Source organism: Phoenix dactylifera, unplaced genomic scaffold (assembly GCF_009389715.1).
Source record: "Phoenix dactylifera cultivar Barhee BC4 unplaced genomic scaffold, palm_55x_up_171113_PBpolish2nd_filt_p 000076F, whole genome shotgun sequence".
NCBI classification, from domain to species: Eukaryota; Viridiplantae; Streptophyta; class Magnoliopsida; order Arecales; family Arecaceae; genus Phoenix; species Phoenix dactylifera.
Genome location: NW_024067675.1, coordinates 301,561 through 371,894, shown reverse-complemented (window position 1 = coordinate 371,894; position 70,334 = coordinate 301,561). Strand labels below are relative to the sequence as shown.

Below are 70,334 nucleotides of genomic sequence, written 5' to 3'. Positions count from 1 at the left end.
AGGCCTCAGGAAATTCCGCTCATTGGTCGGCCAAGGCTGGCGCAAGCCGAGGCGACCGGTCGGGGCTTCAGGCTAGTCTGCTCCCGGGATGATCATCGGGTTAGCCTGGCATCCGAGGACTGAGCCTCGGGGAATTCCGCTCGTTGGTCGGCCAAGGCTGGCGCAAGCCGAGGCGACCGGTCGGGGCTTCAGGCTAGTCTGCTCCCGGGATGATCATCGGGTTAGCCTGGCATCCGAGGGCCGAGCCTCGGGGAATTCCGCTCGTTGGTCGGCCAAGGCTGGCGCAAGCCGAGGCGACCGGTCGGGGCTTCAGGCTAGTCTGCTCCCGGGATGATCATCGGATTAGCCTGGCATCCGAGGGCCGAGCCTCGGGGAATTCCGCTCGTTGGTCGGCCAAGGCTGGCGCAAGCCGAGGCGACTGGTCGGGGCTTCAGGCTAGTCTGCTCCCGGGATGATCATTGGGTTAGCCTGGCATCCGAGGGCCGAGCCTCGGGAAATTCCGCTCGTTGGTCGGCCAAGGCTGGCGCAAGCCGAGGCGACCGGTCGGGGCTTCAGGCTAGTCTGCTCCCGGGATGATCATCGGGTTAGCCTGGCATCCGAGGGCCAAGCCTCGGAGAATTCCGCTCGTTGGTCGGCCAAGGCTGGCGCAAGCCGAGGCGACCGGTCGGGGCTTCAGGCTAGTCTGCTCCCGGGATGATCATCGGGTTAGCCTGGCATCCGAGGGCCGAGCCTCGGGGAATTCCGCTCGTTGGTCGGCCAAGGCTGGCGCAAGCCGAGGCGACCGGTCGGGGCTTCAGGCTAGTCTGCTCCCGGGATGATCATCGGGTTAGCCTGGCATTCGAGGGCCGAGCCTCGGAGAATTCCGCTCGTTGGTCGCGCGCCTATCACTTGCCGCTCGACGGGGTTTCTCCGTGGCCAGCTGCGATCGTATTTCTCCTCCTCTCGACGCGTCGCCTGGGGAACACCAGAAGGCTATTAAATGCTAATTGAGGCGTTACCTGGGAAATCGGATCGGCCAGTTGCTGCTTGCGAGGAGTGCCAGTTAAGCGGCCGCGATACGCGCGTTCTTCGAGGCGGATGCGGCCTGGGCGCGTGCGGAGATACGTGTGCCGTGGGATACACGCCGCCCGGAGTGTCCTTGGATGGCCTTGATTTTGTCCGGGTTGGCTTCGATACCCCGTTGGTTGACAATGAAACCAAGGAACCTCCCGGCCGAAGCGCCAAAGGCGCACTTCGCTGGGTTCAGTTTCATGCGAAACTTCCGTAAGGTGGTGAAAGTCTCCTCCAGATCCACGATGTGCTGGTCTGCCTGGTGGCTCTTCACCAGCATATCGTCCACGTATACCTCCATGTTCCGGCCGATTTGCTCTTTGAAGATTTTGTTGACGAGGCGCTGGTACGTGGCGCCAACGTTCTTCAGACCGAAGGGCATTACCTTGTAGCAGTACAGCCCCCGGTCCGTTATAAAGGCAGTTTTCTCCTCGTCCTGTGGGGCCATCATTATCTGGTTGTAACCGGAGAAGGCGTCCATGAAAGACAGCAGCTGATATCCGGAAGTCGCGTCGACCAGTTGGTCTATCCGCGGAAGCGGGAAGCTATCCTTAGGGCACGCCTTGTTCAGGTCGGTATAGTCGACGCACATCCTCCACTTCTCGCTCGCCTTCCGGACAAGTACAACATTTGCCAGCCACTCGGGGTAACTCACCTCCCTTATGAATCCTGCCTCCAAGAGTTTGTCTACCTCCTGGTCGACCACCCGGATCCGATCCGGGGCACAGTGCCTCTTCTTCTGCTTCACTGGCCGGTGGGTCGGGTCGACATTGAGGGCGTGAGAAATGACCTCCGGGTCGATCCCAGGTACATCGGCCGCCGACCAGGCAAATACATCAGCATTGGCTCGGAGGAATTCCACCAACCGGGCCCGAGCTCCCAGGTCGAGATTGGCGCCGACCCGGACCACCCGGTCCCGGCGGCCTTCCTCGAGGGGAACTTCGACCACACCCTCGGCCGGCTCCCCCTGCCGCAAGGCCACCTCGTCTCTGGCATCAAGGGACTCGACGCTTAGGGCTTCTGCGGGCTTCTTCCCTTTGAGGGTCGCTAGGAAACATTGCCGTGCGGTCGGTTGGTCGCCTCGGACCTCCCCGATCCCGACCGCCGTGGGGAACCGCATGAGCAAGTGGTACGTAGAGACTACCGCGCGAAGGGCGTTCAGTCCGGGTCGTCCGAGGATAGCGTTGTAGGCTGAGGGAACACGGACGACCAAGAACCCGAGTCGCACCGTGGCTTCTGCGGGTGCGACGCCCGCAGTCACAGGCAGCTCAACGACACCTTCCGCCGGGACAGCGTCACCGGTAAATCCTATGAGGGGGGTGGATATTTTGTGCAACAATTGTCTGGACAAGCCCATCTTTTGGAAGGCCTCGTAAAACAAGATATCAGCTGAGCTTCCACTATCCACAAGAACACGCCTTACATCATAGTTTGCCATAGTGAGGGAGATCACCATGGCGTCATCGTGGGGGGTCTGAACCCCCTTTACATCCTCATCACAAAAGGTGATTACATTGCCGACCCTCTGCCTCTTTGCGACGGCCGCCCCTGACGCTTCCGTCGAGCCCCCTGAGTTCCTCACGGGCCGGGGGCAGCCCCCAGTGATAGTGTGGATCACGCCCGCAACGGGTCGATTCTGCTCCCGAGGCTCCGGAGGGGCCGGGTCGGCTGGACGCGGGTCTGCTGGGGGACGTCGGTCGCTCACATATCGACCGAGACGCCCCCGGCGGATGAGAGCCTCGATCTCGTCCCGAAGCTGGAAGCAGTCCTCCGTGTCGTGGCCGTGGTCTCGGTGGTACTCACAGTACGCCCGGGAGGGCCTCTTCCCAGGGATCCTCCGCATCTGTCTCGGGGCCGGGAGGTCCTCCCGCCCCTTGATCTCCATAAGGATCTGAGCCCGGGGGGTTAGGAGAGGGGTGTACCGGTGAAAACGTCGGGGCGGAGAACGAGGGCGTGGGGCGCCGTGGTTCTTCGCCGGCGACGGGCTTCTGCGCCGATGCTGAGGCGTCGGGCTCCTCCTCTGGCGTGCCTCGTTCCGCCTTCTCTTCCCAAGCTTTTGAGGGATCTCGGCGGCCTCCTTGCTCCGGTGGGCGGCCGCCTCCTCGGCGTCCGCATACTGATTCGCCCGGGACAACAGCTCTGGGAAGCTCCGCGGCAGGCGTTTGTCCAGGGAGAAGGTGAGTCTGCCCTTCCGGAAGCCACGCTTCAGGGCTGAAAGAGCTACCTCCTGACTCAGGTTCCGGACCTCCAGCGTAGCCCTGTTGAAGCGGGTAAGATAATCCCGCAGGCTTTCTCCCTCGTTTTGCCGGACATCAAAGAGGAAGTCGGAGACCAGTCGCCGCCGGCTACTGACGGCGAAATGAGTGATGAAGAGGCGAGTGAACTGGTCGAAGGACCGGATTGAGTCAGCCTCCAGCCCGGCGAACCATGCCCTCGCCGGGCCACGGAGGGTTGCCGGGAAAGCCTTGCAGAGAAGGGGATCTGATGCTCCGTGGAGGAGCATAAGGGTCCTGAAACTCTCGACGTGATCCCGTGGATCCGCCGCCCCGTCATAGGGCTCGATCGCCGGCATTTTGAACCCCGGCGGATTCGGGGTCCGCAGGATCCTCGAGGCGAGCGCCGGCTGGGAGGAGATCTCTAAGTCGGCGAAGGGATCTTTGGAATGGCCCTTCAGGACCTGGAGTTGTCGGTGGAGATCGTCCACCCGCCGGTCCAGGGAGCGCGACCGGTGGGTGGGAGACAAGGAGCGGCGAGAGGGGGACCGACTGGAGCGCGGGTTCCTCGAGGACTGGGGGGTCTGGGAACGCGCCCGGGCCCGCCTCTCGTACCCCGCGCAGCTCCGGTGGGAAGGTCCCGGCAGAATGGAGCGTGCTCGAGAATCCTCCTCGCGCCGGCGCTCCTCCCCATGGGAGAGAAAGGAGCGCGGGTTGAGGAGGACAGGCGAACGCTCAGGCAGCAGCGGCTCCTGAGCCCGCTGCGGCGCCCGGGACATCGCACCCTGCAGATTCTGCACCGCCTCCGCGAGGGTGCGAACCTGCTGGGTTAGCTGGTCGAACTGGGCGGCTTCGACCATCTGAATGGGCGGTGGGGCGGTGGAGTGTTGCTGAGAGCGTGTTGGAGATGCAGCGGCCTCCCGGCCAGTGGCGCGAGAGGCCCCGCGACCGGAAGCATTGGAAGCTCCACGACCACCTCGCCGTGCCATTACGATCGCTCTGAGATCCGGTCCCTTCCTCTAGCGCCAACTGTTGCTGGTGGTCCAAACCGAGAACGATTGGCACAGCGGTGTGAACGGGGTTCCCTTTGAGTTGCTTTGGTTGCGCTCCGCCCTCCGCCGTGAAACCTGCAAGCAAGCCTCGCACCACCACCGGGGTAGTGGGGGCCCTCCGACGATCAAGTCAGAGGAGATCGAAGGAGAAGGAGAAGGAGAAGGTAGCAGGTGAGATGATACTCTGGAAGATATATCTTACCCTCCCCCTTCCCCCCCAGCCTCATATATATCAGGCTGGGGGGTTTTTCCGGGGATTCGTCATCGTGTGGCACGATGGGGCTGCCACTGACATGGCCGTTACAGGGCGTCGTGGGGCAGCGCTGGGTACAGCCATGGCAGGGCATAGTGGAGCTCCGCTTTGTACGGCTGTTACAGGGGATCGTGGGGCAGCGCCGGATACGGCCGTTGCAGGGAGTAGTGGAGCAGGGGGCCGCGGCGTGCCTCAGAGGAACAGTCTGTTGTTGTCGAGAGATTGCCGACTCGGGGTCGGATTGCTGGATCAAGGGGCAGCCGTAGTCTTTCTGGGCGCGCGTGCCGGTCACGTGGGGCATGGTGGCTAAGTTCCCCCATAACAGAAAAGAATGACTAAAGAGGAATGCATCTTTTGAGGGGGAGCTTTAGATATTCAGTATCTTATCCTAAAGTTACTTTAATTTAATGCATACCTTGATTTTTATGGATTGATTTTGATGAACCTCCTTATATAGCAAGACTTGCTTTAATTATATAATAAGTTTATACCTTGAGATGAGTTCTATAAAGGTTGTCTTATCTCAAACTTATAGTCTTATGAAAATAAGCTGAAACTTATGGAAAATATATTTTTGAGATTGACAATTTTATTGAACATTATCTTCAAATTCTAAACTCTTAAATGGAATGATCAATTAAGGGGGAGAAAGAAAATTTCAGAAGGAGAGATCTTATGGAACTTAATCGCATAAATCTATAACTAAAGGAGAGAGACAGAATACTAAATGAAAAGTGATCCTAATACTCTCCAATATGTATCATCTAAAATTTAAATCTGAAAATCTTTATGATACACCTTGAGGCTTGTTATTTGGTTAATATATCTTATGCATAAATCATGAACCAAATTGCAAGTCAAACAGTTGATCTTAAGAGCCTCTAACTTAATGAAAAAGGGAAAGAATAATGTGTTGAATTTTCTTGAGTATCTCTCAGAAAATCTATTTTGGAATTCACTAATGAGTCCTAATTGGCTTGCTCTTTAGAACTTCAATTTTGTGCCAATTCATATTTTTATGTATCAAATTGTGCTTACTTTTTAAGGAATAAAAGAATAAAGTCTTTAAAAGAGCTTTAAAAGAACCTTCAAAGCTTTGAACTTTATGTATACTCTAAGGTATATCATAAATTGCATGAATTCATATTTTGGTATTTATGCCATAATATTTTTACACCATAAAAGAACTTTGCAATCATACTTAATATATTGGGCAAAAGATCTTAAATGAACAAGCTTTCATACTTATTATTGAAGAGAGGTTAGATTTCCATTCGTGCTTTCCTTGAATATTATTTGTGGTACTTCTTGAATTAACTTAAGAAAGTTTCCACCTACACTTGATTTGAAAACTATCTTTGGAACCACATTCGATGTGTTCTCATTATAATTGGCTCTGATCTATGCTCATTAATTTTTTTTAACATTATTGCCTTGAGTTATATGATTCATATTCTTGCAATAATTTGACATGCAAATCAGAGTACAAAAAGAAAAAGACATATTTGAGTATTCTTATCTTTGTGCTTAATGTTTCATTATATTACAACCTTTTTGATGTTGTCAAAAAGGGGGAGAAATATCTGATTATATGCTCATAATGCTTTATGTTTTGAATTGAATACAAATCAGCTTAAATTGAAATATGTTGATTGTGTTAAGCTGATTAAATCTAAAGCATTATCATGAAGTATGTTTTAAATATATATGTTTTCTACTTCATGCAACTTAGCTATGCATTAGTTCTAGAACACAATATATTTTATATTGCACATACTCCAAGTTTTGTCATCATCAAAAAGGGAGAGACTGATGACCCAAAGATTGAGTTAAAGATTGATTTTGATGATCACAAAACCTTGAAGTATAATTACTAATGTTTGTGTTGCAAGAAAAAAGATAATTTATTTTGCAAGAAACATAGCAAGTTGGAAAAATACAAGAAGGCTTCAAAAGCTCTCAAAAAAAGTTGGAAGAAAGCTTCACTTCATTGGCCCAAGTTTCAAGTTCAAAGGATTCAAGTTGAAGGAGCAAATTCAAAGAAAGATTCAAAAGAATAGTCCTCGAGTCGACTCCGGGAAGTTTAGAGTCGACTCTGGCACTCTAGAGTTTCAAGAAACAGTGCTCGAGTCGACTCCGATACTCTACGAGTCAACTCCGACTGAGAACAAACAAAAAAACAGAAAGTTGATTTTTCAGCGCTACAGTGATCTCGACTCGACTCCAACTTCAGTGCTACAGTGCGGAGCCGACTCCCAGCTACAGTGCCGACAGACTACTATTCACAAGTGACTCCTGTTTCAGCCGAGTCGACTCCTACTTCAGCCGAGTCGACTCCAGCACGCTGGGAGGCATAACGGCTAGTTTTTTCTTGGTTCCAACGGCTCTATTTTTGTCTCTAACGGCTAGATTTTTGTTGGCACTCCCTCTAAAGCTATAAAATCAAGAGGAGAGCTAGGGGAGAAGGTATGGAAGTGGGAGAGAACATTTAGGAAAAAGATTTCAAAGAGATTACACGGAAAATCTCCCATAAGCACAAAAGGGCCATTCAAAGTAAAATAGAGAGAAGAAGAGCATCCAAGTGAATCCCAAAGCTTCCTCTCCATCCGTGTGCTGCCTTGGTGATCCTCTACTTCGTGCAAAATCAGAAGAGGGTCAAGTAAAGAAGAAGCCGAGTTCCTCCATCTACAAATTTGTTTGAGGGCTTCTTCCCTTTACTTTACTTGTTTATATTTGCTATATTCGCTTATTTGAGAAGCTTGTACTTGATTTAAACTCTTGCTCTAAATATCTTGTAACTTGATTCAATCAAGGGATTGAATTAAGGGGTTAAGGTTTGTTGGTGAGCTAAAGGGAAAAACCAACGTTGAAAGGTTGTGGTTGGTGAGCCTTTGGGAAAACCAACTGGGTTGATTGTGAACCCGGAAAACAATCGTTGTAAGGTTGTGGTTGGTGAGCCTTTGGAAAAACCAACTGGGTTGGATTGTGAGCCCGTGAAAATAATCGGTTGGTTCTAGTCGGTGAGCCTGTGAAAACCGACCGAGTTCGTTGTGATCTCGCAAAACAACAAGTTGGGTTGTGAGCTTGTAAAACAACCGACTGTAATCTGAGGGATTATAGTGAAATTCCCAAGAGGTCTTGGGGAGTGGATGTAGGTGCTGGGGTGCACCGAACCACTATATATCTTTGTGTTTGTGATGCCTTATTTCTTGCATTTCATACCTTACATACATACTTGACTGTGTAATATCTCTAGCTTTATTTCCTAATTGAGTATAAGAGATTGTTTAGAACTTTCTTAGCTTTCACTCTATTCTTACAATTTACATAGATTAAATTGATCATACAACTATAAGTTAATTTAGGATCAATTGCGTTCTAAAGCCATAGTATAATTGCTCTAGCTTAGTTTGTCACTGCATTACTTATAATTACCTAGAGCTTAAGTAAGTAACATCTTATCATTCCGCTACATTCAATTTAAAGTAAAAAATTAGAAAACACAATTTTTAGAAAACCCAATTCACCCCCCCTCTTGGGTTGTCATCTTGGGCAACATACATTTTTCATAAAAATTGAAGATGGAGGAAAAATGCTCATTGTTTGCTTATATGTAGATGATTTAATTTACACTGGAAGTGATAGAGCCATGTTTGAAAAATTTAAGATCCATGATGGTTGAATTTGAAATGTCTGATCTTGGTATGATGTATTATTTTCTTGGTATCGAAGTGGTGCAGTCCTCTACTGAAATTTTTATTTCTTAAAAGAAGTATGTGCGAGAAATTCTGGACAGGTCTCGGATGAAGGATTGTAATCCTGTGAGTACACCGAGTTTGGCTTGAAGCACTTTAGGACATGTTTTTATGTTGGGGTCAGGGGCTGTTTCATGGTCATCAAACAAGCAACCAATCATCACCTTATCAACCACTGAAGCCGAATTTGTTGCTGCAACAGCCTGTGCTTGTCAAGCTATTTGGCTGAGAAAAATTCTTAAAGAGCTGCATTTCAAGCAAGAGGGAGCAACTGCAATTTATTGTGACAATAGTTCAGCAATAAAGCTCTCTAGAAATCCTGTTCTACACGGTTGAAGCAAGCATATAGATGTGAAGTATCATTTCCTGAGGGATCTCACGAATGATGGAGCCATTAATTTAATTTACTGCAGAAGTGAAGGCTAGATTGCTGATATGCTAACCAAGCCTCTCAAATTTCCTGCATTTCAGAGGTTCGAAAAACTGCTTGGTGTTTGTACTTCAAATGATTCAATTTGAGGAATGGTGCTTCAAAGTTTGACTCTTATTAAACTGAATGTTATGTCTGGAACATCAGTTTAAGGGAGGGATTGTTAAATAAATTAGTGATCTGCACATTCTGTGTTGTCCTAGTAGTCCATGTCGTCCTATTCTTTAGGATCTTTAGTTATTTTGTTTTTGGTTTCTGAAGAATATGGTTTATATTTACCTAGTCTATAGGAGTTTGTTTTTGCACATTGAGTAGTGCCTATTTTCATGCTATTATCTGTGGGGTATTAGCCTATATAAAAGTTGTTTGTTTGATGAATAAAACAACATAGAAAAGTACTTCCTCCTGCCTTCTTTTGTCTTTTAGTTTTATTGTGTGAAAATCTTTTATCTTCTTTTATTTGTAACAAAAACATGAGAAATGGATTTTCTAATGGGTCTCTTTTAGAATTTCATTGACTATAATAAGCCTCAAACTTTATATTTCCATATAATGAACAAAGTCTTTTTGTTATTATCATAGAAAAAAGAACCAATAATAAGTCCTCCATGTTTCAATTATTATATTAATGACCATATTTTATATATTCATATAATGATCACAAAACTATTAGTGGTTATTATGGAAAAATAGGAAATCAAACTTCATAATAAGTTCCTCTACAATTCATCTCTAATAAGATTACATTTTCATGTTTTCGTACAACGGCTACAAAACAATTCTATAGCCGTGCAGGAAGAGAGGACACACATATAAATAGCAATCCATGCACACTATTATAGCAAAGAAGGTTATATGCAAGATTGTTTAACACACGTGACTTGCTTATAAAACAAATCTTCTTCTTCGTCTTCTAGGAAACCCCCTTCTTTTTTTTTTTTTCAGGGGCTTGAGCACAAGTTCACTTCCATCAGATATTCTGATTTGAACTAGTCCCGGCACTGCAAGTGCCGAAACTAGTTCAAGCTTGGCATTTACATTCATTTTCACGAGCTTATCCATAAGTTCGTTTCTATCAGATGTCCAAATTTGAACCAGTCATGGCACTTCACTTGCTGAAACCAGTTTTTTCAGTTGCTGGAACTAGTTAAAGCTTGACATCTACATCATTCTTCTTCTTTGTGTGGCGAGAGACGCTACTTGTTTTCAGGGGCTCATGCACAAGTTCGTTTCTATGATATATATTGAGATTTGAACTAGTCCCGGCAATCCACTTGCCGAAACTAGTTCAAGCTTGACATTTACATTCGTGGGGATTATATGTTATGGAGTCAAGTGTATCAGAGCTTTGAAAGTCGAACGAGTCCTGCCACGCGAACGGCTGCCATCACAACGAGTGGGCATCAAATGCGGAGCGTCGTGACCTACGCTCCTCCGCGGCTCACGTTAACTCCATATGTGGGCAGCTCCCGAGCCCAGTAGTGGCGGAGGAGAAAAGAGAGAGCGGCGAAGGGCTGGAAGCGAGTGGCGATGCAGTCCTCCTTCCTGCTGCCATGGCCGAGCTCCTCCGAACGCGGTGGCGGCCTCTTCCTCCCTTCCCGGAATTCCCTCTCCTTCGTCGGCCTCTGGGCCTGGGCCGGCGGCCGGGTTCGGCGATCCGCCGACCGTGCCGGCCCCGTGGCGGCGGGGACGGGATCGCTTGGCGGGGAGCAGGACCACTACGCTGTCCTCGGGCTCCCCCGGAGCGCCTCCGCCGCCGACGTCAAGCGAGCTTACCGCCTTCTGGCTAGAAAGGTCTCGCCTTCTTATCCTTCCTCTTCTATTTCATCTCATCCGTAGCGGAAATCCTATAGATATTGCTCGAAATTTCTTGTATTTCTGGGTGTACAGTGCCAAATTTTTCTAAATAGATGACTATTCAAGAATACTTTAATTTGGATACTTCTGTTTCTTTTACATGGGCATGATTTCAATTGCAAGACAAGTAATCATTGTTCGTTCTGATCTCCTGCTATATTTCTTTTTTATATTTGATCAATATTTTTTTTAAAGAAAAACAAGTGCATCTAGTAACTAGTTGCCTCATGAAGGAAAAATTTGTCGAGTTCCGTCTTATTAACATAACTAGAAAAATGCTTCCGCGTCTAGCAACCTAGTCACAAGAGGACTGGGTATCTGAGACCAGCATATACTCTCTCTACAATAAGTCTATACTAGAGGAGCTTAAATGACCAAGTGAGCTTTTGTTGAAGCTTAGTTTCAGAAAACAATTTGCGTGCCATTCTTTGAATGTATGCATATTGTGTCGAAGCTTTATTGTGTGAGCTGAAATTGCAATCTTTTTAACAATGTCGTCAACTTCTTCATCAAAGGAACTCCAGATGTATGGTTCGAATCCCTTCTAGAAAGGTAAATACTGGTCGATTAATGCTAGTAGAATAGGGTTGAAAGGAATAGATGAACAAAGAGTTGCTTAAGGTTGAATGGAATATCACATGTGATTATTCCTCTAGTGGCTAAAATCGTGGTTTGACGTTTCACCAGAACTTGAATCAATATACTCTTGTCTCAAACTGAGTAATCTGAAACTAGAAGAAGTTTCAGGGTTTGGGCCAAAACTTGCAAAAAGATTGGGGCCAAGCTAAGTGTATTTATGGGTTACTTATGCTAATCTTTTCTTGAATTTACTATTTACAAAAAAATTGGTAAGCATTAAGTTCTATATTAAAGAGAGACAATTTGAATCGCTAGCAGATTTGGAAGCATTGTAATGTAAGGTCCCAAACAAAGCTACAAGGATGCTAAGCTTTTGACATAAATATGGCAATCTTGGAACTCAAAATCTCATATTCATGAAATTGTCATCTATTAGATTGACACCAAATAATTAAATTATATATCACGCTCTAAACATGATTTTTTAACATTTTAGTCCAACGTATAATATTTTGTTTGTCCGAGTGCAAAAGAAACAGCACAAATACATCCAAAAATTGTTTTAGTGGATCATATTTCTTTGTTATTTTCTCTAGCTTTAATTGATACTTTTGGATTTTTTGTAGTCTTGAATAGAAATGGCCAAATTGGAGCCACAACCATAGAATCTGCGGAATTTTAGACTCATCTGTCTTGGGAAAAAACTAAAATCAAATCTCAAACCAAGTTCTCGGTCCTTGATTAACACCAAGCATGGCCAAATCTTGTCGAATTGGCTGGTTCGGGACGTATCGAATCGGACTGATTGGGATCGACATGATTCAGCCCATAATTTCGAGATGTGGCCAATTTAGGGTTCAACCCTACCGGTTTAATAATTAACCCCCCCCCCCCTTCCTTCTGGTCGCAATGTTCGAGAGTTGGCTGCCCCTCCCCCCTCCCCCAATCGCAATGTTTGAGAGATCGCTGCCCACTACGTGCTAACACCCCCTCCCTCCCCTCCGAGAGCATCCCCCCTCCCCTGTATTTTTCGGTATACTACCTCTAGCTTCCTCCCTCCTTCCCTCCCTTCCCTTTTCTTGCTCCACTAGGTTTAGGGAGTTAGGGTTTCTCTTGGCCCTTCCCCTTCCTCCCTTTCTCTCTCCTTTCTCTTTCTCCCTATTCTCGGCATACCCTAGAATGGTATGGTATGGTACTGTACTATAACAAACAAGTTGCTGGCTGGTATGACCTTCAGTACCAGTCTGTCGAACCTTGATTTGCTCATACTACCCAAGTTCACTTACTTTAGTATGGTCAAATGGGCTAGTTTGCCTCGTTCCCAAAAGTGTGGCTAGTTTGCCTCGTTTCCCAAAAGCATTTCTATCATTATCTTTGTTAAAATTGCAACAAGTTTAATCTAAAGTAGAAACATTTGGATTCACAAAAACCAAACACTGAAATTCATGATGTAAGGCCCTTTTGTAAAGTGAGCTTATGTGCATGTATATGTATGATATTTTACTTGAAAGATTATACAAACCATTGAGCATTGTTGGGTGTAAATCATTTGTGATAAGTGGATAGAGAAAAAGACAAGCTGAAGGTATTGCTCAGTGGTTCACCCCTCTACTTGAGAGGAGGTTTTGGGTCAAACTTCCGGACGTATTTCCCAAGCATTTGATTTCAGTAATTCCAAAATGGTGGTGCTCAGATAATTAAATTTTTCATAATCGAAAAGAGTGGGAAGAAGAAAAGAAATAAAGGAAATAAGAAGATGAGTAAGAAATAAATATTTTGAACCCACTACAAAAGAAAATGATTTGTTCAAAGATGTCAATAAATTATATAAAATTAGTAACTCTTGGTGAACTTTTATTTATGGATGATAAACAACCATATAGCAATGTCATCTAATCCTAAAGGGCTCCTAACTTACCCAAAATGTTTCTAGGATGGCTAACACAATTTGACTCAACATAGGTCTTCTAATTAACCTAAAAGTCCACTGCTTGAAAAACTGCTAATTTTCTCATACAGATATGATGTAAAGTTGCACTTATCTTAAGCAAAGACACACAATCCAGTCAATAATAAAACATGTGGGATTATCTAAAGTTTCACCTAGAAATAAATCTGAAAATACAATAAGAACTAATCTTTTTCCTAAATCAAAGGAATCACCAGTTCATTTGCTACCAAGGTTCGCCGTACCGGTACCGAACCCCGTACCGGTGCCGCATTAGTATAGGCGTACCGAGTGTTGGTACGGTACCGTACGTTCGGTACCGACCGTACCGACATTGGTGTACCGATATGGTACCCATCGGTACGGGTACGGTACGCTCGGTACCGACCGGTACAGCGAACCTTGTTTGCTACGAACTGAAAACAAATGAAGCTTGAAAAATTCACAGGTAAATGAAGAGTTAGACTGTATTTAGCCTACTTGTCCTAGTGCCACTTCAAGGAGTGAGATACATGCTAAGGCTGGTTGAAGAAGGATGCCACAACTTAAAGATGCACTGGCAGTTCTCCCAGTCATCTTGCACTTTTGAAGCTCTGCTCTTGATCTGTTTGGATGAGTTAGAGGATGTCCAAAAAAAAGGGGGCATATAATAGAGGATAATGTAGGAGAGCATAGAAGCAATAAATTGGGAGTGAGGGCATAAGTTTTTTCATGCCAAGAGTACTGCTTTCACACATAGACCACAGTATGATATGAAGATAAGGGTCTGACCTGTGTAGATATTTCAAGTCAATTAAGCAACCATTAGAAGTTGCAAATATCCAAAAGTCTTGGTTTGATAAGCAGCAGTATGTATGATGAGTTTACAGAGAACTATCATTAGAGGGTTACTAAGATAGAGAACTACGGAAGTATTTTAAGTTTAGGTTGATTATTCCTTAATGCAGTTTCATATTATCTATAGATGTATTTGGTTTTCCTTTTCATGTAAGTTTGTTGAAATAATTTAAGAATCTTTTTGGACTTAGCTATGCTGTGCTCTTGGTATATAATGTGCAGCAATTTATTTGAGTTATTTTTTTCATTAACAACACAGATGTTTAACTTGATTTTGAGATGATGGATTCATTTAGATGAGTATCTCACATGTTCAAACATGATCTTTTTGTCATGTCATAGGGTGTACCTTGATGTACCTTATGGAAAGGATTCAATGCTGGGCATACCAGCTTCATGCTGGCTGATGCATACAATATAATTGCTGAGCTTGTATGAGATGGGCCTGCTTGCCTCAGAATCTGATGAACTGGCACACTATGCTCAGCCGGGCCACAAGCCCATGACCTATTCAACATAGCCTGCACTGTGGATGGGTTACGCTAAATTATCTTTTAGGTTGGACCTAGCTTGATCTTCAACAACATGAACTAGATTGAACTTTGGTCGAGCTTAAGGCGGCAATTAGTGAGCTTGGTAATCTAGCCCCACTCAACATAGGCATGCATGCTGTGCATAAGATCTTGGTGTAAAAAACATCAGTTTACCACAATAAATGAAGTTGCAGCACTTAAATTTGACGCATCTAGTTGTCGAAGCACTCACGAGATAGCTCTCTCTTAAGAAAATAAAGGGGAAAAACATTTTAAGCAATTCAAAGGTTGTTTTGGGTGGTTTTTGGACTAACACTGGGCCTTGCATTCCTAAATCATGGCTTGGCATAGCTGAAACATGATGGCAGGCTCATATTGGAGTATTTGGATTCAGGACAGGGCAGGCCGAGCTTCAGCTAAGTTTTTAGCAACCAAGCTCATTATTTCAAGACCAGTCTTGACCTGGCAGACCTCGCCTGATATGCACTTTTTACCAAAATACATATTAAATTAATAGAATACGTGTTTGATGTGTAAACATGCATAAAGCACTATTATTAATTCCCTGCAGATATGCAATTTTCATATAAATCACCAAGGCAGTAATGTTTCTAGTGTCATTACTTGAATGATATTGGCCCAACAAGGCATGCATATCTTGTCAATGTGAATTTAGAAAATGCAAAAACCCCAACCTTTTGATATATTGTTTTGGATAGATTTTTAAATATGAATAGAGATACATTTGAATTATTAGAATACGAGTTTTGTTCTTATAAACAAATAAAAACTTATGAATCATCTTCAACATGCATCATATTTTTGATAAACATAACCAACCCCGGCCCCCAAAAGAAAGAAAGAAAGAAAAGAAACTTATACTACACTTTATAGATGAGATTGAAGCCTGGTTGGGAACTGGAATACTATTGGCCGAAACTTCATTTGCTTGAGTTTCATTAATTTCCGCTGCCCTTGGCCAAGACAGGCCCTGTGGTTTTAATAACATAACTTATAAAAGGAAAAGCCTCTTTTTTAGGCAATTTGTTTATATTTTGTATATAGTTAATCTTTCTAATGAATGACAGACTAAGGATTTAAAAAGCATTTTCACCAGATTAATTCAAATTATTTGAGTTTCAAGTAAGTTTAAAGCACATTGGGAGGAGGTCTTGGGGCAATGGTGAGGTTGCTCCATTGTGACCTTGGTATCACAGATTCGAAATACATAAACAACCTTCCTACATGCGGGAGCAAGGTTGCATACGTTTGGCCCTCCTCTTTTATCAGCCTTGTGCACTGGATCACCCTTTTTATCAACTAAACAAGATTATTTGGACCCTGTTTAGATTTCATGATGTATGAAAAATATACGCACTTCTGCAAAAGTTTTAAAACAAAATGTTATTTTTGACATGGGTGCATATTTTTGGTGTACAAAATTCATAGAAGACAAATGGTATATATTTCTACTTTCTAGCTTGTAATTTTAGATTTTAGTATTATCCTCCATATGTAAATAATTTTAACAATTAAAAAAAACCCTTAGAACTGAATTCCAAGACATTCTAATGATGCCTAATATTTTTCTTAATTTGTTTTATTTTCCTTTACTATTTAAAACTTCTTCTGTTAAAACTGCAAAAACAGAACTTTTTTCTGAAATTGTCAAAGGTGCTGTAATTGAAACTCAGTATCCTCGGCCAACATTGAGATTAAAACTGAGTTAACAAGTATTGATGTTACCAACTCTAGTCACGTAGTAACATCAAATCAACTCAGGGAAGAAATTCTCACATAGATACTTTTGAAATTTTTGTGCAAAATGTAACAATTATGGCCGATCAAGTATATTGGACCATACTAATTGGCCCATTTCAATGCAAAATAACACCAACCAATACTAAGTGATAAAAACAAAGTCCCTAAGATATGAAGTCTATATCATGTTTGTGTTTCCTTTGTGGGATATGCACCTTACAGTGTGGTTTTGTTGGGATTTGCTTGTGATAGCAAATGATGTAGCACTTGATAGCAATGGATGTAGAAAAAGGATGAATAAAGCCTACACTGGGTAGAAGGATAAGGCTTGTTGGTTTTTTTATGGTTTTGTTCTCATATTCTTGTTTGCAGAAAGAAACATTGTTTTGTTGTAAGTAATTCTGGGAAATGAAAATTGTCCTTCGTATTTCAGCATAACCAGGAAATGCTTATCAATTTGAGATTTCTTTGGCTTTACTATTGTACAAGTTATGGTTGGTAAATCAGCACATTTTGTAGTTGCATGCTATTTGTTAAAGAAAATCTGAATTTTTAATAACAGCTTATGGATCTGTAATATGTTCATAAATGTCAACCATGAAATTGGCCATGATAGTGTTTCCCTTTTGATTTTGGTTTTTTGCAGTATCATCCTGATGTTAGCAAGGATTTGCAAGCTGGTGAGATGTTTAAGAGCATTCGCTGTGCATATGAGGTAGTTGCTTCTGTAACCCCCCTGCCCCACCACCCACACACACCTTTTTGTATTCTGACTTGTGTTAGCAAATATATGGTGATAAAAGTCAAATATTGAACATCGCGGCAATAAGCTATATTCATCTCTTCACTATCTTTATAAACTTCAAAAATTTTATCAATAAATTGTTCATCTGTTTTGGAGAATTAATTTGCAATCAGAATTTGTAATTTTTCTATGCAGATTCTTCTTGTATACGGGCTTCTATCTGGTGACTACATCAATTTATGTATATTGGATTTTAACTTTTCGCTTTTCTTCTGGGCTTTTTCGATATCATATGAACGTTAAACATTGTCTGCCACCGAGTCCACTGTTTGACAACTAATCAAGAGTGTTGATCCAATAGTCCTCTAGGACAGGGTACAGTCATATTCATTCTTTAAGATAATTCTAGCCATCAGTCTACAATTTTTTAAAGGTGAATAACATAAAGTTTAAAATCCACTTTGTAGTATGTATTCGTGCATTAGAGACAAGAAATTTTTGATCCATGAAGTGAAGTGATGAGGTTTCTTAAAATTTTTCCAGCACTAGGATAAATACTATATGACATGCTCCACCAACTGTAACACCAAAGCTCACCTTGCAAAGAGGCATGCCGCTGAATTTTGATGATTGTTTTAAATAGTTGGAGCTTCACAAATTTCTAAATATCTTATGCGAAGAAAATTGCTTCAAGTTAATTTGGATCGTCTTTTCTGAATTAGGTTCTCTCTGATGAAGTCTCAAGAGCTCAATATGACGTAACACTTAAATATCCCAGATTGACAGGGAGACCGCAGAGTAGAAGATGGACTCGGTATCCTGATTCTGAAGAAATGAGAAGGATTTATAGATGGGCAGAACTGAAGCAGCGAATGCATCATGAAAAGCAGAATAGGCAATATTCATGGTATTATCAGAAAAATCCGTATCAAGAAAACCCAAACCACGAGAGAGGCTCCTTCAGTGAAGTGTTAAGATTTGCTTTCTTCATCCTCTTCTTCATGCAGACAGTTGGATACCGAGCATCGCTCACAATCTGTGGACTAATGGCATTGCTGGACAGGCAGTTGGACATTGGATACAAGACCGGCTATATAATTGCCTGGATTTTGGGAGGCCGTGGAGGTATTTTGCTTACATTATGCATCAATTTTAGCAGTTGGCTCTGTGGCAAGAACAACAGCAGCCTTGTTGCACTGGTGGTGGTTGCATTATGGGTAGGTGCTAACCTCGCAAGATTTGGCCCCCTTCCTCAAGGTGCAGTGCTTACCCTGTTGTACATGTCCATTAAGCTTCAGGTTGATTTAAAGTAATGCAATGTAACTTCTCATCCTCTCTTTTTTATGGTGATTGATTGGAGTGCAATACTGCTCTCCAGTGACTCGTCATATGATGTATATATTTCTGAACTCATTGTGAAAGCTACGATATTCGCAATAGCAAAATATATGACCTTTATAAGAATTAATGCTGTTTCCTCAGGGAAAAAGAAAGGAGAAAATTGCAGGAACATGATTCACAGGTGAAATCTAATGAGAGTGAAGGGTCCTTTAGCATCATTCGAAAGTTGCTTGTTTGCTTGCAAGCTGGAATTCTGTATGTGACTTAACAAGCAGGCCTCTTGCACCAGTTGGCGACCTATAGGCCCCTTGACTTGCAGCATTCAGAGTTGCAAATTTAGGGTCGCTATCTGCAACACCACTTGGGAGTTGCAGGTAACTGGAGTTACAGATAACCACAAGATTTTAGCTACAATTATATTGCCCGTCTTTCTTGAGAAGAAACAATCATATAGGTTCTCAGCCATTATACAACCCAACCATTTGTAGATTGCAGTTCATGGTATTTAGAGCAAAAAAAAACATTTATAAATAGCAATTCATGGTATTTGGCAAACAAAAGCCTATATTCCAGAAGCTGTCCATGGGTTTCTTTGTTGGTATATGGATAGCAGGTGCAATCGAGCTGAGCCGAGCCAAGATTCAAGCTCAACTCAATTTAAAATATTGATTGAGCCTCAACATTTAAGCCGGAGCTCGACTGAATCAATAATAAAAAAAAGTAATACTTAAGATTAACTCGACTTGACTCGAATATTAATTGAGCCATACTCGAGCTTGAATTCGAGCCCTGCCATGATCATAAATAAAAAAATAATTAAAACAAAATATAATATAATATTATATTTAAAATTATATATATGAGATTTTCAGCCGAGTATTTTGCTACTCAAGTTCGATTCAAAAAATTGTTTGAGCTACTCGAGCTTGACTCGACTTGCCCAGTAACAATCAAGTCAAGCCAAGCTCAAGTCAAGCCAAGCTCGAGCAGGTCATGAGCTCCTTGGCATATTTGCACCCCTAGTCCCCTGTCCATATCGCTTTCTAGGCTGCCGATTCCGTAGGGATTTCACTTGAAACCTTGTAACTATTTTCAGCCAGAAGAATGCCCATTGGTCAATTCCCCGGGAATACCAGCTCAGAGTGGAATGGTTCCTGAGGGTGCCTGCCACTACCGCTTCTTTTCTTCGTTGCGGATTGGTCGGTGCAAGGCGGACTTCGGATTGGATTGGTGCGGGAGTCTTCCATTCTGAGCTTATTGCTTTCGGTTTCCATCCCCATTGGAAACTTAGAACGGCACCAAAAGCCAGACTTAGCTGAATCCAAATGACGTGATGAGTGATCTTACGGGTTGCGTGTAGAATTGCATGCAGACAAAAAAGAACACCATTCTTGACCCTGTTTTTGTCCCTCTGGTCCGGTTTGAGATGTCATATACTCACTAATTTATAGGTTCTGGGTAAGGTTATTTGACTAACCTTGTTAACGTTGCTCCAACTAGTAGTTGGAGCCCTCTTCCTTTAAGAGATCTTTGGTTCATTTCTGACCAAGTAAACACAAACATTTTCAGGACTCGAGACTATGGTAAATTCATCTAATTATGATCAATATGTTGAAACATGGCGCGAAGCAAGATGAGGGAAAAGATGTGGCTTCGAGACATCGGTTAGATATGGGCTCACATTTAGGGTTTGTAAAGTGATGTAAAAAGATGTCAAATAATGTTGTCTTTATGAACTTCTGCGAGCCAGTTTTTTTCTCCTTTGGCCGGTTTTTGTTGGTGGTTCTAGCCTCTTCTTTGCCTCCATTCATCGCTTTGGATGGCAGGAATTTGGTGTGAGATCTAGAGATAAAGTTGGGGTTGGAAGTGTCTATTCCAGTATATAATCAAGCCTTTTTGCCTATAAAAAAAGACTTGGGCATGTGTATCCTAGCTGTAAGAACAAATATACCAAGTTCCAACAATTCCTTTCTAATTTCTTCTTCCATTCATAGGCCAGAAACACAAGACCATCCTGGTCATTTTTGGCTGCATCTTTTGAATCATGGAAGCAGAATTGCAGGATACTGGCACTCCACACAGCTCACAAGATCGACAACACGCAAAACCTTGGGATCAAATCTCTCATGTTTATTTCCATCTACAAGAAAGGTAGTACTTTTAAAAAAGAAAAAAAATCTATTGGGGCTATCTTAGTGGATTCCATATTCTACCAAATGCTAGCGTAAGCAATCTTTTGGTATGAGGTGGGCCAAGGATGAAGTAACACAAGATAAACTGCTTCGATTCTCCATACCATAAGCAGCCTTGTGCTGCAGCTGATGTGAAATTTGAAGGTCCATGGATTAGATTGTTTCATATCCTTCAAGATTATCAGGATCATGGCCTGCCAGTTTCTGAATCTTGTGACCCCTCCCCTTAATTTAGTGGCAAGCAGGTACACCTCTTTTGTACGGTGTCCTAATTATACCACCAAAAGCTCCCTCCTTTAATTTGGCTAAGGCTCTCACTTTCTTTAGATGCAGCCTGTATGCGATGCTGAGATCAAAAGAGCCATGGAGGAGAGCTTACAAACGAGTAAAGAATCTTTGCTTCGACCATGTAATTGTCTTGTGATCAACCAAAAAAAGATGGCTTTGCTTTTTTAATCTCTAGCCACCATATCTCATTCGCTCGCTCTCTCCCATAAAAACCACATGCCACGCCCCAATGGAAGTAGGCAAGTTAGGAGTGCTCTCTGTTTTCCCAGCCTCCAATCATTCAAAAGGAGCGGCCACTTTACACCTCCCCACCACCCACACCAATTCAGATGATGCTTATCATAATACTTTTAAGCCACCTTCTAAAGTTCCTGATCACCTCCATCTCATCCAAAAGTGGACCCTTTCAGCTGTCACTTTCCATCCCTTCCCCATTTCAAGCCTGCATGGCATCATCCACGACTTCCTTCACCTCCTCCCAGGTCTCCAATCGACGTAATTTTAAGAGCTGGGGGACCTAAAAGTTTCATGAAGTGGACCATTCCAATTCCTTTCAGAAGAGAAGGGAGCATGTGGTGGAAGCTGGCTGAGGACCTCAGACAGTTCTAAATGACCTCCGGGTTGGCCAAGGGACTCCAACCATGTGCCAATGAATGAAATACACAGCCAGCACCTGCGTCCTGCAAAAATATTAATGCATGGCTCCACACACAGTTGGCATCTCCATCCAGCATGCTATGAATGGCTTCACTGGATCATCCTCAGTCAATTTATTTTAGATATTCCATGCTCTTATTCGCTGATTGAAATTGTTGCCAGTTTATTCGGGGATTTCTTTAGTTTATTAACATTGTAGAGGGCTATGCACCCATACTATTTTTCCCTTTTCCACTTGCAGCTGCCATATGGAATTTTGAACTCTTCGCTCGCTGACCCTGAACGTAAGGAAAATGGACAGACACAGATTGCGATTTTTTTTAAAAAATTTTGTGAGGAAAAACATCTAAATGAAATGAAATGTCTCTCATTCCTCATGCAAATCTTCATCAAGTTACACCGCATAGAATACATCATACCGAGTCTGCCTAAAATGATCTCCTCAATTCTAGCAAGTAAAAGAACATTACATGGTGCTCATGAGTGAATGGAGTCACCCATCACATTTCCATCCACTCTACCACCCCCAATACAGTGAGGCTGAAGAGCTATATAGTCTGATAAAAATTATCGGCCAAAAGCAATATACAGTCGAGGTGAGTGTTGATGGAATTATTTGAGAATGCCTTAAACAGATATCAAACATCCACCGCATCAACTGGGAGAGACTTGGTCCTGGAAAGAGACTTTGGCGGAAGAGCCTCAGCATAGAAATTCTTTGCTGTGAACCCCTCAGGGCTGCTCTCAGCATTCGCCTCACAATGTCGGGCCCTTTGGGATCCCAAATCGGGGCGGCTACTCCAGCAATACCCTGCATTAGTATCAGCCAGAGAACTCACATTTGTGAGGATCCGGTCTGCGTCGCCATGAGGGATGCGAAATGAAAAATGCGTTCCCAAATGGAAGGACTTCATTGGCTTGTCATCAGAAGTTTGCGGAGGCTTAACCAAGGAACCTGCAGTGCCATTCTCCACTCTCATCTTCCTGTTGCCAAAGTCGGGCGATGGATGCCGAATCTTGTGCTCTCTTAACTCTGTCCGGTACCTTGCCTTGTGCCATCTCGATTCTTGACGGATCTCATTTTCAGAGTCATTGGATTTATCAGTTGGAAAGTCGCATCTTAATTCTGGCACCTCCAGGCAACACTGTTGGTTAGAACCAGAGTACCAATGACCCAATGATTTTCTAGTGTCGCTATGCAGATGGCCATTCATGTGTTTATTTCTCACATCCTTGGCTGATCGCTCGCCTTCATCATCCGAGTAATTCTCCTTCGTAGCTTGTGAGCAACAGTCGGGCCCATTTGATTGGCTGGTAGATAGCACCTGTGGCCCCTCGGTCGCATCGTGCTCAGATCCCTCAACTTGATATGTTATCTCTTCGAACCGCCCATGCATTGCAGCACACTCAAGGTTGGAACAATGAATTGATTGCACATTAACACAGCCTGGAGACTTAAGTGAAAGGTAGTCTAGGAGCGAACCACATGATGAATCATTGGATGCACAATTCTGGCAGAAAATTGTAGTAGGAACTCCTGGCAGCTCCTCTATCCATGGTCCTGTCTTCCATTCCGGTACCAGCGATGCCACCTCTCCATCGATCATTTCTGCTATTCTAGTCACTTCATAATCAGTTATATCTAACTCGGCGACCATCTCCGCCGCAACACTCAATGCAGTATCAGCTTCGATGTCGAACGGGAAGTATATGTTACGCACATGATCTGCAAAACAAATTCCGGGTGATGGGTTCCTTTGCACACGAATGAATCAACACAAGAAATATTTAGAGAATGCAAAATCTCTCATACCGTCTTTATCTGCAATCCTGAGCCTCAGAAAAATGCCCCCATCTCCTCTCTTCCTTCCCTTGATCGTGATATCCACATTAGCGACTGGATCATCTTCTTGGCCATTGAAAAGGTCCATTCCATGGGTTTCGATGTCGGCAGCAGGGTAGTCCCATCCATTTTCCATTCGTCTCTCTTGATCGAAGCTATCGGAGAATCCATTAGCGTACAAAGAGCCATTACTTGGAAGAAGATCAAGAGAAGGTTGCTTGCCCATAACGCTCAATTCTGCCTCTCTATAGACCGTACCGTGATCATCGATTTGGAGAAATGGGTCCTTCAGAAGCTCTCTCGCAGGAAGCCTTCGGGAAGCTGTGGCCAAGCATTTTTCGACAAATTGCCTCACCTCAGGATCCTCCACTCTGTACAAAGCTTCAGGCTTGGTCCCCTACCGGAATGCAAATTACGGTGGTAAAAACAACGACAGATGAATTCAGGCATTGCAGCAATACTACAAGCAGCTACTAGGATTCAAAACTCTTACAGAGATAACTTTCTTGTAGATCTGCGCCGGATGCGTGCATTCGCTGTAGGGGTATTCGAAGGTGACCATTTCCAAGACGCACATCCCAAAAGAGTATATGTCCACCAATTCATTGTACTCCTCCTCATACACCTCCGGTGCCATGAATTCCGGCGTGCCTGTCGACGATGGAAACACCGCCTTATTTCTGAAACGCGAAATTGATGACATAAGTAGGGCTACCGTGGGGCACTCACCTACGCAATGGACGGCGTGGGATTTCCGGAGGATGGCGGCGAGGCCGAGGTCGCCGATCTTGACCTCTCCCTGGTTCCCGTTGATGAAGATGTTGTCGCACTTGAGGTCCCTGTGGATGATGGGAGGGTCATGGCCGTGGAGGTAGAGGAGGCCCCTCAGGATCTGCCTGCACCAATGCTTCACCGCCCTGAGGTTAACCCTCCTGTGCTTCTGCCTGTACCTATCGCGAAAGAAAACGCAAGGGATCATGGATCGAGAACAAACACCAAGCCAAGGCCTTTAGGGCGGCAAAAGGTTTGGTAGATCGACATACTGCCTGAGAGTGCCGGAGGTGAACATCTCGGTGACAAAATTGATGTTCCTCTTGGAGGTGTCGACCCAGGAGGTGTAGAACTTCATGATGTTCCTGTGCTTGAGGGTCTTGAGGAGGTGGATCTCACAGTAGAGCCTCTCCAGGTCCTCAGGGCTCTGGAGGAAGTCGCATAGCTTCACCTGGTTCCAGGCCACCTCAATCCCTTCATATTCATCAAAAGCCCTGTAACTGCCATCAAATTAAAAGCAACAACAACAACAAAAGCACATCGCATGAGACATCCATGGATCAAGAGGAGGAAAAAAAGAGAAGCTGACGGGGTGGGCAATAAGGGAATGGGATCGTACACTGTCTTTGAAGCTCCCTTGCCAAGGATCGCATTGTACTGCAGGCAACAACAAAAAGATTGTGAATTAGCCAAAGTTAGAAACTTTGAACAAAAAGGGGGAAAAAAATCGAGGATTGGAAGAAAGGAAGGAATTGTCCGTGCAGGTACCCTGCCATATCTTCCAGTAGGATCGACCTCCACAAATTCTGGGTAATCCGACTCCTGGGCATTTGCACCCATCATTCTACTTATCTCCCCTGCTTACAATCTATGCTCGTGCACTCCTTCCTTGGAGGACCATGGAAAAAAAAAACGAAAAAGAAAAATTTTGCACAACAACAACACAACTGAAAAAAAAAAAGCAAGATCTCCTGGCTTCGATCTCTACTCAGGAGATTGCAAGAGTGGGGTGTCGAGCCAAACTAGATTGAAAAAAGATTCGAAGAAATGAGTTGCAACGGATCGATTGGTGGCTGCCGAAACAAGAGAGAAATGGAGGGGAGGGTTTCAGTTTCACCAACAGGACAAGGTTTTCCAACTCAGCTTCCAAGGTTGTTCTCAGAATTCAATGGAGAGAGACCAACCCAAGGGATACGAAGGGCATATGGAGGGTCCAAAAGTTTCACCCCATTTTACCACGAAAAAAAAAAAAAAAAGTTTCACCCCATCCTGCCTTCCTGTGGACTCACTTTCTCATGGTTTTGCCGTTAAAACTCGTAAAATCTCTCTCTCTCTCTCTGCGACTCACATGTCCACGCACAGCTGGGCGCGGATTCAAAGCCACCGGTTCTCTTGCCCGACAGGTTGTGCCCTATATCCATTAGGTATCAAATTATTTGGATTAGATAAATAATTATTTGGGCTTCAGCACCTACATCTCTTTTTGGATAGACTTAAGGGCAGTTATAATTATTTTCCATATAGATAGCACTTTATGGGCTAAAAATGGAAAGATATTCGTGCACTCTATAATATACTGTTTTCTAATTTTATTGGATGCATTTGTATTCATCAGGTATGAGTCACTCGTCTTAGCCCCCCCCTCCCAAAAAAAAGTGAAATCTATACAAAAGTCACTAAACAATTAAATCATCTATCAATTATTGATTAGTATATGTTTCTTGTGATATAAAAAAAAATTATGGTTTTTGTGAATTTGTTGCCTTAAACACTGATTGCTTGCTGTCCGGTTTGAATTTATTGTATCCTATATACTGAGGTTTAAATTTAGGATATATTTGATAGGAGAAAGTTGGGCTTTGAAATGAAAATGAGAATGAGTGTCTTCCATTCTAGCAGTTCGGTCGGAGAAAGCCTCGTTCCCATTTTGATTTTAGGAGAAGAAATGAAAATGTTCCGATTCTGCAAAATTCAATCCTCACTTTCTTCTAGTATTCAAATTTTATTTTGAATATAATTCTAATTTTAGTTACGAATCAAATATGTTGGAAGATGGGGCTATCATGATTTTCATTTCAATTCATTCTAATTTGCTCTTTTGAACCTTTGATAATTTAGCATATACTTTTAAAGTTTAGAACATTTATGGCTAATAAATAAATTCTAAATATTTTGGCCAAAATTGAATATAGACCAATTCCTAAATGATGTGGCGGGCGGAACAAAATTGAATATAGACCAATTCTAAACAATTGGAGTTTGTGGATTCGTTGGGCAAAGGTGATAAAAACAAGGATGTGAGTTTTTTAACACGCCTGGGCCTTCTTACGTAGGTTATAGACAAATTCTAAACAATTGAAATTTGGCACAAAACCATGTCACATAAAGCCACCTAATGAAACCAAAGTTGGACATTTGCTATCTTTTTGACCGTCTTAAATTAGCAGGGGAAAGATCAAAAAATTCAAGTAGGATGTAAATTGCTTGCGATCGTAATTGCTCAACGACGAGCCATTCAAAGACTTGGAATCGTCACAAAGTTTTTCTAGATCTATAAGAAAAAAAAATGATTTAATAAAGATTAAGATGCATTTGGAGATATTATAAAATAGTTCTTGGTCAAGGAAATATAAGTAGTTGATGAGGTGAAAGGATGATCTCGTTGTAGGAAATGGAAGACAATGTCATTGGACTTGTATAAGAGGTCGGTAGATGGTGTAATTGACTCATGCTTGAATAAGGCAATTAAGGTGGACACAAGTTGTAGATCTCAAGTTGCTCCAAAACTATATCGAGCATAAAGTTAATCCATTCACCAATCAAGCAAGTTAACATTAGGCCATGCTCTCAAACAACTAGTCAAATTGATGTCCAAATATACATCCGGAAATTGACTCCATCGATCATGTTTATAAATCCAACAAAAATGCAAACTAGATCAGATTCATCAGATTCAAAGTGGTTCTAGTACTCACAAACCATAATCCATTTTTTTCAATAAACTACGTATGAGAATCCGTGCGGGCGTGTGCTTAGTCTCACAACGATTATTCGTTGAAGAGATTTTGGGTACTTATATAGGATTAAGGAACGCAAAATAATACATTCTAACTAGTTTTTTTAGATGAGGTCCTTGGTTGTGATGAATGGTATTAGAGCGAACTTGACTCATAGCCTATGTGGACTAGAAGACACTATAATATGGATTTATGGAGGCTGACTACAAGTCGATCGTGGTGATTGTGATTAAATTTGAATAGATTTGAACTTTTAGCCTAACGAGGACGTCAGAATTTGAATGGAGGGAGTATATGAGGATTCGTGCAAGTGTTTGTTTAGTCTCATATCAGTTATTCGTTGAGGAGATCTTGGGTACTTATATAGAACTAAGGAACCCAAAAAGAATACCTTTTAGCTATACTTTTTAGATGAGGTTATAGGTTGTGACGCTGCGACCCGTAATCTAACACAAAACAAAATCATCGTATCATTGCTGGAAAATTATTCATTTTTAAACCACTTCATGCATAGTATCATGGTTTTCATAATACTTGAATTTTATCTTTAGGCAGATTGCAATGATTGGAGATTGAAATCTCAACACGGCACGCTTTTGCAGGTTTGTTCTTGAAGACCAAAATTTCCCCTTGAAAAATAACCTAATTAGACAGCATAGTTGTTGGAACTTTTTAGCTTTCCACGACCGTCGGATCCTTAATCCAATGGCTGGCAATGGCCAGCGCCCACCTTTTGGACCTGACAGTGGAGACGACCCTAGAAACCAAACAATTCGAGAAGTGTCAAGCACCCATTGGATGGAAACAGTGCGTGATGTTCCCATGATAACGTTTTCTCAGCCGGGCCTCCCGGTCAATTAAACCACGGTGGTTGGGGTACTAAAAGAAGTACGGTATCCCGTAGGACGAGAATTGACGACTCCACTCGGCTGTCTTATCCCAAACAGGATCGAGATCCGTCTCGCGACGTGTCCATTTATGACCGAGGGCGGTGCGAAACGTTTCCTGGGCCCCACAAGTCGACCAATGGATGCGCGACAAGTCTGCATGGAAGTGTGTGTTGGTGTGACGAACGAGACAGCGTAAGGAGCAGGGTGGAAGATGACGTTGGCGTGGAGACCGGTCTGAGGCATTGGGGTTCGGGGAGAGGACGGAAGGCCACGTGGGTGCATGAAAACAGCGTCTTTTATAGCTTTGGTCTCAGCGTCCGAAAATGTTGTCTTTGACGTACCATCCAAAGGCCAGCGCTGCACTCCCCATGTGGTCACGTTCTCATGTCATGCTCTCTCTCTCTCTCTCTCTCTCTCTAACGGCGTTAGGCTTTAATCACAGCCCTCCGCCCAAAACATTATAGATCATTACATTATTTTAAAGGGGTGCTCATTTGAATAGGAGTGCCAGCGAAGGAGGGTGTACGGAAGGTATTGGTTTTGTCATCGAGACCACGAGGTTGACTAGTTGCGGCAAGGGACTCGTGGATTTTCGATACATCTGTCGTCTATGTTGAGCTCAGGGCTGCATAGAAGAGAATTATTCATACGAGATGGATACTGAGTGCGGACTGTATTCTGCTCGAGAGAGACTCGACCATGGTAATAAAGTGGATTCGGGGCTGGAGACGCGAGTTCGAACGTGCTGCTACGCGATATTCGTAGACTCTTAGATGAGGATGATCTTTCGTGGGCCACACATGTCTATAGAGAGGCAAGCAACATAGCTAACTGGGTGGCTTCATTTGAGGCCTACAACTCTTGAGGCTTCACCTGGGTGGCGTCAGTGCCTCATTCTTTGTTTTATCTTTTTTTTTTCTAATTTTGCTGGCTACACCCATGCTTGATAGGTGTCAGCTGCCATTGTGCCCAAAAAAATATATTCATTTAATACAAAATTATTATTATTTACACAATGCAAACTTTTCAGAAACATAAATTAGAAAAATTAACAATATTTGTTTATTTTATGTATTAAATAATCTCTTACGATGACTGCTATTTTTTATTAATTTATATATAATAGTATAATACTTGTATATTTTAAACCCCTATATTTCCGGAGTGAGGGTGAGGGAGGGCTATTAAAATAAATCTGGTATGAATATATTTAATAAGATTAAAAAACAAAATATTATTGAGATCGATCAAAATAATTGACAATTAAATTTATGGTACTTCTTCAGAACGGTCGACAGTATAACAAGCAATTCAATCTTTCGATAGAATCGATCTATGCTTTTAAAATCAATTATTTGAGGGGAAGGGACCGCCTATTATAGTATGGTGGATCCTCACCATGTTATCGTCCAATAACGAGACCATCCTAAATCCGCCATCGTATCTGGTGAAATCTAGTTTGTGGGGTATCCGGGGCACGGGTCAACTTGAAACGTCGCATTCGCGGCTAATGGCCGTTTCCTATGGCGAAAATAACAGCCACTATTAGCTCAATCAAAAAAAAAATAGATAAAATGATTTTTTTTTTTTTGAAAAAAAAGTTGATTTAGTATTTTTAATAGCTTTTGTTAAACAAAAAATAAATTTTGTTTTGCAATTTAGGTAGCATGATGGACTTATCTCTTCATTTTTTTTTCTTTGGAAAAAAAACGAGACAAGTTTAGAATTATTTGGTGTAGAACATAATTAAAATCGTTTTTTTTGGTAAATTATTAAAAGCCGTTTAATGTATATTTATGACACGGTTTGTCATTTCTTAGGCTGGTTGCTGAACCTTAATTTGGTACCATATCCATATGACACCATCAATTATTTCTATTGGTCAGACATGGAATAGAGATATGGAAGTAGATTGGGGGACGAGAAAGACGGGCGCGGTGAGGGAAGCGTTGGGACCGGGGGATCGGCTGAATGGCGACCTACACCACAAAAGCCAAAATGGAGTGGTTTCTTATCATTAAAGCAAGCCTAGAGAGCCTGCTGTGGCACATGACCCATCCGCACTGGTGGTGCCCATCTCCTGCCTGCCTACTCGTGCAAAATATATATATATATTTTTTGGTACAGCGACAGCTCGAATTTAAAGTCCAACCAATCGAGTTAAAAAAAAAAAAAAAACGTAAACAAGAAAAGCCAGTCGTTGAAATAAAGAAACCTGTACTTAATTCCACATCGACTAAATAGCGAAGAGATCTATTCTTTAAATAGAGAGGGCTACCTCTTTCTCTTCAGAAGCATCTATTGCAGAGCAAAACCGTGTATTGGGAAGAAATTGTTGACTCTTTTTTAACCACGAAATGATCTTGCTGTATATTTTTTTTTTCAAAAAAGAAATTCTTGTAAGTTTTCATCCTTGATTTAAGATGAAATATCCGAATGGTAGAATAGATGTTAAGGTTGGAATAACATGTTACTTTGTTGAGATTTATCGTGATTATGGAGCAATGCTTTGCATGCAGAAACAAAATTTTTGCCGGATTATGGAGTTGCCGAGTTGTGGTCTCAATAAACTTTTCATTTTCTTGAGCCTTTTATTGGTGTACTGGAGGATTCTTTGATTTCAAGAAATGATGGAGATGGAGCAAAAGAATAAATTTACTAACTAATTTGTGCGCACGAACAATTTGCTTATCATGCGGTGAAAGGGATTAGAGAGCAACTCATGAGTTTATTGCCCAAAAATTAGTCGGTTGATTGTTGAGCTATCAAATGATTGTGGATTCAATGTACCTTTGTGTGCCCTTTACTGCGGCTTGAAGCAATTTTTTGATGCCTAATTTGAAGCTTTTGAAAAATTTGCCCAATCATGCACTGGACAATGATTCTATGTGTACTTGGTAGATCCGTTCTGCATCACATTCACTGAATTAAGTAGGAAGGAATATGGCAGGAAAAAATGGAGGTGGAGCAAGTTTGGAAAGGATTTGGAAAAAATGGAAGCATCTTATGCTGAGCTATGCATCACTGATCTACGAGGTTGTCAAATCCCTGCACCAGCCTGATCTTTTTGCACTTCTACGTTGTAATTCTAAGCAGCACTGGAATACATATTTCTTTGAGATTCTCATAACTAAGTGAGACTTGGATCTTGATTTTTTTTTTTTTTTTTGACATATCGGCACTTCATACTAAACGTAAATGAGTACAGTCAAGAAAATCAAAAAAAAAACAGTGTTAGGAACACAAAAATAAAGTTTTTTTTGTTGATATCTAGTAAAAATTATTTCAATCTTAATAACACAAACGAGAGCTTTTTGTTCACACCCAATAAAAGTTGCCGAATTTGATCCGACAAAGAACCCTTCAATGCCTAGATCAAGCCATATGGTCAATTGTTTTGGTTGACAATTTTTATCGGCTGAAAAATCCAAACCACATCAAAAGACCTTCGCAAATTGGTCCACATATTTCATCGTCACGGGCAAGAACAAAAAGTCGTACCACCTAAATATTAAAAAGCTCTAACGTGGGATCCAATTTATGGGCCTGAGAGAAGGTAATTGCTTGTTTTCTAGTCTTCCTAACTTGAAATTGCTACTGAAAAATATCCCCTCGACTTTGAACATTGTTGGTTTAGGATTCATGCTTCTTAGCTAGTTCTATTTATTAATATAAGACGATGTTTTTTCGATACGAGCCTAAATGTTCTGTTCTCACTTCATGCTTTACGAATATCAAACCAACAGAGAGATTAGAACCCTCAGGTGACTACATCAATTAATCGCTGAAGACCATTTCAAAGCCTCCTCCCAAGAAGTAAGTGTTCTTTACTGGAGGAACACAGCATAGAAAACATACAAAGAACCACATTTGCACCTCCCAAACATACAAACGACTAATTTAGCTTGCTTTATAGGATCTTCTGAAGATTTAAGCTTTAAATTTTGGTTATTCTATATAGGTAGTTTGGTTAGTAGTCCATGAGTCGTGGATGCGCAGTACTTCTCAATCCAAAACCGAAGCATTAAAAATGAACATGAATTGAGGATTATCGGATGCAGTTGAGTGATTAATATGGAGAAATTCAGAGAAAAGAACACGGTTGGAGATGTTATTTATTACGATGGCATGCAGCACCGATAGGAATTAAGAAACTCGGGAGCCGGCACGAAGAATCCTTTGGGCTTTGGGTGAGAACAGCATGCAGGAGACGTGAAGGCTCCTCATCACTTCAAAACAAGAAAGAGCACCATCACATGGATTACGTGTGGGTCCCACATAAAATCCCCCAAAGCTTGGTTTCTTCTCCTCTCAAAACTAACAGCCAGGTTAGTCACGGGAATTTGGATTGCAGCCGATAACTAGCCATTATTCTGCGAGCTGTTATACAATGGGAACAATGGTCATTATCACACATTTCCAGTGCTGATCGCAGTTAAATAATATTTTACATCCAAATCTATATCAACAGGAACATATTTTTTCTATTTTGATACAACGGTAACTCACACCATGCGTGCATGAGTACACCTATAAGAGTCAAAAAGAAGTCGATGTAAAGGTTGGGGAGGGAACTATGGTCTCTCCCAATGACATTCTTTTGAGTGGTGTGTTCATAGGATGCAACCCAATCAGCCGCACTGTTCGCCTCTCGATAAACATGGATAGCCCGAAAAGCTGCAAGCCCTTCCACAATCTTATATATGTCCCGCAAGAATGGGTGCCCATCCAGGTGCCTGTGCCTGTCAACACTTTTCTGAATTCAATCGATCATCAGAGTCGCATCATCTTCAAGATGGATACAATCTGCTTCTAGAGCCAATTTGACAAAGATGATGCCCTTCCATGCAGCTTTCAACTCCACGGCACTAACTGTCTCATTGACGAAGTGTCAATGAAAGGACCCTCACAGTGATGGAGGAGTTCATCCTTCGTTCCGTGACATATGGTTGATGGTGAGAAAGGGGGTGCTCTTTCGAGTTATGCATGCATACCATGATGCGATCAGGGCGGTGGACTGGGTGGCAGCGTATGTTGCGAGCCATTCAGGAGACACCCTATGGGTTGGTGAGGATGGTTTGCCTGGTGCTTTCTGAGACCTTTTGTATACATGCTCTTCTAGGTGTATTCGTATCCGTATAGTATGAAACACCTACTTTAATAAACAGAAAAGGAAAAAGAAAAAAGAGGAAGTGTCCACCTCCGGCTGCAACAAGCGTGGACTCATAATTCTTTTCATTGGCTCGAGTAAATAATACTGCTAATTCTCTTTACTACCTGATACTTCTTGTTAAATTACAACTGTTACAAGTTACTCTTTTATTTCAAAATACAACGGAATGGCATGTTAAGGGACAAGAATGGCATGTTAATCTTTTCTTTCCCATTTTGACGTTAAATAACGGTTCCAACGGGATCCGCTGTTTGGGGTGGTTGTCAGTGTTGTTCGGCCCAGCAGAACGCCCCACCGGCCCACCCCCAACGTGACAAGTCTTACGGTGCGGTCCACCCTGCACTCACGTCGAACTCCCTCCCATGATAAAGTTTGTGGTGGGCTTTTTGCACCCGCACGATTGTCTCCTCTTTCTCTGAGATAAGGATAGCATTGCACGACATGATGTGTGGATAACAAGCTAAAGAAGAAATCCCAGGAGGATTCGACTTCTCGACAGTAGTAGATATGGATTGAAAGTGAAGATGCCTCTTTAGTGTTCGAGTTGGTGAAGTCACAGGATGTTCAATGCGAGTGAGCCTTTTGGATCCTGCTCTTCATCCAATTTTGGATGGATGTCTCCCATTCGAGTTCTTTCTTTAAAAACAATGGTTAAAGATTTATGAAATGATGGGGGAGTTGGCTACCCACAAATACGCAGGTATCTTTTAATAAACTCACCTCAATATCGAAGCACCGTCGTTTAATTTAAGGACATAATGGAACACGAGTCCGGTAACACAAATGGAGCCTATGATGTTCAGAACATAAATAAGAGAAATGAGAAACAAGTTTGAGAAGTAGGCAAATGGAGAAACACTCGAGAGTTGATAGAATTCTCAATATTATTTATTTATGCATGTATTCTGAAAAGATTCTTACACGTAAGCAGAAAATAAATGGGTGTTAAATTTTTGAGCAAGCTCGGACACTTCAACCGTGCCAAAACGTGCAACAATGTTTTAACCAACTGTATCAATGGTAACCGTTGCCGCTGACAAATGACTAGCTTTGGGCACTATGACGAGAAGCGAGAACGATGCTAGAGAGCTTGGTGGTCGGCTGTTTTGGCCAGAATTGAAGAAGGCAAGCAACACTTAGTCACTATAGCCGACCTAAAATAGCATAGAGCAAAAAAATCCTCCGACCGAAACATATCCAGCAAGGACCCTCCAATATCTATACCAATGTGGTAATTATAGAACAGGAGGAGGTTAGGGCGTTTTTTTTTTTTTCCTCCTCTACCCCCTCCTTTTTTGTGTATGTCCAATGGAAGAGCCTACTACCATCAGAGAATTAGGACATGTAGTTCGACCAGAAGTGATTGACTTCAATACGGCCTGAATATCAAGCGTGAATGCTTCGCACGTGAATAGCATCGTGCCTGTCACATCAGTGGAATTTCAATGATCACTAGATCTCCGGTTAGAATGCAGCCAACTATAGAAAGCACATAATATGCAAGCTTGGCGGTATGACACAGAGCCCGCCCAATGACCGTTCTTGATTCACCACATGGTGGTATCCCAACTTGTTTTAATTGGTTGGACCTTCTGGTAAGCTATAGTTAGTTTAAAGACGTAACAGTAACCTTTTAAGATCCAGATGCACTTCAAACTAGAAATGATAGGGTGTGCTCCCTAGAACCGGTAGTAATGGGTTCAAAAATTGAAGTATAGGTTCTGTTTGCGATAAGCTTGATTTTGCCCTCCGTTAATATCTTTAACCATCTGATCCCCTCAGGGTGGAATCGTTTCAGCAGCCTGAGACCATACTTCCATAAGTAGGTTTGCGTAAGCATTCCGAGAAATCAATTAGCGGAGCTGCGTCATGGGAAAGCATATTCTCTGTAGATGGAGCCAAGAATACTTGCAAAATAGCGGTATTCTCATGTTGTGCACAGCAACCTAACCTTCAGATATTAATTACCGAAATGAATATAAACCATGGCGATTCACCTCTTCTGCCTAACCAGCAACACTGGATGCTTAGATCCTCCCAAACAGGTAAACTGTTGGGGAATCCTAATTGACTCATACACTTCAATGGGCACTCGTATTCACTGAAATGGTGGACGAAGATGAGGGATGCGCCGGCTTTTAATATGCACCCCAGCAGCAGGATCTTGGCGTTCTGGGCTTCTGAATCTCGTCACTGATACTAATTAATTGGCCTCCGTTGGAATGGTGGTGATTTTGGTTCAGCATTCCTGATTCATCTGGAGACATGAGCCTACATTAAGTTAATGAGTCATAGCTTTCTTGGAAGATAAGGAAAAAAAATTAATATTAAGGTGAACATATAGAAGCCGATGAACAATAAATGTGTATGACCGTGTTCTTTTCATTTAGAAGGAATCATACACAACCATCTTACATGAGTCAATTTTGAGAATCTTAAAAGAAAAATACCATTAATTTGGATCCAATAACGGCAGTCCTTACATGAGATATAAGAAATTCATGCAAATCTATGATTCCCGTCCATTTGCACCTGTAATATATATAAGCTGCAAAAGTATCATCACTAGGTTGTTTACCAGCAGCAAGTTTATTTATAGGTGATGCTTTGGTTTAAAGTCTCATACATCTCTATTGTATGGTCAGCATTGCCAGCTAAATTTCCAAATTTACGATAATCGATATCTTGATAGCTAAGGCATTATTTAACACAATAATTGACAGCATAAGGATAGGTTAATTATTAATTGATAAATATTGAGTGAAATGGAAAAATATAGATCGAGATATGTAAAGGAAATATCTTTCCCTTGCCTTCACAATTGAAACCCTACCCGAGGCCTAACTTTCTACTTAGGGCCTATTTGGATGATTAGGCTAAAAATCCTATGGAATTCGTCGGTTGGGTCAATATAACCAGCAAAATCATAAGATTACGGGTTGGGCTAGGCTTATATTCATAAATACCCAATAGTAGCTTTGGAGTGGGCCGGCCTGAATCTCATATATAGAAAAAAAAAGACCTTGCTAATTATCCAAACAGGCCCTTAGAGTTGCCCTCTTAAAATAGAGTCAAAACTTTACATAAATAAATTCACCACTCTAAAATAAAGAAGGGAAATTTCTTGAAATGGATTGTGTAAATGCTGTATGTTTGGTGCAAATGATACAATTAATAAGCTAGGTATAGAGATGAATGCTAAACTGGATATGTGGAGGAAGGCTTTTGAGGATATGGAACTGAAAGTCAGTAGATAGATTGGAAATATGGTACATTAAAAGAGGTTTAAATTGAACAGAAATGCAAAATAAGCGCCTCCCCCCCCCCCCCCAAAAAAAAAAAAAAAAAAAAAAAAAAAAAAACTATTCGTTACATTGAACCTATGTATACAAGAAAATGGAGAAAAATGATTTATCTAATATAACTAGAGTTTGACACATTACGCGGGGAGGTGCTTACAAAGTGATAGTCTGAGAGAGATGTTAGTAACTAATGACAAAATTCCATAAAATGTATACAAGTTCATAACAGAACATTGGTCAATAAGGAAAGTCCAACCATGGAACATTGAGGGACAGATGAACTCCAATACGACTTCAATACATTTCATTGTTATAAAGCTTGTACAATGTTGAGGATCATGGTGAAGCAATTTGTTTTGTTGACAATGATCGGCCACTGTTCTTTATCCTTATACCCGCTTTACATGTTTGGTATCAAAACCAAAGAATAGGTGAGACATGATACATGTACTATGCTGTCTGTTCTTAAATACTTAAATTTGATATCTATTTTAGTTCTAATATCGTGCTATGTAGATGCCATCCACATGATTCTACAACGTTACTCATGCTGCCCTCCATAAATGGAGAATGATCAATGGAGGTTATATGAAACCATGAGGCCTATTAACCAGTCTAAGATGTTCATATGGATAATGCTCTAATCATTATAGATGTAGATATGTATATTCATTGGTCTCCTAAGTCCTAGCTGTTCGCTTAAGTTTCATCTCAGCTGTTTGCTTCTTTGACCTAGGCATGCATTGCAATTCTGGGTCCAACTTCTGACTATTCTTGGACTAGCTTATGCAAGAACAAAATCAGCTGATCAACGTTTGAAGTTATTCTATGCTTCAAGAAATAATTCTGCCACACTTAATTACTCAATTATCATCGCAAGGGAGATTCAAATGAACGAAATAGAAATGTTGTTTTTTTTTAAAAAAAAATCAAGCAAGGAACTATAATACTGCATTCCATGAAATAATTTTGTCTCTCATCTTTGCTCCTTAGCTTTTAATTTGCCAAAATTGCCTTACACCTCTTAGTCTAAACTCTTTTCCACATCTAGGAGAACCTTGGAGGTATGTTTGCTACTGAAATTAGCTTAACATAAGTAACCATTATGTTTCCTTACCCATCAACCAGATTTTTAGCTTTTATAGCAGGCCTTGTCCAAGACTGCCTATTCCATGAATCTGAGACAAAAGGTTGCGTCATGTTGAGATCTACTCATACCTTGACTCATCAAAATAACCTCATACTGAATGGAGAAGCCATGTTACTTGTTTTTTCTTTTTTGGTGTTAGACCAGTGAGGATTTTATGACCAATCTTGATTAGCAGGGCATAGATAATAACATTAGACAGCATGCATTCCCATGTCCTATGCGAGACAGGTCCATGTGCAGCATGAAAATTATCTAGGTATGAAAATTGACTGAAGCATGAAAGGCAAAAGTGGAATAATAAGACTACTTTGAACTTTGAAGCACTTGCAAACATATATTCTTTAAAATCATTAAAGCTAAAGACTTACTATAGGAAGTCATTCATCACCATCTTTTGAACCCAATTTAAATATCTGTCCAATCGCTTCAAGTGCAGAAACATTCCAACTTTCAGCATGCCTAACAATCTGGAAAAAGAAAAACAGCTTCAAGCGATCATATCATTTAAACTGCATATATTACTTCCTCGGTACCGATTAACAAAGAGATATCTTTCTTTACATTAAAATTCTCGTCCAAATCATAGGTGGTTGTTCCTTTAATGCCAATGAGAGGCCTCCAAGGAAATTTTAAGTATGTTCTGCATGTCAAGGAGGGGAAAACATCAAATGTGAATTGGCTAACTATAGTTAGCTCACTAAATGCATAGATCTTTCGCAATTGATTATATCTTATATTTGATGAAGCTGGTTCTTTCAGAGGAAAGCTATAGGAAAGAGAAATATAAACATATATTATTAAAAAAAGGAGAAAATTACTCTACTACTCTGTGAAATGGGTCATAAAAGAGTTATTAATAAGGAATAACAAAATTTTTACCAAATAATGCGAATAATCCGAGAAACTAATGCAAGCAAAAGCATATCAACTTTTGCCAGAAACCTTTCATTAGTATCTCTTATCTCTCTTTCTAATAATATATTAAAACAATATCATTTGCTAGGCTCCCAACCATAAAACAGAGAGCATACTCTTAAATTGAAATGATACCGAGTCAGTGATGTTTAACTTGTTTACCGATATCATTTCTAGGACCAAGGTCTGATAGGTTGTACAAATGGAGAGCTGAAAAATATTAGGATAGTCCAAAATCTGGATGGGATTTCATCTATTACTAATAGATTTCTAAGGACAGATGAAATACATAATTAAGCACATTGAATTATAAGCAGTCATGAATCAAAGATTGCCAACCTTAGTGAGTTAATTAGATGGTAGCCCTTTAATTCACGATCAATTACAAGCCAATAGATGCACAAAAAGAGGGGTCCGCATTTTAGGAAAGAATGCAAAACATTTAAAATGTCAAATTGGCAAATTATATATGATAATTTGACGAGGGACTACAAAGAAAATGTAGTTATGGGTTCAGCCAATACATATGTAAGTAAATACAAGCCGTTGCCACCACAATGCTGAGAGTACCACCTGAGAATAACAAGATAGTAGAATATCTCAAATTTTCAGTAGCACTATCAAACTTCAGACTCTAATTTCATAATTGGCACTTGTAAGCTTAATGTATTTGCTTCATGAGTTGCAAGATACATAGGATTGTAACCTTAGAACCTTTGCACCTCAAGCATAATGATACCCTCAGCCAAAATGAACAGCTCAGTTTTCAGGGAACTTTTCGATATGATCTCCGCTAAATTATTTGTTTTATCCATCTGTTTATGCTATATCGTTTTTCCCTTAATCATGCAATGTGTCAGGATCCTCAGATTGAAATGATATATGTGATTCTATTAGTAAATAATACTCCAGAAAACATGACTCCACTTGACTGTACTACGATAGTTTATATCCATGCATGTAATTGAAATATTGCATAAAGAATAGAATAAGAACCCAATTCACATGACCACTATGGGCCTTTTGGATTTTTTTACAGGATTGGGCTGAAAATCCTATATGATTCATGGATTGGGCTAGTACAACCAGAAGAATCATAGGCTACAGGTTGGGCTAGGTCTACACTCATAAAATATCCAGGAATAGCTTTGAAGTGGGCCGGCCCAAATCCTGTAGAAAAAAAAAAGACCTCAACAGGTCTTTTTTTTCTCCCTGCAGGAATGGGCTGGGAAAGGTCTAGTTAACATAGGCTGGGCCAAGCTTTATATTATGTAATCCTAGAAATCTTGTTTCCAATATTGAGGATCCAATAGGATTATCCAAACAGGCCCTATAATGAAAAGTTTCCTGGTTATTAAATTGTCCTGAATATCCCTTTCAAGTCACATGTACCCTATATTTAACATTGCCAATGCTGGTCCCAAGTACAGAAGAAACAGGAGAGTTAACATAGGATTGACATCTAGTTATAGAATATATGAAATTGATTCTCATTAAAAATAACCCTTTTCTTGAAAAAGATATTCCCTGAAATTTTCCCTCAAAATTTCCTAGTCTCCAGTACTTTCCTAGGTTCTCCTCCTTTATCAGGATCCCAAATACCTAATGAATCAATCCCATGAGATCCTTTTTGGACAAAAGTAAGTGATACAAAACCAAGGAAGAGGCTAACCATCTGTTACGTACGATGTTTAAATCCATAACCTAAAAGCAGCAAGTATAGAATGAAAAGGAATATCTAGGCACCTTAGTTTCCATGTTGCTAAAATGAAGTCCACTTCATCATGACTACCCTACAAAACAAAATAGCCAAAGATCAGAGTAATAATGAATAGATTATAATTTAACATTTTAAATTTTGCTCAAAAATGTGAACTCAAAAGCAAATTCATGCTTGTAAAGAACAATAGTGATTAGTATTAATAGGTGCCACTCTTACAATGATTAGTTACGGATGGCGGCCACAATAATATTAAACTTCTCCTCACAGTTAAGAGAAAAAGTGAGTATATATTGACTTTTGGACTTACAAATCTCATTATTCTTGCATGCTTGTTTGTGTGGCTGAGGAAGTGAAAGGGTCAAACACTTGGCCTTTAAAACATCAAAACAAGAAAATTTCTGGCAAATTTTAAGAACCACGATCCAGAACTGAAGTATTGGTATAGAAGTTAAACCTATTAAAGATTTTTACTCATTCGTTTTGTCCCATTTTAAATATATCAAACTATCAATTAACTTTCATTCTACTTGAATGAACAACGTAATTGTAGTCTGTGCATGATCAAATGTAAGCATAGCTAATACACACAATAAAGGTTTACATTTCCAAAATCTCTTAAGAATTTCTTAAATTTTGAAATAAAAATTTATTATGAAGCCTTCTATGAAAAAAAATTATTTCATGTCAATAACCCATTTTTTTAATAAAAATAATTTACCTATAGTTACATAAGCATTATCTCAATTTGATTGATTTTATTGCCTGGAGCATGATTATAAATGTATAATTAGGCAGGCAGAACATTTAACATATCAGTAGCTTCATCTATCTTTAGTAATATGATATGGTCAATTTTAATCTGGACAACTTTATTTTGCATGACCAAAGGGATGAATTCCTATTCCCATCATTTTCTCTAACTAAAAATACTGAAATCAGACACTGTATGAGGAAGTTATGCCCGTTGGCTGTTTCAAAACATGATTGAAGCATGATTTGTTAAATCATGTATGAGATCCAGTTCACAGCTACTCAAGGTGTTCAACTGATTCAGAAAGGTCCAGATGGCCTTTTTGGATCACTTACCTAATACATCAAATAGAGACAGGATGGACAATACAGGTAGCTTTCCGGTGACAAAATACAGGATAAGACAATGTAAATCAAGAATTTCCATCATTGATATTGATCCAACTATAGCAAAACAGACATGGGCCAAAAACAGAACTTGTTTGGATATCTCTAAGTCATAAAACAAATCAAATAAAATCATTTTATCTTCCCAAAAAGCATTATCCAGTTGTAAAAATTGATGCCGTGGTAAGAAACCTTAAAAACATTTTAGCTTTGCTATTTAGCAATTTTAGATAATGCATTTTAAGGTTAGTAGTGTGGAATTAGTATCAAGGCCTCATATCCTCTAAGTAGGCTTATGTCACAAATCAAAATTTCTTCTTCTTTTCATCTCACATTATAATTATCTGTGGTGCTTTAAATTTATATACTTCCAGATCTAAAAGTTTGCATGATAAACAACAGCTTTAATTTATGAAGTGGAGTCATATATACCTTCTCAATCTTTTCTAGTTTGAGAGATGGATGATCAAAAAAAGGCACGAGCAACTCCAGATTCTGTGAATATTGAGCTTTACCTAGATAGGACAAGAACTCAATATTAGTTTTCAAATAACTTTATTCATAGAGGAGATGCAATTAATTGGTTTCCTTCAGATGGATTACTACTCAAATTGAGTATTCTAAAATCTTCTTTGTCAAAGATTATGAAAAAAGATCTCATTAAATTCAACATATGTAACATAGTGAAATTTTCTGAGAAGTATCACATCTACTAGTTGACAAAAGTAGAACCCCAGATTTTTTTTTCGTGACCTCACCAATCCAAATTCAGGATTTACTTTTATACAAGAATAAATCACCATATTTCAAGCATCTTTACGTTAGCCTTTTACCATTTCATCTTTATTAATTTATGTCTCTAATTCTGAGTTTTAACTCTCAAGCACTTACAGCCCAACTTGAGCAAACATAATTAATGGGTCCATTTCCATTGCTTTCATTGTATTCAACAACCAAGTAAATAGTTCGTTCCTCCATCACTTTGTCCCTAACTGGAGCTACTATAGTGTTTTTTGAATGAATCGAATGTAAACTTAATAGGTCCCAGTCAAAGCTGAATTACAATTGCGAAAGTAATAGTATTCTCTTCGGGTGAGAATGTACCGCAAGTAGTTGTATAGAAATTTTGCTTGCCTTTATTCACGCATTCGGCAGAATTTAAATAACAATGGATAACAACCTCTCCTAAACTTACAACCATAGTTTCCTAGAATAAAGACTCTGACTGCAAAATAATAGCTAACAAACAACAAAATAATAGCTAACAAATACTCGACTTATTCTACGCATGTGAACGTTAGAATGTGAACGTTATCCAGCAGACTGGATCAATTCTTCCATTAAAACTGCAACAGTCTTGGATGACCAAGTCTTCCAACAGAACTGCAGCTAGCTTGGACCAGGTCTTCTTCATTAGTCCCCATGCGTGTCATGCACGACGTTCCCTCACTCCCTATTGTACTTGCGCTTCTTTATGGGTGTGCATTGGGTCCGCCTTGGCCTATCAATACCCCCCTCTTTCAGTGGATCCTTGTCCTCAAGGTCCATAGGTGGAAACTTGTCCCTCAGCTCCTTAGTATTTTCCCAGGTAGCATCCTCTGCAGGGAGTCTTTGCTATTTAACCAAGCTCTCCTCAACAAACTTCGAGCCTTTCTTCACCCAGCAAGTATCCAGCAAAGCTTCCGGCGCCAGCACGATTTCTCCTTCATCAGTAATAGGTGGCAAGTCAATACTAGTTGCACTAACTTCGCCCAACTTCCTTTTAAGCAAGGACACGTGAAAAACAGGATGAACACGGGACCCCTCTGGAAGTTTGAGCTTATAAGCTACCTTACCCACTCGCTTTTCAATCGGATATGGCCCATAAAATCGGCTAGCTAGTTTTTGATATGCCCGTTTAAAAACTGTTTGCTGCCGATAAGGATGCAGCTTGAGGAAAACCAAATCCCACTCTTGGAACTCCACGTCGCGCCTCTTGGAATCAGCTATTTGTTTCATGCGGTTATTGGCTGCATGCAAATTTTCCTTCAATTGTTGCAGCAATACATCACGGGAGGAAAGGCTTTGGTCCACTTCGTGGACTAGAGATTGGCCCACTTGGTAGTGCGGAATGGTTGGGGGCAGCCGACCATACAGAGCTTGGAAGGGGGTCATTCCTGTGGATGAGTGATAGGTTGTATTATACCAGAATTCGGCCCATGGAAGAAGAGAATTCCATTTTCGTGGCTGTTGATGTACCAAACAGCGAAGGTATTGTTCCAAGCACCTATTTACGACTTCTGATTGTCCGTCCGTCTGCAGGTGATAGGTGGAACTCATTTTAAGCTGTGTTCCTGATAACTTGAAGAATTCGCGCCAAAAATTGCTAATAAAAATGGGGTCGCGATCACTTATGATAGATCTGGGCATACCGTGGAGTTTAACCACTCCCTCCACAAATTTTTCAGCCACGGTCTTTGCGGTAAATGGATGAGTCAAAGCCAAAAAATGTGTAGACTTACTGAGGCGATCCACCACCACTAAGATGGTATCCTTGCCGTTGGATGGGGGAAGACCCTCAATAAAATCCATAGTGATGCTCGTTTCGTTCGGCTTGGAAAGCCTCACTTCACTTCATCCCATACTTGGCATAGAATGGGTAGTGGCTGGAGGAGACCTGCTGGTGACAACGTTTCTGCCTTAGCTCGCTGACAAACATCACAAGAGGAGACATAGTTGTGCACCGTGTGATACATCGACGGCCAATAGAATTGTTGGGCAAGTCTTTTGAATGTCCGCAGCACACCAGAGTGACCACCACATTGTGAATCATGAAATTCCCTTAAAAGTTGGTGGATTATGGGCGAGTTGGGAGGCACTACCACTCGGTTTTTATATAAAATCAATCCATCACGCCATGTGTAAGGAGCCCCTGGTTTCTCAGTGGCTAACTTGCCATTGAGAAAACCGCGGCCGTGGCCTTAATATCATCCCATAATTGGGCCTGCAAAAAAGACAATGCATTAATAATTGGGCCGCCTACCACTCGTGAGAGTGCATCTGCTGCGCCATTTTCTCGGCCCGGCTTATAAAGTATTTCATAATCATAACCCAACAGCTTTGCCACCCATTTCTGTTGCTCTGGTGTGACCATGCGTTGCTCCAATAAATACTTGAGGCTTCGTTGATCCGTCTGAATATAGAACCTTCGACCTAGCAGGTATGGTCGCCAAGTTCGTATGGCTTCAATGATGGCTAGCATCTCCTTGGCGTATGTGGACCACGATAGTTTTGAAACTCCCAGGGTCCGGCTCATGAAGGCAATTGGTTTGTCTTGTTGAGTTAGAACCGCGCCAATTCCCTCTCCTGAAGCATCAGATTCAATAACAAATGGCTCATTAAAGTTAGGCATAGCAAGAGTAGTAGAGGTCATAGCCTGTTTGAGCAAAGTGAAAGCTGTCTCAGCTTCATCTATCCACCCGAACTGCCGCTTCTTCAACAGATTAGTGAGTGGTCGCGCCAATATTCCATAATTACGAACAAGTTTTCGGTAGTAGCCTGTAAGACCTAAGAAACCACGCAATTCTGAAATATTAGTAGGTCTAGGCCAATCTAGCATTGCCTTAATTTTGCCTTGGTCTACTTTTACCCCTTGATGAGTAACAATGTGACCCAAATATTCCAACTCCTGTTGACCGAAGGCACATTTGCTGATCTTAATAAAAAATTGGTGATGCCTTAACATTTCAAAAGCTTGTTGAACATGTTCAAGATGCATAGTCCAATTGGGGCTATAAATTAAAATGTCATCAAAAAAGACCAATACAAATTTACGCAGATAAGGGCGAAATATGGAATTCATAGTGGCCTGAAAAGTAGAGGGTGCATTGCAAAGACCAAAAGGCATAACTAAATACTCATAATGACCATTGTGGGTACGAAAAGCAGTTTTATGGATATTATTTGGGTGTACTCGTACCTGATGGTAGCCGACCCTTAAATCTAATTTTGTAAAATAGGATGCGCCATGAAGTTCATCTAGCATATCATCGACCATTGGGATAGGAAATTGATCTTTGATAGTAACGAAATTAAGGGCCCGATAATCAGTGCAAAAGCGCCATGTACCATCCTTCTTTTTAACCAACAGGACAGGTGTTGAAAAGGGACTGGTACTTGATCTTATAAGCCCCAATTTTAACATGTCTTGAACTTGTTTTTCAATCTCAGTTTTTTGAAAATAGGCGGGTCGCACATTGATTGGCTCTATGCCTTCTTTAAGAGGAATGCAGTGGTCAACCTCCCTCTTTGGTGGTAACTGCGTTGGTTCTTGAAAAATGTCGGCATAAGCCTCCAATACTAGCTGCATATCCGGTTGAACGTCCTGCCGTGGTACTTCTTCGAGTGACTGCAGACAAATTGCAAACATGGAACTCCCTTGTCTCAATTCTTTAGAGACCACCTTCAGAGATGCAACTTGAATGAACTGCGCATCAGTTCCTTGTAATCTTCGAGCTTGATTCTCCCATTGGAATTCCATTGTCATTTTTTTCCAATTACAGACAACCGAACCCAATTGCTCCAGCCACTGTATACCCAATACTAAGTCTAAACCAGTTAGTGGTAAAGAATAGAGGGTAAGGAAAAAAGGGATACCCTGAAGGAGGACATGCACGTTCTCAAATCTTCCCTGGCATTGCAATCGATTTCCATTAGCAACCCGCACCGTGAATGGCTCGATAGGAGCCACGGGTAAGTGAAGCAAACTAGCCACCTTTTCACTAATAAAATTATGGGTAGAGCCGCTGTCAATGAGCACAACCACTTTATGATGCCCGACTCTAGCCGTGACCCGCATTGTTCTGGAGGTGGACCATCCAGTCAACGCATGAAAGGATATCTCTGGTTCGGGCTGAAGATCGGATGTAGGCTCTTCTGCAACCTCGTCAGTAAATTCTTCACACATAATGTTGCCCGTACTAGTGCTTCCTTCAAGTAGTAAGAGTTGCAGCCCTCTGCACTTGTGTCCCACAGTGAACTTGTCATTGCAATTAAAGCAAAGACCTTAATCTCTTCTTTTCTGCATTTCTTCCCATGTTAGGCGCTTCACTGGGAATGCTGGTGTGGATCTCGTCGGAGTTGAAATGTCCAGCTGCGGTCGGCTAAGTTGAGGTGGCCGTGTAAATCTTCGTTGGCGCAGAAGTTGGTCGTCTCGCATGCGGGCAAGGCTGATAGCCTCCTTCAAGGCTTAAACATCCGGATGCCTTCTGCTATTTCGGGCTTGAGACCTCCCATGAAAGTTCCCACCAATGCCTTCTGCGTCCACCCATGCACTTGGTTGCCCAGTCTCTCAAACTCTTTCTGGTAGTCTTGCAAGGAGCCCACCTGTTTGACCCGTGAAAGTGCCTCATCAAAATCCTCACATTCGGTTGGTCCGAATCGAGCCCATAGTTCTTCCTCAAAAATGGTCCAGGTCACCGCTCGCCCTTCCTCCTTGTATGCTCGGCGCAGCCACTGCCACCATTGGTTGGCTTCCCCTTCCAGATGGAACGAAGCCAAGGAGACTTTTTGTGCTTCAGTAGAGCCTTGGTACTCAAAGAATTGCTCTACGCGGTTGAACCACTCAGTGGGGTCATTGCCAGAGTATCTTGGAAACTCAAGTTTGGCCATCTTTGAAGAGAAGATTTGCCTTCTTCCGTCCGTGTCATCTCTGTTTTCTTCCCTGTTGGTGCGAGAATGACCATCTCGGTTATTGTTGATGTTGCTGGAGCCTTCCTTGTTGGAAAACAAAGCCTCGGACAGTCGGTTGATGGTCCCCTCGAGTTGGTGTAGCTTGTCAGCAACTCCCAGCTCCATTCGGTTGATGCCATCTTGAAGTCCTCCAAGCCCTGCTTCTAATCTCTCGATCCTCTCCTTGTTAGTTGCCATTGTAACCCTGGCTTTGATACCAATAATAGGTCCCAGTCAAAGCTGAATTACAATTGCGAAAGTAATAGTATTCTCTTCAGGTGAGAATGTACCGCAAGTAGTTGGATAGAAATTTTGCTTGCCTTTATTCACGCATTCGGCAGAATTTAACTAGACAATGGATAACAACCTCTCCTAAACTTATGACCATAGTTTCCTAGAATAAAGACTCTGACTGCAAAATAATAGCTAACAAACAACAAAATAATAGCTAACAAACACTCGACTTATTCTACGCATGTGAACGTTATCCAGCAGACTGGATCAATTCTTCCATTAAAACTGCAACGTGTTTTGGATGACCAAGTCTTCCAACAGAACTGCAGCTAGCTTGGACCAGGTCTTCTTCATTAGTCCCCATGCATGCCATGCACGACGTTCCCTCACTCCCTATTATACTTGCAATTCTTTATGGTTGTGCGTTGTGTCCACCTTGGCCTATCAAAACTACACATAGGATAGCTCTGTGGAGATAAAGTCATGGAGGAATAATTTGAGGTAGGTTACAGTGATTCACTACCTGGAACTGATTACCAGCTTACCTGGGCTCCTCTTTTGCCTATAGTTGCCTTTGCCAGAAATTTCTAACTTATAGAGGCTTGGCATCAGGTTGAAAATCAATTATAACATGTTCTTAGAAGGAATGATACCCATCCATCAATGCAATCCCATATAGATGGGACGAGGATTGTCGGTTAAAATGTCAAGGCTACATAATATATATGTAAATACATATATGGACGTACCAGACAATCTATTCATTAGTTCACCTTGCTGAAGTTGGGCTTTAGCCTACATAGAAATGGTAGGCAACACATGCTAGGACAAATATCTGGTTTATTAATATTGCTATATCTGCTTCAGAATCCACCTCTTGAAATTGCTTCCTAAGCACTCCCATACCTGAATCTGGTCTCGCATCTATTTTCAAATCAAGTAGCTAAAAACAAAAAGCTACACGAACAATGAAATTGGGCATCAAAATTCTTATTAGCTTAGGTGTTACAAAGGGGAAGTGTTGGGATGCATTGTTGATTATCTGGGAAACCAATCTTCAGAAATATACATGAAATCTTCCTTCTAAAGTCTCCTTGTTTTCTTTTTCTCCTTTATTTGCCAAGGTATGTTATACTTTCATCCAAATGGAGACATTACTTGATAGCAGCATTTTGCACTACACTGAAGGGATTTTAAACTGCCAATATAAATTGAAGAATATATCGACAAACAAAAGCAACACATAAAAGTATACATTCTTACCACGGAATTTAATAGTAGGATCTTCAAATAAGCAATCCTCAGCGTATATATCTGAATTGAAATTCCCTGATGTTTAGAGATAACAATGAAGGTTAGTTGCCAGCTTACAGTATGAATGATCAAATATTACGTTCAAATTCTTTCTGAGAATTGATTGTAGAGAACGAATGGTTCAATGTGGGTTACCACAAATAAGAGTAGTATGCATATTCATACATCCAGCTCCTGATGGTTATAGTTAGAGTACTATGATAATGATCAAACAATATAAATAGGGGCAGGAAGCAGTCTACAAGTTTTTCTTCTTCATGGATTCGAAGGTACCCTTCTTGATTCCCATGACCTATTGCAAGCTCGTCATTTCAACTTCAGCATTTTCCATTCTCGTTTACATCGTTTCCATCGTAAAGTTCCTCTGCATCTCTGGTCTTCTGATAATTGCCTCTAATACATCCAAATTCTTAACTATCTACTTGTAAAATCCTTTCTCACTCTGGCATTCTCATGTCTTCTTAAAATCAGAAATCAGCTTCCAATGCTCTCTCCTCCAATCTTACTTTAGATCAGATGATTCAAAAGTTGCTATGCAAAATTTTTGTTACTAAACCTATTATCAGAAACTATTCTTTTCCCACTTCCTCTACCATTCCCCCTTGATAGCGAACTATTAAAACACCAGCATCACCGTGATCCCTTGTAATGCCCAATTGTCCTCATGCTCCTGCAGTTGCTTCCAAGAATTAAATAAGTAACCTAGCCCATTACCTGTAAGGAAATAAGCGCGATCGTAGTCAGACTTTAGAATTTGAACAACATCATCTACACCGCGAGCCAGAGACACCTCTCGTCCAATCCTTGATTCATCTCTGTCAAACACCGGGAATTCTACGATCAGCTTATAAAGATCGAGGACAACAGAAAAGGATCAAGAAAGGAGACGGTACGAGGAGGCCGACCTCCGTTTATCGGGAGAGAAGAGCCGGAGGAGCTCGGTGACTCCGCCGACCGCTATCTTTAGCAGCGGCGGAGCCCCACTGCCACCTCGTGGCCTGGAGAAGCATCGGAGGGAGCGAATTCCCTCGAGGTGAGCGCGGCGAAACCCTAGTGAAGGCGAGGAAGGAAGAGAAATATATACATAGAGGGAAAGGGAGGAGCGGCTAAGCCGGCGTACATCGTGGGAGAAGAAGGGCGGCGGTCGCGCAGAGGTCCAGATTGCCGCCATGCCCGCGTTTATATGGGTTGCAGTCCGCGAGGAGGCATAACATCCCGCAGTCGAGCGGACTGGGTTAAAACCGGACGACCGGATGACTCGGGCGTGCGCGGCACGCGAGAGTTTTGGGGGACTCCAACCCAGCGCGGAGTCGGCGAAAACAAAAGTGCACGCCACGTGAGGTACATGCGACTGATTCAATGGATGGCGTTGACACATGCAAGATATAAAAATATTTTTTTAAAATAATAAAATTTATTTAAATAAATAATTGTTAATATATTTTTAAGAATTACATAACAACATGTATTGCCCATAATATTTTTTTTATTAGTATGATTCTATGTAATTTATATAATTTTTTTATTAATATATTTTTTGAAAAAAAATTTAGGAATCACATAACAATTTATATCAGTCAATAATATTTTTTTTTGTTGGTATAATTTTATATCAGACTATATTATTTTTTTATATGAAGTTTATATAGGAATACGTATACTCCTGATATGTATCAAATATGATGGAATAGAAAAATAAAATCACTTTTCTCTCTCCTTTTTTTTTATTTTTCTATTCTTCTATAAATATTTTAATAATAATAAATTTTATAGCAATCGAGCGTACATTTTTTTTTTTTTTTTTTGTGTGTACAACGATGGCTCACATCCTACGGGTATGAATGCAGCTAATAAACTCAAAAAATTAAACGTGTGGGCCGTCCAAATAAAACCATTAGAATGTTGAGCGGCTCAACTTGAGCCACATAAGAGACAACACAGTCAACAGCTTCATTTATCTTCCTGTAAATATGTGTGGCCTGATGAGATGTGCATGGAAGACACCAACAACAAAAGCATGAGCAGTTCAACACGCCTCACCCTGTCACACATGGTTATATTGAAGGGGTGGTGCTACATGATACAACAGAATAGAATAGATTTTTCGGAGCTCCATGCTTCTTGTAATATGAGATCAAGAAATCTAGTAACAATAAGAAGGTAAATCTTTCCTTCACCTCATTTATAGAAAGTGAGCCCCCTGGCCTCACACGAAAGACAAGCATTTCCCACATGCTAGCTCAGCTTCATGACTCCATCATTCCACCATCCGCATAAGCTCATACAACAAAATTTTCATTTTGTGAATACATATTTCATTTTCTAACATTAACTTTTATGGATAGTATAACCTCATAAAATTCTCTAAGCCCAATAATTTCTTCATAGTTCTTTTCCTTTTCCTATGAACATGGGAACAACAGCACAAGCAAATCTCTTCCTTCGATCCTGTCATCCAATGATTTTGCAAAGAGAACGAAAATTAAAGTTAATAACTGACTAATCCCAGCTTGGATTCTACATTTGTCTAAATGACGGCAGACAGCTTCACCACGTATCTCTATTAAAACTCAAAACGCCATGACAAGCTCTCAATAAAAGGTACAAGACCAAAACACTATACGGTGACGTGGTAATTCTATTAATACTGTGTAATTGATGTTTGCCTGAATTTATCCCGTATGCCATGTGTAAATCAGTTCCTAATTTACGCACAATGCTTAAAACATGAACAGGTTGGGAAAGGCAGCAATACATCCACTGAGTTCATGGAGATGGAACCTGTCGATGCATTGTCCCTCATCTGAACCCCCAAAAATTAAGTCATCATATTGATGCATTGTTCCACATCTGATATCAACAAATTTATCTATCAAACCAAACTTAGTTCATCTGCTGCGTTCGAATCTCTCAGGGTGCCTTCTGATTCATTGGATGCAAGCTTCTTCTGGAGTGCTGCCAGGTGCTCTCCAGCACTGCAGATATAGGCGGCTGCTTGTCTGCCAGAGAGAGTCGCCCCTTCCATACTGTCAATGTAGTCCTACACAAAAGAACAACAAACATATGATGCTTTTTCACTAAAAAGAAATGCATGCATCCTCTGATGCAGATATCTCTCTTGAAATTCCCAAAAGCAGCTGCTTTATTGAAAGGTTGAAAGCTAAAGGTGGATTAGCTATGTGTTATACTGATGTTCATGACATCTTACTTGTTCCCAACTTTCTACATATCAAAATTGATCTCCACGCAGCCATCAATTGCAGACATTTAACTGCAACCTGGCACCTGGTTTTGCCAGCCAATAATAACAAATACAATAACAAACTAGAAAAATAGTAAAGTAATAGATGAAAAAAAGAGAATCTTACAATTACTCAGATTTTATTAGAGAAGCAAATCTTAGAATTACTTTTATTAGTTAAAAAAATATATCAAAGCCTATTATTCAAACCACCAGATGGGGTGTACAACATCAAAAAAGTTGATGAATCAATGAAACGACATCAATTCAAATTCTAGATCTTCGAATTGAGAGAGATCAAGAATTCTCACTATTTTTTAGATTCATGGATCAAATTCGATTCAGTGGGATCTTTCACTCACATTTTTTCCCACCAAAAACGTTTTATGAAACTCTTTGACCCCCGAATTTGGAGTAAAGATCAGTTGAGATGATTGTGAATCAAAAAAAGCATTTGAGATCATTATCACATAATCTGACAACGGCAGATATATCTCCATGAAGTTTTATTTCATTTCTGCTGCATGAGTCATGAATATCTTTCATATTGAGATATCCCACATTTATGGAAAATCATAGAGTCAGTTCAAAAGTACATTCTTTGTTAATTTTATTTGGCAATGAACCTTTTCCCAAAAAGTCATTTTCACACCAACACAATTTGAGTTCCTATATTAAAAAAGAGAATTAGTCCTAATACTTTGAAACATAAAATAGACCATCATTTGAGAGGAAAAATTTAGCTTGCATCTGATTTGAATGAAGGTCCACAGGGACATACTCAAAAAGCTGCCATTGACCCACTTTCATGCTTGGATTTTGGAATAAGGTGTGATTTGGTGTAACCGCAGCCATATTGCAACAGATCAATTTGGTAAATACTTTAACATCAAAAGAAAGAAAGAAAAGGTACGCTAGCTATTGGTAATCTTGAAATTACTAGTCAATGGAATATGGCATTTTTTAGTGGGACATGACAAATTGTCAAAAGAAATGAAGTCCCTTCGGTCAAATAGGATGAACAGTTGATGATTCAGCCAATTAGTTAAGTACAAGGACAATTGGATCATTATAGCTAATGGAGTTATTCAAGTAGTTTGAAGTATTTATTCTCCTTCCATGTGACCTTAAAGTCAGTTGGGTAAAATCCTAATGCAAGTAGGTGTGCCTACCAAATCATAACAAAGTTCATTTTATGAAAAACAAATTAAACTTACTTTAATGTGACCTTTAAATCAGTTGGGTGAATCATAAACCCTCACTGACAAAGTCACGTATGCTTAAAGTTTAGATATCTGTTTAACCTGTTAAAATCATCTATTTTGGCATGGTTTTCTATGAAAACCATTCAAATTACAAGTGATCTTTACTGAAGCATTTCACAGCTAGAGTTCGTCGCATCCCTGGATTCCTTGGTATCTGAACCATATTATATCTATTAAGCTGTGAACTGGAGAAGGTGCTAGATTGAGCACAAAAAAGCAGCATTTAATAAGACAACTGACTGATATGTCATAGAACAGGTAGTGACACAAATTTATTGTGCAGAAAGCAATCTATTGAGAAGGGGAAAACTAAGAAATCAGGTGAAAAGAAAATGAGATAAAGAAATCCAGATAGTGAGATTTACCTGCTTAGTGTAGGAACCAGCAAGAAAGAAATTTTCCACAGGCGTCTTTTGATCAGGTCTAAATGGATCATTTCCTGGTGCCTCCCGATATAGGGATTGCCCAATTTTCACCACTGAAGACCACAGAACTTCCAAACCTTGAGAAGAGGGGAATAATTCAAGTACCTGACAGCAGAAGTCCACGATAAATAGTTATACAGCCTATGTATCATTATATAGGTCCATATAGGTGCATGATGGACCTCTCAAAAGTTTTTAGCTCTGTTACTACCAACATATCAACTCAGCATTTTATGAGTTAAATCATATTTAAAATCATCGCAAAATCTAGAATTTGTAGCATACAAACCAATTCCTGCATGAATCTTTGCAATTGTCTGGATAGACTTCAAGTTTTTCCTTCAGTATGAATGGAAAGACTGTTTTTGTCACATTTTCAAATTTCAATCTAAAGGATAAAGCATCTAGTGAATGTTTGCGAAAATAAGATTTGCCAGGCAGAAGCCTAGAGCTTCAAAACTAGCAATCAATTTTTTTTTAAATATTTAATAAAAATAAAGAGAAATAAAGCAAAATAGTAAGGAAAAGAAATATCCATGTGCATAGCTAACGTGTTTAATGGATGGAAACTTAGACATGGTAGCAACATGGTCCTGGACAAGAACTAAGAAAGAGTTGGCGTCAGCAGAAGCTAAGAGGCCAGACCTCATGCTCCTTACACCCAAGGTTTTATCGAGAATGGCCAAATTAATGGCACTAGGCCAGGCTCAAGATGACCGACTGGGTACTGGGTAAGCCATTAAGCTTTGTGTTCTGTCCATGGGCATCATAACTGATAGGATGATAGGATCAACAAGTACCATGCTGATCTATTAATGTAAGATTAAGCCATGAAACAACCAATCAAGCCAAGCTCCTTCATTTATCTGTTAAACAATGACACAAGATATGAAAGATCTGAGTTTGACCTAAGCAAGACAAACTTGATTATTGGAGACAAGATGAACCTAGGCACCCACCTGCTTTTGGACTTTGCTTATGATAGCATCATTTGGCAAAGGCATGTATGGATCGCCAGGTGTAAGTACAGCCCTAGGAAAAAAGGAGACAGCAATTAGAAAATAAATAAAAATAGTGCCTAATTTTAACTAGATGGGAAGGATGTAAACCATATGGAGTATACAAAATGATAACTTTGTTGGAGACTGGTTCAGATTAAGGTCTAAATAAGCTTCAAGAATTTCACTTGTAAAGAAAAAAAAAAGGGATACAGAAACTTCAAGAACCTTCAACATATAATCAAGCAGTCCCAAATTAAGACTACTCAGTTCTCTTGCCATCTTTGTTGGTTCGGTACATTAGAATGACTTTAATGCTTTGGCTAGTAAATGTTCCCTTTCACTGGTTACCAATTTACCCAACTGAGAATTCTAATGATTGCTGGTGCTCATTTATATGTATGTAAACAACCTATTTCCCAGCATTTTTATGCAAGTGTAATTATAAGAATTAGTAACATCAATTTGTTTTGACAAAACTAGATTCCAACTCCAGTTAGTTGGCCTCATATAATGTCTGATTTTGAGATTTCATGACTTAAAGGCTTATAGTCAAGCAACTTGATATGATACAAACATTGATCATCTTCCACTATTTTGGAATTTAAATATCAATATCTATAAAAAAAAATGCTAGAATAATGTCAGATATATTGGATACTCATAGCCAATGGTAAAACCTAGCTTATATAAAGAATTTTTTTAAAAAAATGGAAAAAAATCATAGGCTTCATATCCTGATTATGTAGAGGCATGTGTTTAAGCAAATATTGTATTGTTACGTTTTAATTGCAAAAGAAAATAATAGTAATTAGCCTTACTGGATTAGGGAACCCTGTCCTTCTATGTAATAATCTTCTGGTGATGTGAGCGCCAGGTCTGCAAAACAGGAAAAGTCTGCATCTGGAGTATAAAGAAGATTATCCAATCCTGCAGCTCGTTTCAGTTGCCTGCAGTTGCAGCAAGATAAATTCGAAATGAAAATTTACTACAAAGCAGGGTAACATCAGGTCCTAAAAGAACATAACAACAGCACAAATGTACCTTTATCTGACAAGTCTTAACTTTTTTATGTGGTCATATTAACGATATCGACAAAATGAGAAAAGTTCATACAACAGGTACAAAGAGAGCATGCGAAAAGTGCATTACCTTGATCTCTCCAGATCTTGTAGCTCTGTCACCCAGCCATTATACCTAAGTTGAACAGTCACAACTGGAACTCCAACTAGTTTATACAAATTGTCAAACTGATCCAATTCCCTCCACTGAGATGGAATCAGTCTCTTAATTCCAGGGACGTCACATGCTGCAATTTAAATTTCATATGCATGCCCATCAAGTTAGGTTCGTGAGACAAAACAGCAGTATCTAGGAAATGATATATGAATAATGACAAACCTGCGACATAAGCATCAGCTTTCACAATTTTTTTATTTGTGGCCTGACATATTAAGAATTAGATAAAGTTACTATACAAATGAATGCAACAAAGTGTTCTCACAAGAGAGAGAGAGAGAGAGAGAGAGAGAGAGAGAGAGAGAGAAACAAAGAAGTCTGGAATTTAAAATTAACAGCTGATCGTGATGATAGAAAAATTTATTGTCCATCAGTAACAAGTAAAAATATCACATCTATTATCAATAATAGTTGCTGTCGTAATTTGTATATCAACAACATTGTGAAGCTGACTGATATTGACAGATAAGCATAGTCACTAAAAGGTTTCACTGCAAGTTCCCCAGTGATCTCAGTTAACATGAACTATTGACTAAGAATAGACTCAAATACCTCAACACTAGGAAAATCCTATACAAAAAAAATACCTATATGGGATGCTTGATAAAATTTAAAATAAAAAGACAAATTCCAAAGATTGGGAAACAACTTTGTAAAACCATCACAACTATTACCAATAATAATTGCCGTTGTAATTTGTATATCAACAACATTGTGAAGCTAACTGATATTGAGAGAGGAGCATAGTCACTAAAAGGTTTCATCATATGCTCCCCAGTGATCTCAGTTGACATGAACTGTTGACTAGGAATAGACTCACATACCTCAACAACAGGGAAATCCTATATAAAAAAAATACCTATATGGGATGCTTGATAAGATTTAAAATAAAAAGACAGAACTTCCAAAGATTGGGAAACTACTTTGCAATGTTTTACCTTAGACACCGCAATTCCTGTGACATATGTGCCTCCATCCTGGGATTTCTCATAAAGTATCTCTCTGCAGCCCCATCGCAAGTGAAATCTAAAGGAGAAATTTTATAAAGGTAATAATGAGAATAATAAAAGGGAAGTAACAAAAAGTATTTCAATTTAAACCAAGATGGCATGCATTATATTCTCAGCATCATACCGTCCACCTTTGTCTTCAATATACTTTCTTATAGGGCCACTTAAGTAAACATCAGGAGAACCCTTCAGCATACGCAAAAGAGAAGCCTCTGTCTTAGTGGCAAACAGACAAAATATGGTGAGCATACAACGGGCACTGATATTATCACAGTCAATAAATCCAAGGGCATAAGCAACAGGATCCCACATCCTTTCGATGCTCTTGCGGGTTCCACCTTTGGACAAGAACCAATCTGTGAAGCTAATCTGCAAAAAGAAATGTAATTAGATGTTTGGCTGAATTTTAAATACTATAGACAAACATCTAAATGCATAAACAGAAGTGCATATAAAAAATTCATACAAAAATAAAGGAAAACAGCTTTCAGAAAACAAACACACACACAGAGCTAAGAAAAGTTAAGCAGCAAGCAGATTTATATGGACTCCATCCAAAGACAACACCATTCTTAATCTTCAGTTCTTTACTAAATGTTCCTTCAGCTATCGTAAGCTAACAATGTTTTTTCTTCAGCATTTCACTACTGCAGACATCTAAACCAACATAGAACTCGCTGTAGGAAAACACATGGGACATATGTGCTTACATTATCTAAGTTCCGTATGTCCTGCATTGCACCATTTGGATCCACAAGTGCCCGAACGACTGGGCTTAAGGCAAGAGCTACAGCATTCCTCGCTTTATCATAAGGCTGTCCAAAAATCAGATATTATAAATGCAAAAACTATGATAGGCATTAAAATGAATGAAGACATACAAGAAACTTGACACATTTTGATTAAAACAAGAAAACATATGTGATCATATACATAAGAATGAGTGCGTGTGTTTTCCTTTCCTTTTTTTGGGGGGGGGTTGGGCCGGGTGGGGTAGGGTTGGGCACTCCAAATGGTGAAAATATGTAATGAAATGGTGAAGATAAGCCATGCTAAAAGCTTATAAATACAGGAAGAGAACTGACCCAAATAAAGCACATTAATATATCGTTAGATGATTTGGGAATGAACCAAAACTGACCATTTATGAACAACCAGAGTTCTGCGTTTTGATCAATATTGTGCACCCAAAAGTCGAAACATTGTCCCAATTCAAGATAAACATGCTATAATACATAACAAGTGTTAAATATTCATAGAGAAGCACATTTAGAGCACATTGTGATGCACACTGTCTATCAGAGCTGAGATTTGTGGAAGGATTAAGACCATTGGTAAACAAAGGATGATTCATTGTCTTTGCATTTGCAAAACACATGAACAACCACAAGCTCTTACTAAAGGCACATGCTTTGCCACCAATATTCATTTCCCTAAAGGGCTCAACAGGTTTCATGACAAGTTTAAGAGACTATTCATATCTCAGGTATCAGGTACCAATTTTTGCAAGCTAAGAGTTAAGGATTAACGGCAAAGAAGGATCCTGAAGAATTGGGTGTTTTGTAAGCAGGTAAAGCATGTGCTCAACCTAACTAAATCACCTCACATAAGCCATTCAGTGAGCATTTACGGAAACAGGGAAACCATGCGCTACAAGTAACTAAATCAGTTTTCATAAGCCTCATGATAGCAGACTATAATCGCAAGCTGAGATAGGATACTTAAAGATTAGAGGCACAGATGAAGTAAAGCCCACCAATTTCAAGTAATGGTGAAAAAAAAGTATAAAATACTTGGTAGAAAAATGTACAGCGTCATCTTAAAAATGATTAAGAATGTCTGGTTTAAGGTTTGTTGTACTATTCCATACTAATCATACCATACTGTACTAGTGAGGTACTGGTACGATACTAAAGTTCAGTTTGGTATATGAGTTGAACTGGTTTTTACCGGCCATTGCCCCATTTCGGGCAATACCATGGTTGGGAGTGGTAAAAAAAAATTGTTGGAAGCATATCTTGATACATTGTACAATATAGAACCATACTGTACCGAACTTGTAATGTATTGGTACTGTTCTTGGTACCAGTTTTGCAAGCCTTGGTATAGTTAGCTTTAGCAATTAAAATGATAATCTTTTAGTGATTACTTGTAAATATGAAACAAATAAATGGCTGTTTAATGCATTGTTCAAAAAAGAAAAAAATCAGTAATAGTCAAGTTCACCTTCAGTTGATTCGTCAATAGAAATGCTCGTATACCATGTATTGGTGCCCCCAATGGAAATCGAAAATCAAGTTCTGCAGTGGAGAGATTCAAATAACATAAAATAAAATAAAGTGGTAAAAATTGTGAAGTGCACACCAACCATTTTTTGGGCAGTATGAGGGAGCAAGCCCCCAACTAGAAGTGCTGAAAGGAAACAGCTCTTGCATCGTCAGACATGAAATCCCATAAAGAGAACCAAATTTGGTTTCACCGTTTTCTCATTGTTCTTGATAAACCTAAGGTTGAACCTTTGGCCTCAATATGAAACTTGATATCTTTACTAATAGTAAAATGGCTTCATTCTATGATAAACAGTTGGTTACTGAAAGTCATATAGCATACCACCAATTTCACCCCATTTATTTACAAACGTGTGAGTGTGGTCCTTCGCCAATAAATTTTCATCAGCACCAACCTATTAAATGTAAAGCAGTAAAAAGTAAGTAAAATCACATAAATTTTTAACTGGCGAGTAATATCTCAATATAGATAAGAGTCACTAATAGCAAGATTAACCATCAAGACATTGAGCTTTTACTTATGAACTTTGGCAAAAGAATCAGGTGATAGAAAATCACCATTTGTTCAACAACGAGGAAAAACCATTAGGGCTCGTTTGGTTCGCGGGAAAAGAAGGGGGGGAAAGTGTGGTCAACGGGAAAGTAATGAGATGCCTCTTATTTGGTTGGAGTTTTCAAAGAAGAGAGATGGAAAAGTTGTATTCCTATAGAAATATGATTCCCATATTTCATAGGAAAGCCTTTCCCATGAGAAACATGGAAAAGTTACTTTTCCATGAGGAGGAAATCACTCCATTTTTATTTTTTTCCAAAAAAATCCTTCAGCATTAAAGAGACATTAAAGACCTAATTTTTATTAAGGGTATAATAGAAATTACACAACTTTTCCAGAAAAATGGATGAACAACCAAACATAAGCACTCTGGAAATCTGTCACTTTTCCATGTTTAACCAAACATGCCAAAAGTACATTTTCAGACATTCTCTTCCTAGGAATCTTCTTCCCAGGAATCATATTCCAAGGAGGAAAAATGCTTCCCGTGAACCAAACGAGCCCTTAGGCGAATTAGAAGTTGCTGAAGCGGTCTCTACATATAAAATGAGCAACTTAGATTTCCTCGAATGCTACCATAGATGATCTGACAGGAAGAAATATACCACATCGACACAGATTCATGGGATAGGAACCAGTTCATGTGCACATGACAGACTATATTAATATTATGATTTGCCATTATATAAGTTCCTAATGTAAGGCTATTTAAGGCTCAAGAGAGGAAAGAATTTTTCTTCTCCCAAATTTCCCACCTTGGATTCAGCTTGCTCCCAGGTGAGCACAGCTCGAGTGTACAGTCAATTTAAAGAATTAGCCATCTTGACTACAGATCCAATGGTCAAAATATTATGGAAGAATATTCCTTTTCAATGATGATTATTATGTATGGACATTATTTACCTTTTTCATGAGTCGAAAAAGATTGCTATAGCAACCAAAAAATACATGAAGACCCATCTCGATATGGTTTCCACGTTTGTCCACGAAAGAACCCACTTTGCCACCAATAAAAGTTCGAGTGTCATATATGTCAACCTGCAAATGGAGCAGAACAATCTTCATTGATCGTTCCATATTATCACATTCAAGGCTGCCCTGTAGAAGGGAACTATATACCATGTAAAAGAGAAATCAGAATCATGTCAGATCTAAAAGAAGAAGAAAGGAACTATGCCATCAATGCTGCCAGGATTCCAGTCATAAAACACAGGAAACGAGCAACTAATAGAAAAACAAGGTAGCAACTGTGATAACAGGGAACCTAACCAATATTGTCCATCTAAAACCCCACACGACAGAAGCAAGATACTGAAGAAAGTTCTTTCAGAGATAATCTGTTCCAACCTCATGCCCCTGATCCAAAAGTTCAACTGCAGTTGACATGCCAGCAAGCCCAGCTCCAATAATGGCTACTTTAAGCTTCGGCCCCTTGTAGTGCTCAGGTTCTGGTGGAAACAACCCTTTTGGAGCTGTCAAAAAAATAAAAAAGAAAAACTTTTTTATTTTTAAGATCTGCGGACGGTTTAAGCTCAATTCAACAAGAGCAAAAAAGATGATTAACTTTTTGGACTTCAATACCAATCTGCGGATCCCCATAGTGATAGTTGCGATGCAGGATGTACGATAAAGTATAACAACACAGACCGTGACCAAGAACCAATTAGAAGCCCTCAATTGGCCGGATGCATGCTACCAAATTCAGAACCCGAACATTCATCTAACACCAGGCGTCCTAACTTGGCCGACCACTCCATAGTAGCAAAAATCTAACTAAATCTCCAGTCGGACTTCGAAATTTTACACAAAATCCAAATCTTGAGATCCTCAAAACCCCCACGGAGAAATAGAAATAAAGCTCAAAAGCTCACCATTGACACCCATATCAGACACCTTGATGTCGAGAGAAGCACGGACCGTCATCGGCCGCAGCATAGGCGGATTCCACCTCACCACCTCCTCCCGCCAACGCTTTGAGGAGCATCGGAGGAGCTCGCGCTTGGTAGCACCAAAGGAGGTTGCAGGAATACAGATAGAAGGACAAGAAGCCGATGCCATGGCCAAGTTTAGAGAGATAAGTGAAGCCCCGAGCTTAGCTTCTCCTAAAAAAGCGGTAGAGAAAAGACAGGAAAAGAAGGCGAAGAAGGGAGCATCTTGGTGGGGAAGATGCCTACGGCGTGAGTTTTGCCACGCCACCTGGCTTTTCCCCCCGTACCCGAAACTAGAAACGAGACGGGGACACGGACGAAAGACCGTGATCTCACGCTCCACTCCCACGTCTCCGATTGTTAATTATTATGAAAAGGATTCAACAAATTAATTAATTGAAACGGAACGGGTGGGCGAGTGTGGAACGGAATCAGAGGAGAGGGAGTTGGGTCGGCAAATCCGGAAGTATTTTGTCGTGCATCCGGGGTGCGTCTTATCCCATTCCCTTCCCCTGTCCGGAGCTTGAGTGGAGGCACCACGACGGCACTTGACTTCTGGGCGGCTGCTCCTCCCGAACAAGGGACAGCCAACCTCTCCTTTAAAAATACATGAATGCCAGGTGGGTAATATTACCAAGAAATCAAAGATGCAATCATAGCTGAGTTTGTATAAAAAAAATTTCCCTCAAAAAAAGATTTTGTAAATAATATATTATGCAGTCAAAACTTTAACGCACCAAGATGAATCTCAAAAAATCTTTTGAGCATGGAAACACCATGTAATCTATCTTAGCATACAGTATTATCATAGTGGGAAAAATGTTATTTTCCCTTCAAAAGTAGCTAGCAAGGGCTGTAATTGAAAATGTGAATTTAACTTGATACAGGCTTCGCAGTAATCTTTTGCTCACAGTGCTGAGGAAAGAGAAGGTCTCGGTTATTTAAACTCAAATCATCTCTAATAGCAACACCTTCCACCCCCTATGATCTGATACACTTGTTGCCCGCTGCAGCAAAATGATGAAGCTTTTGACAGAAGCTAGTCATGTATTACTATTACACTAATGAACACAACAACCAAATGGGTAGCCTGCAGAATGAATCAAGGTCATTGGGAACAAAATACACTTGTAAACTCTAAGAATATATTCGTGATGGTTTGGCAGAGGACACAACAACCAAATGGCTCTTGTATCATTGCAGCTCTGCTATGTAATTAGGTAGCTCTCCCTGGCAAAGGTACTCATCACACTGGGAAGCAGATTCCCAGCCTTTCCGGAGTCGAATAATATCTTCAGTGAAAGTTGAACCTGACGCCCCTATGAAAACATTTGACAACGCACAAATTGTTTTATCCAGCATGGCCTCAACCTGCATGCAATTAAAACCAGCTTAGTGAATGCTCCTGGGTTGACAGTCTCCTAACAAGGGGCAGAATAGTATGCAAAAACTTAGTGGGCTTGTGCTTTTATTAAATCAGTGTTTTTGTTAAGGAGAATATCTCACCTGACTATCTCCGCCCATGTGATTTCGATATAACAAGGCATCCCATTTCTCAGCATTAGTATGATCTGGCCTCTTGACCAGCGCGACTGGTTTGTCATTAAACACAACCATAGACTGTAGAAGATTTGTTTCACTATCAGCAGCATCAGTAGAAAGATAAATCACAGGGGCATTAGCTCTCTCAACCACCCGTAGGATGCACTCTGCTGCCTGGGGAATGGGATAAAAACAACTCTCTTTCTTCACATTGCTGCAGGAAAGCATGAAATATATATTGTCAGAAGATTGCCAGTTTACCTCACCTAGCAGTCAAATTCGCAATGTCATAGCTTATTTTGAGTTACATTCTGATTTCTATCCCCAGACCTTCTATTGCCACCGTGAGCTCTTCCCAACATATCAAAAAATTCATATAAATCAAGAACAAAAAGAAGCCGAATACATTTCTAGCAGTCAGAAAGAGAACCATGACTTGTAAATACTACAAGTCAATGGCATCCACTAAAATGAATATATTTGTCCAGTAATATTAGCAAATCAAAAGGTAAACTTTTTATGCTATGTCATCAGAATTAAGGTAATGTAAGGTCTGAGGATTTTACAAGGCAAAATTTGCATTTTTCACTTATTTTTCAGTCAGCCTGATTACATTGGCTATCTAGTTATTAAAACATGAAGATAATAAGGTGAGGAAAATAAGATTCGTTATTGCCAATTATGAGAGCATTCTAAGCCATAAACAAAGATTGTACTAAATCTCTTCTTTGTTCCATTTCTTCTTTCCTTTTCTCTCCTAATAGAAGATATACCGATGAAGTGGAATTCCTCAAAATAGCAGGAACTGATGACTCCTAGCCATCTCCATAATGCTGCACTCCAAGATTAGGTTTAAGGCCAAATACTTGACAAAAGAAATAGCTTGAGACATCATTTTTACTAATCCAGACATTTATCATCTGAACGTTTATCAAGACATCCTCCATAGACAATGACGCAAGCGGCAGCAGCCCAGAAACTACATACACAACCAATTCCATTACACTAACCCCTTTTACTTGCCTCCACAATATTCTTTGTAGCCTCCACAACCATATTCCAAAGAATAGGTACATCTTAAGATCCCTAATACAAGATTTTGAATTCATTCATTCGTAATACACCTACTCTGTTCAGCAAGACATAAATGGACAGTCTTAAATCCCAGTACCAGGGGCCATTCTGGTCTAGGGCTAGGCTGGTACAGGTACCAGTACGAATCAAGACAAACCAAAACAACCATTAGAAACAAGAACAAAGAGGAAAAAATTAAAAAATAAAAAATTGGTGTTCCAAGGTGCTAGACCATCCTAAGTGTCGGGATGTAATGGTCCCGATGACCCAGTTTGGAAAGATCCAATGTCTTGGATGTATACCATGACCCAGTCACTCTTCGGTCCAATATGGTAGAGCCGAGATGGAACAAGTCCTTAATCCTTGTATAAAGCTCTTCCGAATTGTGCGCTTCAACCATCCTTTCAAGGAAAACACCTTGAATACTTTCATATTAATCAATTCTAAAACAAAGGTATTAAACATCAGCAAAACATAGAAGCATGGTTGGCGGAACCGTCCCAAACTGCCCGGTTCGGGGCGTCCTGAACCATATCGGCCACAGACCGGTACAGTTCCGGCGACGAAAACGAGGCTGGCGATGGAGGGAGAGAAGGAGAAAGGAAAAGAGAAAGAGAGAGAGGGGGGAGGGAGAAAGAGAAAAAGGAAGAGAGAGGAAGGTTCGAGGCCGGGGAGCTGCTGCGCGGAGGAGCGAGCCACGAAAGAGGGGATCCATTCCGATCTTCTGTTTCGTTCGAAATAGAGGTCGAAGGGGGCCTCTTTTATTTTTGGAGTTTTTAAGTGAAAGTCCATTGCCGACTTTACTTAATTTTTTGTAAATAAAAGGGAGTCCCTCCGGCCCTGTTTCGAACAAAACAGGAGACCGGAGCGGAGTCCTTCTTCCACGGCTCCCCGGCAGCTTTCCAGCCTCCGCCTCCTTCGTGCGGCTGTCCCCCGACCTCCGTCTCCTCCATGCGGTGGCTCCTCGGCCCTCTATTGGCTCTCCTCCAACCTCCCTCGGCCTCCTCCTTCTCTCTCTCTCTTTTTCTCTCTCGTTGTCTCTCTCCCCTCTTCTACTGTGTCGGTACAGGCCCGGTATGGCATGGCACGGGCCCATAGCGACCCTGTGCCACCGAGCAACCGGTTCGGAGCTCGGTACTGGCACAACATACCATGCATAGAAGCCTACTTTACAACACCTAACAACTGCTTGTCTAATAAAATCTATTGTCTTCCTCAGAATCCCCAATCTCTGATTTTTGATGATTAAATGTTGCATCCAACCAAATGAGCTCTCATCATAAGTCTCACAATTCTTTCATCTTTTATCTGTATTTAACCACATAAAAAATATTTTAAAATTGATCTTAATTGTTTTGAACTATAAATAATTCAACAAGATCTGATAATTGCTTACTTTATTGAGTCATTTTTGTCTGACATGAGAGTATCGCTAGAGATTTGCAGAGAGGCATGTGACCTAATCACTACAAATTATGATCCCAAACCTATTAACTACTTTAGACACATTTTGAAGAGTGAAATTTTAAGTCATCTTATCCCACCTTACTAGGACTAAAGGAGCATTCAAGAGATTTAACAAATAAACTCTAGTTGCCACAGGCAGTTTTTTCACCAACAATCCACAAGTATCTAAACCCAAACCCCAACATCATGTATAATTAACAAACTTTGTTCACAATGTGTTATGCTCTTTTCCTTAACAACATTGTAACAAAATACTGAAATTTCTCAACAATAGTATTAATTGAGCCTCTAAGTACAAATGGCAAATAATGAGAGAGGTCCCATCTAATTTGAGTGAATTGTTCACCCAAAGCACCAAAATTGATGCTCTCCATGGAACTTTGAACCCTTGTTCCTATTTGGTCAATTCCTAGAACACCCCTATTAAGAGAAAGAAAAGAAAAAAAAAGAAATGACTGAACAATCAAAGTGCATTTGCCATGACTACAAGCATTTTTCTACTTGAATTCTAGAAAAATTCAATGTTTTATAAAGCAGGCTAGGTGCCACCGTAGGCAGAGCAAGCCCCCATGCACCCTACTTGGGCCCAGGCAACTTAAAACAATGGCCTACTAGTCTACCACCAAGAGAGCGCTTAGGCATGCATCCCAACACCCACACCTAAGACACACCCAAAAGTGGGTGCTTGGGCCCTTATAAGCGGGTCTAGTCCTGAAAAAGGTCGGGTATCCCACCAATAAAACCCATTGCTTGTCTGTTCAATTATTCCTTTTAACTTGTCATTCTCCTGAGCATTTTTCCCTCTTTTCACCCCTAAAACCTTAATGTTTAATCCCTCATAGAATGCAATGGTAGTGCCTAGTCCTTGGCTAGCGATGAATGGTTGGAAAGCGGCAAATGATAATCGGCATTAGGTGATGGCGCCTTTTCCCTTTTATTTTTTTCTCTTCTCCCTCAATATCTACATCTCTCATTTTCCTTTTTTTTCTTGATGGTGGAAAGGGCTGAGGGATGGGGGAGGGCCTCAAGGCTACCCCCTGCAGCAATTGTTGCCTCAAGTAGCTCTAATGCTGGGCTGCTTCTATGGCCGCTAGTAGCAGTGGTGGTTGTGGTTGGGCAGCCACCTAGGCGCCCCTTTGTGCCTAGGTGCCCCTTTGTGCCTAGGTACTAAGCAGCCTCTTGTCCACCCACCTCACGCTTCCAGTCTTAAAATCATGGGAAATCCCCAAATCTAGTTTAATATAATGGCATCCAACACTTTTAGATTAACCTGCATTAGAGTTATGTGCTCTATATAGAGAAGTGCTAATTCTGTATGCCAGCATGCATAGACATAGGTACCATTTGTCACATGAGTAATATGTGAGAACTTCAATTAATAATTCATGGCATCGCAACAAAGTGACAAAAAAAAATCCCCTCAATTTACATAAAATTGAAACCAAATAATCTGCTTCCTCCCATGCTTATCATGATGAACTTAGAATCCAACCATAATATATCAACTCAAATTGATAGGATTTAGTTTGTCGCTTATGGTTTTTAATTAGATTGCTTGGATACATATTCCAGGTTTAACTTGGGTATTAGCGAGAGAAGCCAAAGTCTCCAACTATTGAATAAGTTTTGAAACTATAACTATTACACAAGGTACGCCGTCTTGGTAACGGGCCCACACCAGTGCCACTCTATTACTGTATTGGTATACCCGGTACAAGAGCCGGTTCGGCGTACCAAGTGTCTATATGCCCCCCATGCTGCGATACTAGTTCAATATTGGTATGGAATGATACGCCCCGTACGATCCAGTTTGGTGCGGTATGACGTACCTTGTTATTATATGTATCCATGCACCAAATGTTCTTGAGTTTGTAGTTGTATTAATAGGTATCAATAGAAAAATAACATTCCTGCAACAAGGTTAGCTATACTAACCCATGCAATATGTATCGTGGACTAAGCTAAAGTTGAAATAGATAAGTGCCCCTCCCTAGACAAAGAGAAGGTCAAGTAAATTTGATAAAATATGCCTTTACCTTTGTAGTCAAATTTGATTCTTTTAAATAAAGTGATCTAGTGGAATCTATGTGGGAAGGGAATAAGAAAACATTAAAGGTTGAGCAGCATAGCAGGCTTCTCAAGCTCCTTGAAACCTTGATTGGTAGGCTGAATCCTAAATTCATTCTCTCCAATAAGGAATGAGTAAATGAAACAAGGAAGTCATTTTGCTTCTTATGCTCAATCAAAAGTCCACCTCCCCAATCACATCAATGTATAGAGACATCACTTTATCCAGGATTTTTCAAGTAAGAGACTCTGTGAACTTGTGCTCAATCTACAAATTCTGAGAGCATCAGAACCAACAAGCTAACTATAACAACCTCCACCATGCAATATATATCTAACCTTTCAATGGTAGTATTCCAACTCCTCCTTTCGATCTTAGCCAATCCAAAACGTGAATCAATGAATTTAATAATATTCTATAATGTGTTAACTCATCAGCTCGCATTTGGACCACATATCCACCATATCTAGAACATGAAAACAACTAAGGGACTAGGATATATCTAATATTGGGAGATAATTTCATCTTATTTTCCTTCCTTATTTCCTAAAAGTCAAACCAGAAGAAAGTCAAAATGATCACCAAAATATCATTAAACTTTGCAATAGTTTCACAGACCAACTAATCTCAAATTGAAGTAAGGAAAAAAATACAAGACAAATACCTGAACTGAAAAGTGACAAAGAATTGAACATATAATAAACAAATGAGCTCAAATGTATGCCCAGCCATGTAACACCAAATAAAGTTCTGTGATTTAAATACGTTAACAATGATCATATGCCATGAGATGCTCACTGTATATGACATCATTCAATAAAAGTAACTAGAAAAAAAACACAAAAAGAGATAGCTTACCAGAATTTCAGGAATCCATGCCGACGAAAATGCAGAGCTATATAGTTACTCCCCAAGAACGTTTGCACAAAACGCTGTGCCGTAAGAATAACGAGCCGACTCGGTTGGATCACCGTCCTGCATTTGTGAGCAAGCGGACCACCCGGCTGCATCACCCACTCTTCCTCCACATCAGCATAGAACATATCCCCAATAGCAAGAACCTCATCGTCAGACGAGAATTTGGGCATGATATCTTCCACAACCCTCTTCTTTTGCATCTTCAACTTGGCATCCTCAGGCCAAGCAGCTTCAATCTTGCCCAATGAAATTCCCAACTTCTCCAACCTCTTTATATGCTCCTCATCCAGATAACAAGGCGGCGAAGCAATATAGCATATAAACCTATCTATCCTCATCTTATTCTTCTTCATTTCATAAAATTCTTCAAACGTAATCACAACCTTTCTAGAAAAGCACTTATTGATGTGGTCAATGTCCAAGACACGGTCATACTGGTAATCAACTTTGGAGCTCGGCAAAACCAGGGTGCGGCCAAGAAGTGCAGCAAAGAACATGTGCTTCTCCAAGCAGATCAAATGATTGGACATCTGACCAGACAAACATATCGCAAACAAGTAACGATCTTTCTTTGGTTTCCACTCAATCGTCCTTCTTTCCGCCGGTCTCTCCACTTTCTTACACACATCAACTCCAGAACCAGATAGATCGAAGTCCACATTGTTATCTGATGACTCTGAGGAAGTGTTCCCGACCCGATGCGTGGAAAGAAGAGTTTTTTGGATCTGTTTATTGAGCTTGATCTGCTCTAGCAATGCCGATCTGAACTCCTCGAACGAGACCGAATTGAAGGACCGCGGCAGATCGACGACTTTACCTGAAGTGGTAGAATTGGAACTGTTGGATGGAACTGCAGGAGTAGAAGGAGAGACCTCGGATCCAGGATGAGCGGCAGAGAGGGTCTGATTCCAGAGCTTTAGAAGCCCTAATTGCTGATTCCTGAGGAGATAGAGCGCCCGGAGCTCGGACTCCCGCATCCGGTCGCCGGGGTAGTCAGCCCGGACGATGGAGACGCCATGGAAGAGGCTGCCTAGGTCGAGGGAGAAGAAGAGGAGGATGAGGACGAGGGGGAGGCAGATGGCGAAGAGGTAGCGCTTGCTGGTCCAGAAGCCGCGGCGGATCCGGGCAGGGAGGTCACCGATCTCGAAGGCGGAGAACGGGTACCACGGCTTCACCTCGTTCTGGGGGACGAGGGTCCGGCGGTCCTCCTCCTCGTCGGAGGAGGAGTCGGAGGAACGGTCCCTCTCCATTGCTAGGGTTTCCTCCGAGATCCAGGAGAGGACAGGATCAGAGAGAGACCATGGGAGTGGAGATCTCGGTCGCGGAGATCTCCGGCCCTAGGATTTGCAATTTATTCTTTTTATTTTCGGGTTTCGAAGGAACCAAGAAGAGAAGAGGGGGAAAAAATGGGGAGTGGAGTAGAGAGAGGGGAAGCGGGAAGGGGAAGACGAGGGGTCGCGCTCCGATCGCGAGAGTATAAATAGCGTCGGGTGAGCGAAAACGAACCATCAACTGCTGCCGATGCGGTGGTTCCATATGACGCGGGGCCCACCATAGTCTTATCTCCTTTTTTTTGCCCTTTATATTTGTTACTGCACTATATTAGCTCAAGGAGCACAGGTATTCTCCTACGCAAGTTTCTTATGCTT

At 40.8% G+C, this 70,334-nt stretch overlaps 5 protein-coding genes across 17 annotated transcripts; 1 reads left to right on the top strand and 4 right to left on the bottom strand.

The window, feature by feature from the left end:
* Window positions 1-10,206: 10,206 nt before the first annotated feature.
* Window positions 10,207-18,481, top strand: LOC103723768 (dnaJ homolog subfamily C member 18). The gene is made up of 3 exons (XM_039116203.1): window positions 10,207-10,547; window positions 16,915-16,983; window positions 17,736-18,481. The coding sequence occupies exons 1-3, from the start codon at window positions 10,284-10,286 to the stop codon at window positions 18,324-18,326; spliced, it is 924 nt and encodes a 307-aa protein (XP_038972131.1). The 5' UTR covers window positions 10,207-10,283; the 3' UTR covers window positions 18,327-18,481.
* A 3,357-nt stretch (window positions 18,482-21,838) lies between these two features.
* Window positions 21,839-25,309, bottom strand: LOC103723763 (probable serine/threonine-protein kinase WNK9). Of its 2 annotated transcripts, XM_008814791.3 has the most exons (7): window positions 24,874-25,306; window positions 24,725-24,762; window positions 24,378-24,605; window positions 24,064-24,284; window positions 23,828-23,985; window positions 23,305-23,731; window positions 21,839-23,217 (listed from the first exon to the last, which is right to left on the bottom strand). In XM_008814791.3, exons 1-7 carry the CDS (start codon window positions 24,946-24,948, stop codon window positions 22,130-22,132), a joined length of 2,235 nt encoding a protein of 744 aa, XP_008813013.2. In that variant the 5' UTR covers window positions 24,949-25,306; the 3' UTR covers window positions 21,839-22,129. The 2 variants fall into 2 exon arrangements, with proteins under 2 accessions (XP_008813013.2, XP_008813012.2); XM_008814790.3 differs by having other exon boundaries at window positions 23,828-24,284; window positions 24,874-25,309.
* A 9,746-nt stretch (window positions 25,310-35,055) lies between these two features.
* LOC103723761 lies at window positions 35,056-50,054 on the bottom strand. Of its 11 annotated transcripts, none has more exons than XR_606695.4 (9): window positions 49,575-50,046; window positions 49,384-49,484; window positions 48,619-48,684; window positions 41,845-41,927; window positions 40,299-40,345; window positions 38,199-38,277; window positions 38,006-38,104; window positions 35,669-35,733; window positions 35,056-35,442 (listed from the first exon to the last, which is right to left on the bottom strand). XR_606695.4 is itself a non-coding variant. In XM_008814782.4 (8 exons), exons 1-7 carry the CDS (start codon window positions 50,045-50,047, stop codon window positions 35,685-35,687), a joined length of 918 nt encoding a protein of 305 aa, XP_008813004.2. In that variant the 5' UTR covers window positions 50,048-50,054; the 3' UTR covers window positions 35,056-35,442; window positions 35,636-35,684. The 11 variants fall into 11 exon arrangements, 8 of the variants coding, with proteins under 8 accessions (XP_008813004.2, XP_008813006.2, XP_008813005.2 ...); XR_005507044.1 differs by having other exon boundaries at window positions 35,056-35,456; window positions 35,669-35,717; XR_606697.4 differs by having other exon boundaries at window positions 35,669-35,717; window positions 49,575-50,045.
* Window positions 50,055-51,199: 1,145 nt separating this feature from the next.
* Window positions 51,200-61,916, bottom strand: LOC103723760 (zeta-carotene desaturase, chloroplastic/chromoplastic). Of its 2 annotated transcripts, none has more exons than XM_008814778.3 (14): window positions 61,560-61,916; window positions 61,036-61,160; window positions 60,592-60,726; window positions 59,458-59,530; window positions 59,074-59,147; window positions 57,558-57,662; window positions 56,972-57,216; window positions 56,776-56,863; window positions 56,000-56,042; window positions 55,751-55,907; window positions 55,420-55,548; window positions 54,560-54,632; window positions 53,541-53,705; window positions 51,200-51,709 (listed from the first exon to the last, which is right to left on the bottom strand). In XM_008814778.3, the coding sequence occupies exons 1-14, from the start codon at window positions 61,744-61,746 to the stop codon at window positions 51,542-51,544; spliced, it is 1,767 nt and encodes a 588-aa protein (XP_008813000.2). In that variant the 5' UTR covers window positions 61,747-61,916; the 3' UTR covers window positions 51,200-51,541. The 2 variants fall into 2 exon arrangements, with proteins under 2 accessions (XP_008813000.2, XP_008813001.2); XM_008814779.3 differs by having other exon boundaries at window positions 61,253-61,738.
* Window positions 61,917-62,358: 442 nt separating this feature from the next.
* LOC103723759 (O-fucosyltransferase 36-like) lies at window positions 62,359-70,124 on the bottom strand. The gene is made up of 3 exons (XM_008814777.3): window positions 68,626-70,124; window positions 63,123-63,372; window positions 62,359-62,987 (listed from the first exon to the last, which is right to left on the bottom strand). The coding sequence occupies exons 1-3, from the start codon at window positions 69,933-69,935 to the stop codon at window positions 62,811-62,813; spliced, it is 1,737 nt and encodes a 578-aa protein (XP_008812999.2). The 5' UTR covers window positions 69,936-70,124; the 3' UTR covers window positions 62,359-62,810.
* Between the last annotated feature and the right edge of the window lie 210 nt (window positions 70,125-70,334).

Coding starts and splice junctions, on each gene's coding strand:
- LOC103723761 (XM_008814782.4), bottom strand. CDS start 50,047: ATGTGTCAACGCCATCCATTGAATCAGTCGCATGTACCTCACGTGGCG. Junction 41,928..48,618: donor TCCTACTATTAAATTCCGTG/GTAAGAATGTAT, acceptor TGTCCTATCTAG/GTAAAGCTCAATATTCACAG. Junction 35,734..38,005: donor GTGATGAATGACTTCCTATA/GTAAGTCTTTAG, acceptor ATACTTTTGCAG/CTTATATATATTACAGGTGC.
- LOC103723768 (XM_039116203.1), top strand. CDS start 10,284: ATGCAGTCCTCCTTCCTGCTGCCATGGCCGAGCTCCTCCGAACGCGGT. Junction 10,548..16,914: donor ACCGCCTTCTGGCTAGAAAG/GTCTCGCCTTCT, acceptor GGTTTTTTGCAG/TATCATCCTGATGTTAGCAA. Junction 16,984..17,735: donor GCATTCGCTGTGCATATGAG/GTAGTTGCTTCT, acceptor TTTCTGAATTAG/GTTCTCTCTGATGAAGTCTC.
- LOC103723759 (XM_008814777.3), bottom strand. CDS start 69,935: ATGGAGAGGGACCGTTCCTCCGACTCCTCCTCCGACGAGGAGGAGGAC. Junction 63,373..68,625: donor CATGGATTCCTGAAATTCTG/GTAAGCTATCTC, acceptor GCTTTCCTGCAG/CAATGTGAAGAAAGAGAGTT. Junction 62,988..63,122: donor ACATGGGCGGAGATAGTCAG/GTGAGATATTCT, acceptor AATTGCATGCAG/GTTGAGGCCATGCTGGATAA.
- LOC103723760 (XM_008814778.3), bottom strand. CDS start 61,746: ATGGCATCGGCTTCTTGTCCTTCTATCTGTATTCCTGCAACCTCCTTT. Junction 57,663..59,073: donor TATTGACGAATCAACTGAAG/GTGAACTTGACT, acceptor ATTTTTGGACAG/CCTTATGATAAAGCGAGGAA. Junction 57,217..57,557: donor ACATACGGAACTTAGATAAT/GTAAGCACATAT, acceptor TTCTTTTTGCAG/ATTAGCTTCACAGATTGGTT.
- LOC103723763 (XM_008814790.3), bottom strand. CDS start 24,948: ATGATGGGTGCAAATGCCCAGGAGTCGGATTACCCAGAATTTGTGGAG. Junction 24,606..24,724: donor AAGGGAGCTTCAAAGACAGT/GTACGATCCCAT, acceptor ATTTGATGGCAG/TTACAGGGCTTTTGATGAAT. Junction 24,285..24,377: donor ACCTCCGGCACTCTCAGGCA/GTATGTCGATCT, acceptor CTTTCGCGATAG/GTACAGGCAGAAGCACAGGA.